Below are 66,555 nucleotides of genomic sequence, written 5' to 3' on the forward strand. Positions count from 1 at the left end.
AATTTTTTTCTGGTAAACTTGGAATAAGCCAAAACCCATACCAGTAAATATCAGTATTCGGCTTATTTCCGGGTTTACCAAAAAATTCGGATCTATTGTAATCTATGGAGATATTTTTTAAGTTCCTCTGGGGGTATTTTTGGAGGGAGAGTCCCCAAATTCGCAGTATGTCTGCAAAGGACTCTCCTTAGACGATCACCTAAGTTTGGTGAACGTTTGGACAGCGGGTCCAATTTTATGGGCCCGCAAAGGGGTTGCCCCCATCCTCCAGGCATTTGTGAGCCGAGCTGTCCATCGGAGTCCAGGAGTTCAGTGTTGCCAAGGCCTGGCGGAAAGAGCTGACTGACAGGCTGGCACCTCAAAGTCTGAGGGCTCCCTTTGTATCTGGGGCGCATAGTCCATGCAAGTTAGCTTCCAAACTGAGGGGAAAGGCTTAAATGCAAGAAAAACAGGGCACTGAAAACATTTCTTTTGGTGGAAAATGACATCCTGTGAACAGTGCTTTATTATGGTCATCAAAAATCGGATTTCAAGAGATGGTCACTGTGCAGGGAAACGAAGCCTCTACTCAGGGCAGCCTTCAGTTTGAGAGCAGGTTTTCAGGGGGTTGGTGGTGATATCGGAGCCAGCCGAAGTAATGACCAAGGCTGCTCTTGTGAAGGAGATTGCTCATCAGCGTGGGTGAGGAGTCTTCTTCAGAAGCCCCATAAGTAGCTATAGAAGTGGCCCTTTTTTAGTTGGAGGGTATACCCCTTCAGAAAGGACTGGGTGGGCTGAGCCCCATCTTTTAAAGTGCAGATCAGATCATTGTCAATTGGTCAGACCAAGTTGGCTCTGATTACACGATCCCTACCTCAAAAGCACCCCAACTATGGGGCCCTAACAAAACCAGTCCAAAAAAAAATAGAAAAATGGTAGAAAGAACAGAGCCGTGCATCTGAGCAAAGGCAAATAGCCGAACCTGAAAAAGCCAAATAACAACAACAACAACAAAGCCTGAATATTGCCCAAACGGCTAATTTCAGGTTTATTTTCGGTTCGGGTATATATAGATATGCACAAACCTAGATAGGATTATTAAGCAGTTAGAGGAACAATGTTGGGGGGGGGGGAAAGGAAAATAATCCAATCCCTTCTTATGGGGTAATATCCCAGCACTCACTAGATGCAGGATATTCCACCTTTTAACAGCAGAGCCCTTAAACAGCCAATTCTATTAATGTGGAGGAAATCTGAATTGCACACGGACCAAATGTTTAAGAAAAACTGTTTTAATAAATGTTCATAAAGTCTTTCAAAGCAAACAACATTTTCTTTAAGAGGCTTCGGTAACTTTTACCTCATCTTAACTAAAACAGTGTAACGTCTTGAGAGAGACTGTAAGGCAGACAGAGACGGGCAGTTGTCTGTGGCAGTTAGCAGCGTCAGTTAGTTACAATAACTGTCAACAGAAGGGAGGGGCTGATTCCGGAGGAGGAAAGAACCCTCTGTCACTCAAATTAGGCTCCAGAGATTTTCCAGCAAACAAAGCCAGCTGAGGGTGAATCAGCATGGTTTCTGCAAAGGGAAGCACTACCTTACCAACCTTTTAGAGTTCTTTGAGCACAAAAATGTGGATAAGCGTGATCTAGCAGGCCTTATATACTTGGACTTCTAAAAGGCTTCTGGCAAGGTTCCTCACCAAAGACTCCTGCATAAAGTTAACCCTTATGGGTTAACAGGTTTGGTCCACTTATGGTTTAAAAAATACATTTATTTATTTCCAGGGCACTCCTTGGGATCTTACTGGGCTGTCACACATAACAATTTCCCCAACATATTCTTGTACTGAAACCATCTTTCTCTTTCTTTCCATGGGAGAGAGTGGTGAAGAGGCAGACAATAATATAAGCATAATAAATATATTTTGAAAATACAGTCAATAATCCTGCACCGGAGAGCCGCTAGAAAGAGAGATTTGAGGGTAGGGAATCAAACCTACGTCTTCTTGGATCTTTTTTTTTTTTAATCACAAAATACCACCAGGTTCCACTCCCTCTCCAAGTCCTCAAAGCCCTAGAAAGAAGAAGAGTTTTTATATACCGGCTTTCTCTGCCTTTTAAGGAGAATCAAACCGGCTTACAATCTCCTTCCCTTCCTCTCCCCACAACAGACACCTTGTGAGGTAGGTGGAGCTGAGAGAGTTCAGAGAGAGATGTGACTAGCCCAAGGTCACCCAGCTGGCTTTGTGGGTAGGAGTGGGGAAACCAACCCGGTTCACCAGATTAGAGTCTGCTGCTCATGTGGAGGAGTGGGGAATCAAACCCTGTTATCTATATCAGAGTCCACCACTCTTAACCACTAGACCACACTATTTGGAATAAAGCTCCCAGTTATAGGCATGACCTGTCCCTAGGTTCCTAGTATGGTCTTCTGGTTGCCACTTACTGGTTGTTCCCACACTAGGGTTGCCAACTTCCAGGTACTAGCTGGAGATCTTCTGCTATTATGACAGATCTCCAGCCGATAGAGATCAGTTCTCCTAGAGAAAATGGCCGCTTTGGCAATTGGATATGGCATTGAAGTGCCTCCCCTAAAACCCAGCTCTCCGCAGGCTCCACCCCAAAAGAGGGGCCTGGCAACTCTATTCCCCACTTAAGGCAGTCCACCTGGCCTCTACTATATTTCCATGATTTTCTACAGAAGCTTTTACCCTATGGAACGGGTCCCTGAGGATATAGGGGGTACTATCTTCAGAAGTTTGTAGGAGGCACATTTTATTTTTGTGTGCTTTTAATGGGGTTTAAACTGCAGGCATTTTAGAAGGGGAGTGGGGTAACTGGGATTTTACTGTGTTTTGTATGTCTTTAATTTTTGGAATTGTAAGCTGCTTTGAACAACAAGGGAAAGGACGAGAATAAATATTTAATACAAAAAATACCAAATCCTCCTCTTCCCAGTTCATGTGTTGGGTATGGTTGCCAACTATCTGGGAAAAAATGTCCTGCCCCTTTAGCAGAGGCTTAATGGGATGTTATTTACTAGGTGATGTTACTTGTGTTGTTGCTATGAAATCTTCACTTTCCCTTTCTACACATTTTCACATCAGTTAAATAGGCAAGACTTTTTCCTTCTTCAAATTGTTGGCAATTCTAGGCTGGGGCAAACAGGCTTAAAAGATGAAAAGGCTCTGTTATCTTTAATAGTTATGGAAAAGAAGAAAGAATTCTGGCAGGTACAATTTATCCAGCAAAGATAAGAAAACCAACACTTATTGGATTTCCTTAATGGTATAGGAGGCCCATTCCCTTTTACATCCCCTTGTGGCCCTTGAGAGGTCATAAAGGCCGGAGATACATTTTAAATAAATAAATAAATAAAAATAAATTGTTTCCATCCCAGCACCACTGTTAATTATCACAGTTATCTCCATCACTGCCCCATTGGAGTCAGGCAGGACTTGGGCATCACACAAAACCTATAACGTTCCAAACACTTCAGATGTTTAATCCCCAAGATTAATGGTGACATTTTACTAGCTGAGGTGTCACGTATGAGGTTTCAGTTCCAGGCTTTGAGCTACTAATCCCAGAGACTTCAAGTGCTAACCCTTTCCCTACACCTTACTTAGAGGCATTTCTGCAGCTTTACCACCACCTAGTGGAAGCATTTATCACTTTGCCAAGCTAATGTTCAGATCTATACACTGGAGCTTGTATTTCTGTAGAACCAGGTTCAAAATTAACCATAGAGAATTCAAGGGAGATTAAACCAATATTTTCCTGATTGCCAGTTAGGCCGTATTCTCTGTCTATATGGGCTATTTTCACTAACTGCTTAGGCTACAAGTCTGAGAATGCACACTTGAAATATATTCCATAAAAATAGTAATCTTCTTTCTAAACTGAAATTTCCCAGACTCTCTAGCCTTTCCTCATAGTAAAGGTGCTCCAACCCCTTAATTACCTTGGTTGCTCCCTTCTAAATTTTCCCAGCTCTGCAACGTCTTTTTTGAAATATGGTGACCAAGACTTCACATAGTATTCCAAATGAGGCCATATCATAGATTTGTACAGGGGTATTATAGTACGGGCAGTCTTATTTTCAACTGCTTTGCTAATAATCTGCAGCATGGACTTTGTCTTTTTTTCTACTGCTGCCACACACTGAGTTGATATTTTTATTGATCTGTCCACTAAGACCCTAAGGTGTCTTTCCCTCTCAGATTCAGCAAAGGTCAGACTCCATTAGCATATACTTAAAGTTGGGATTTTTTTGTTCTAGTATGCATCACCTTACATTTACCTACACTGAACTTCATTTCCACCATTGTTGCCCTTCACCCAATTTGTGGAGATGCTCCTGGATCTCTTTACAGAGCCTTGTTTTTCACTATCCTGAATAATTTTGTGTCATCTGCAAACATGGCCACTGCATTGCTCACCTCCAATTACAGATCATTTATGAACAAATTAAATAGCACCTGTCCCAGTACCAATCCTTGTGAGACCCCACTGCTCACTTCCCTTCATTGCAAGAACTGTCCATTTCTTCCTACTCTCTGCTTCCTGTAATTTAACCAATTTTCAATCCATAGGAGGATCCATTCCCTTATCTTGTGACTGCTAATTTTATTCTGGAGTCTTATCAAAGTCATTTGGAACTCCATATACATCATGACTACTGGATCACCATTACCTACATGCTTATTTGTTTTTTCCAAAGCACTTCAAAAATTCAGTAAGGCAGGACTTTCCTTTGCAGAAGCCATGCTGGTTTTCACTCAGGAGGCTTTTTTCTCTATGTGCTTAATAGTGGTTAACAGCAGTGGTCTGGAGTGGTGGACTCTAATCTGGAGAACCGGGTTTGATCCCCCACTCCTTCACATGAGCGGTGGATGCTAATCTGGTGAACTGGGTTTTCTCTTTTCTCTACCTCTAAGGAGTCCCAAAGCGGCTTATAATTGCCTTCCATTCCTCTCCCTACAACAGGCAACTTGTGAGGTAGATGGGGCTGAGAGAGTTTGGAGAAAACTGTGACTAGCCCCAGGTCATCCAGCAGGCTTCATGTGGAGGAGTGGGGAATCAAATTTAAACCCATTATTGCATGCCCTATCCTCTCTGCTGAACACTCTGCTGCCAACAGGAACAGCTCCCTGCCCTCCTCTAAGTGACGGCCCTTCAAATACTTAAAGAGAGCAATCCTGTCCCCCCTCAACCTCCTCTTCTCCAGACTAAACATTCCCAACTCCCTCAGCCTTTCCTCATAAGGCTTGGTCTAGCCTTCCTCATAGGAAAGGTCCTCTAAATATGAAGAGACTTCCAAAAAAGGAATGGAAAGGAAGACTGGGAAGAACAGAGGTGTGGGAGGCAGTGTTAGCTGTACAACCAACAATTAACAGTGGGTAGCCGTGTTAGTCTGTTTGCAGTAGTCAAAAAGGGCAAGAGTCCAGTAGCATAGTTCATATTCCTGCTCATCTTCTAATGTGATTTATGCCATCACATGCCAGCAATGCCCTTCCACAATCTACATTGGACAAACAGGTCAGTCTCTTAGAAAAAGATTAAATGGACATGTCTGACATCAGAAACCACAATATTCAAAAACCAGTGGGTGAACATTTCAACCTTCCAGGACATTCTGTTGCAGATTTAAGAGTAGCAGTTCTCTTACAAAGGAATTTTAAAGGGAGATTGGAAAGAGAAACTGCTGAATTACAGTTGATATTCAAACTAAAGTCAATGCATTTACCTGGGCTGAATAAAGACCTTGCATTCATGGCCCATTACCAATGCTGATTTCTCCACACCCATCTCTCCCCTGGACATCACAGACTCTTCTGCATAACACACCTAATCCCATCACGTCTGCTATTCACATTTACATACTGTTCCTCTACTTAAAGACCGATGGATTCACATTCTAGCTGTATCTGAAGAAGTGAGCTGTGGCTCACGAAAGCTCATACCCTACCAGAAAATATTTTTGTTAGTCTTTAAGGTGCTACTGGACTCTTGCCCTTTTTGACAACCAACAATTAAAGAAATGTAAATGATACAAGTAAAACACATTACTTTATTAATTAATTAAAAGCTGAATTCACTAAGATGTCTTCACACATTCCTTTCCAATAAGACAACAGAATTATGTTCATAAAGGCACATTAATTGAACAGAAATGCCTTGAACAATGGTCTTGCAGGTTGGCTATTGCGCCACATTGTTTGCAATGCATTTGAACACCGTTTTCCTGCTTTTGCACCTTCTGCTGCGAACTTTCCTCTTATTATTCTGCAGATTGCCAAAAGCAGGTTCAGTGATTACCAGCAGGGCCTTTTTGGGTGGTCAAAGGGGACCCTCTCCTTTTTTCATCAGCAGAAAAGCTGGTTGGAGCCAACCCATAGACCAGGGTCCCCAACCTTTTTGAGCCTGTGAGCACCGCTGGAATTCTGACACAACGTGATAGGCGCAGCCACAAAAAATGGCTGCAGCAAAATGGCTCGCAAGAGGTGGAGCCAGCCACAAAATAGCTGCCACAGCTTACCTTTAGTCAGTGTGTGATATAAAGTTTATTGTCTGGAGCCGAAGGCCATCACAATCCACCATACAAAACATTAACATAACATAAAATAACACTGAAATAACTTTAAAGCAGTCTGACCCCCAAGAAGCTAGATGATGATGATTTAAATATGTTAAGTTCCTTGATTAAAAACAGCTTTCGCTTGGATTTTCTTGGCTGTTAAAGCAAAGAGTAACACTTTGTAGGAAACATCAGGATCGGCATCTGACAGGAGAAAGAGCAGCTTCTCTGGACCTGGAAAAATATTTAGGCCCTTTAGAAATGCTCCAAGAAATTTAAGTCTGGGCTCTGTGTAAAGAGGACAGAATAAGGTGTAATGAATTAGGTCCTCTGGAGCGGCTCCACAAATACATAGGCGAGAGGCCCATAGTGTTCGGGAGTAACATCCAGCTATCCAAGCTGTTGGCATGGTTTGAAACCGGAGGGAGGTAAAAGCTATTCTGAAGTTATGGAAGGGAATACTGACCAGGTATGAACCTTTGACCTGATCCCTTTTAAACTCTTTAAATCATGGTGCCCTGACCTGGATGGCCCAGGCTAGCCTGATCTCGTCAGATCTCAGAAGCTAAGCAGGGTCCGCCCTGGTTAGTATTTGGATGGGAGACCACCAAGGAATACCAGGGTTGCTGTGCAGAGGAAGGCACTGGCAAACCACCTCTGTTAGTCTCTTGCCATGAAAACCCCAAAAGGGGTCGTCGTAAGTCGGCTGCGACTTGAAGGCACTTTACACACACTCACAAACCATGGTGAGAATTTGAACTGGGAGACTGAGTGCCTGTCCGATGCAGCACCACATTTGAACACCCAATCCCAAATGTTGGTACCTGCTACGGGGACAGCCTGGGTGTCATCTGATATGGAGTAGCAATGCAGGATGTTGTTACAGCATGCTAGCTTGTCGGCATCACACAGTGAAGATCCTCGTGCCTTGGTGGCCACTGCTGCCAAAACAATTATTTTACAAAGCCAATTAACTCTCCAATGGTCAGTCAGAAGCCTGCTGGGAAAAGGACCACCTGACTGCCCACATTCTAAAAGCACTTGGTGGGCGCCATGGAACCCATGAGCACAACACCCCTGACATAGAAGCCAACAAAATGGAGACTTGAGGGTCATGGCAACAGTCTCCTGCCTTAGACAGAATCCATGCCTCATACCTTTAGAACACACTACACTTATTATTGAAAGTGCAGAGGGAACTTCATGGTATGGAACGGGGAATCTGATGCTTCACCCAGCAATTGTGACTCAGCTTTGGAAGCCAATAAATACAGCAGCAGTGTTGGCCGATGACAGTTTTTCAACCTACAGATTCGTCCCTCGGTGTCCCGGCCCAACAAGTACACCAAGGAGGAGAAGGTTGAAAGATTTATTATTCAGCTGAATAACAGGCTCCAGTCCAAAGCAGAAGCAACCACTTTTAGTCCAGCATAAGATTATATACTTGCCAAGATGTCAATCATTACAAACGTCATGTTCTCCTCCTGACGTCATTCTCTCCCCACCTTAGACATGCAAAGTCATGTTAAACCCACGTCACATCTTTCCATATGACCCATGATCAGAAAGTGGAGGCGAATCTGCCTTTAGGTTGGGCAATTTACTATGCTAATGAAGTAACACCTCTTACTCTGGCCTTGGCTGAAGCAACTACCTCATCAGCAAGCTAGCAGAACAATCGGTTCTTAGAGCAGAGCAGAGCAAGGAGGAGACTGGATACACTTCTTATCTCTTGTCTCCTACAACCCCATCAGAAGGTCATGAATCCGCAGCTCCTTTCATCTACTTCAGAAAGCTGCTCTCATTAGTTTTATTAACCCTTAGGTCAGGCCCACAGCCGGACGGGGTAGTTGATCAAGAGAAAAATTGCCCTTAAGAACAGAGAAAATGAGAGAGTCTGAGTAGACAATGCTGACTTTTATGGACCAAAAGTCTGATTCAGTATTAGGCAGCTTCATGTGTTCAAAAAGAGAAACAGGCACAGTGATTTCCGGTGGGCCAAATACTAGAAAACAGAGGCTGGTCTCTATCAACTCATGTGTGCACAGAGTTTTCCCATGTTTCATCCCATGACTGCAGCCACCTCTGACAGATGGAAAGATCACCTCCTCCTCTCTGTTCTCTCAGTGGAGCCAAACTTGTGAAAAAGACAAAAGGAACTATTTCACTTTAAAAAAAAATTGTTATTATTTTTCTATACTAATTAGACAAGGTATTTAACAATCAATATAGGTAAACATCAGAGTATAAATTCTAATAAACAATTGTTGAAAATACATACATATATAGATAAAAAATAAAGTATAAAGACTTCCCCTACACCTCCCTCAATCTTGTCATTTATTTGTAATCTCCTTTGTTTAAGATTCTAATCCTAATATTGTTACAAACGTTTATAAGATATTTTTTTATTTAACATTACTCATAATCTATTTGCTATTTCATTTATCTATATTCAAATAAAGAAAAAGAAAAGAAAAAATAACAGAAATAAAAAGCACAATTTTTATAATAAAAAATGGATTAGATAATAAGTATCATTTTTAACTTCCTTTGAGAATGAATATCATTATGATTCCTCCATTTCTCCCAAATATCTAATAAGTAACAGTTATGTTAATGCCATTAATCATTCTGTTTTTGTCAAAGCCAAGCCATTTAATCAGTCCTTTTTAATTAAATCCCGAGAAAAACTAAACCCTTTGACCCAGTCTCTTTATCTTAAATTTCCAGCATCTTCCTCTTTTCCCCAGTAGCTTTAAACGTCGAAGGGCATCCATGGAAGTTGTTAATGCAATTCCCTCTGTAAAAATTGATGGGGGATAGTAAATCTGCAACATGTTTTTTTCCATCCCTAAGGCGAGAAGAAAAATCCTGGTATTTCCAGCTTTTTGCCCTTTTAAATTCTCCCAGTTAACTTTGAAAAGTTCATCAGGTAGATCATACAAACAAAAGTCAAAGTCTCTTACGTTCATATCCATAGTTGTCAATTGGGTTGGTTCAATTTCTTCTTGCAGATGTATATCCTTTGGTAGTCCTTCATAGCTCTCCATCTCCTTTACAGAATTTAATTCTTCTTTTAATGGTTTGTCGTTTGGGGAGCTTCCTTCTCTGATCGCTGATCTCATTGTCATAATTTGGTCTTTTATATCCTTGAGATCTCCCGAAATTACATCCAGTTTCCGATTGACAAGTTTGTAGATATTGTTTGTCAGAGAGACTAGTCGATCCATGAATTTAGTCTCACTTTCCATGATTGCTACTTCTGGTAGTTTGTTGAGGTTTAATTTGTAAAATCCGGACAGGTATACATTGTGAGTTGTAAAGTGGTGTTATGGGGGACAGGATATAAGGTTGCACGCCTGCCGTTCCTTCCTTTTGCCTAGGAACTTGGGAAGTATTTGCCAGTTACACAGTGGTGCCACACATCTGGTCTCAAATCCCGTAGTATTCTCGCGAAGGCAGACGATAGCTGATGCTTCTGGATAAGACATGGCTTGAAAATTTGTTTACTCAGAAAAGCCTCCTCCTGGAAGTGGGGGGGAATCTGCTCGTCCCTCCCCTTTACACTTCTGAGTTTCTGATTGGTGGCTATAACGTCATTCAAAAGGTCCCAATTGTTATGTCTATCCACCGATCAATTTGATTAAGATCCTGCCGGCTTATCCAATGTTTTTAATTGTCAAAGAGTCATCCAAACCTCAGATGGGGAAATACGGATTCTATAGATATTTTTTCCACTCCTTCGGGACTTCCAATTCCAGGTAAAACAAAAGAGTTCTTGTTACTTACTCAGATTTTAGAAGAGTAGGTATTCTTGCTTATGTATCGTTGCTTAGATGGTAATAGGTAGGGGAGAGCTGAGTCTAATTCCAGAGAGATGTTCGCGGCAATGGTTTCCCCTCAGGCCCGGAGGGACCTCATCCAGGATTCCGAGAGTTGTCCGACGGCTCTCTCAGCAAAACTGGGGGTCAAACCGCACTTCAAGGGCAGCAGGGGAAATCCTGTTTCCCAATCCACATTTTTGGATCGGGTAGGGGTGCAGAATTACACCCCAGATTCGAACGAATCTTGGTTCCCTTGGAAGCCCCCAAGAGACGTGGTGCTCAGCTCAGCATCCCTAGCGGAAGTGGAAGAAGGAACTATTTCACAAGGCATTGTTTTTCCAGTGGATTGCTGGGAGAGGAATGTGAGAAAACTCCATCTGCGGGTACGGACCACCACTGTTGGCAATGAGTAAGGACAGCTGAAACAGGTGACAGGCGGTGGGGTGTAATGGCTAGTGTCAGACTAGGATGTGGGAGACCTGGGTTCAAATCCCTCCTCCACTGTGGGGGATTTGCCGGGTGGCCTTGAGCCAGTCACACACATTCAACCTAACCTACCTCACAGGGTTTTTGTGAGCATAAACAGGAGGAGAGAGGAGAATGATGTAAGCTGCTTTGGGTCTACATTGGGGAGAAAGGTAGGTAATAAATGAAGTAAATAATAAAATAAATAAAAATTAAGATGGGGATAAATCTCGAAGTGTGGTAGGGCTGTGACCCCCTGCTATGAGGTCTGCAGTAGCTCTGCCAGATCCTTCCGTGCCTTTTGGTCCTTCCAGCTGCGGCCTCGTGAGTTTTTCCTGTGCCCACTGATGATCTGGAACAGCCTTCTGGAGGAAAGTAGATTTCACTGTTCTTTTAGTTTGTTTTTAATTCTTACATGATTTAAATTTATTTTTTATTGTAAACTGCCTGAGGTCCTTTAGGAGTGTAGTAGGATACAAATGTTTTAAATAAGTAAATGGCCATTTAAGAAAGATTGTAAAAGCAGAACTTTTTAGAATAGCCATTAGCTCCTCAAGATGATTATTTTGTGGGTAAAGATAATGGTTGCTGTTGGACTTTATTTTTAAGTTTTTCTGCTTCTGTTTTAATTTTCACTTAAAATTTTATGATTTTATCCTTACTCATCTTGGGTCCCAGTTTCTGCAAGAAATGTTTTAACTAACTAAATAAATAAATAAAGCAGTCTCATGGCACCTTTAAAACTAATAGTATTTTATTCCAGCATAACCTTTCAAGGAATAGAGACCAGTTCTTTAGATGCAAAGAAGTGAGCATCTTACATTGGATGAAAAGGGCTCCAATACAGAGGAAAGCTTCTGCCTTCAGAAATTAAAGAACAAAAAACAGTGAACCAAGAAAAGCAGCTGCCTACTTAGTTAGGTAACTGACCTGCACTGAACCCAATCAAGATTTGAATAGCTGCCTGGTAGCACAGCTTAATTACCCACCAGGGTTGCCAACCTCCAGGTGGGGTCTGAACATCTCCCAGATTACCCACCAGGGTTGCCAATCTCCAAGTGGGGTCTGAACATCTCCCAGAATCACAACTGATCTCTAGACTACAGAGATCAGTTTCCCGTGGAAAAAATGGCAGCTTTGGAGGGTGGAATCTGTGGCATTATACCAGGTTGAGGTCTCTCCCCTTCCCAAACCCAACTCTCCTCAGGCTCTGCCCCCAAATCTCCAAGAATTTTCCAACCCAGAGCTGGCAACCCAGCTATTCACAAAGACTATGTTCTTTGTTTCACTTGCACCCTCCCACTATTTCAATGGAAGTAGAAATTGTCAGCAACCACGTGGGTCCCAAAACAACCCCCCCAGAACACAACCCACATTTTATTAAGACCTTTTATTAGGACCATCCAAATGAATCAATTAAACTCCACAGGCACTCACAAATGCCAACCATTGTCTCTAGCTACTCTCTAGACTAGGGGTGCCAGCTCTGGGTTGGGAATAGGGTTGCCAGGTCCCTCTTGGCAACTGGCAGGAGGTTTTAGGGGCAGAGCCTAAGGAGGGCAGGGTTTGGGGAGGGACTTCAATGCCATAGACTCCCATTGCCGAAGCAGCCATTTTCTTTAGGTGAACTGATCTCTATTGGCTGGAGATCAGTTGTACTAGCAGGAGATCTCCAGCTAGTACCTGGAAGTTGGTCAAAAAAGTAAGGAAAGCACTGATGGCTGCAACAAACCAAAAATCTATTAATTTGCTCCTATGCAATATGCTACAACACACAATTATAAGGACACAACGCAATACCAATGTTCAATACAATTACTGTAGAGTCCCAAAGTTATGAAAAATCAGCCTAGGCAACCTAGGACTGCCACGTGAATGTCTGTCAATTCCTCTTGCAGGAAAAGACTTGATCCGGGTGCGAAGTCCGTCGAGTTGCTCGTTGCGTGTAAAGAAGAGCAAATCCCTCACCGGGAGCGTCTTTGCGATATCCCGGAGTGATCAGAGATCTTATTAAATCCCGAAGTACCTGGAGGTTGGCAACCCTAGTTGGGAAATACCTTGAGTCTGGGGGAGACGGAGCCTGAGGAGGGCAGGGTTTGGGGAGAAAGTAAGAACATAAGAACATAGGGAAAGCCCTGCTGGATCAGACCCAGGCCCATCAAGTCCAGCAGTCTGTTCACGCAGTGGCCAATCAGGTGCCTCTAGGAAGAGGGACGTCAATGCCATAGAGTCCAATGGCCAAAGCGGCCATTTTCTCCAGGCGAACTGATCTCTATCAGCTGGAGATCAGTTGTAATAGCAGATCTCCAGCTAGACCCATGAGATTTTTTTTTTAAAAAAAACACCTTTCTGGAAGAGAGCACCAAAACCTTTGTCAGCCTTTGCATGAACTTAGCTGGTCTCCACACCCATCTCTCCCCTGGACATCACAGACTCTTCTGCAGACCACACCTAATCCCATCAAGCCTGCTATTCACATTGACATACTGTTAACATTTACATACTAATGCTTGTCTGGATTCACTCTCCTCTACTTAAAGACAGATGGATTCACATCCTAGCTGTATCTGAAGAAGTGAGCTGTGCCTCGCGAAAGCTCATACCCTGCCAGAAAAATATTCTTGTTAGTCTTTAAGGTGCTCCTGGACTCTTGCCCTTTTCTACTACTGCAGACAGACTAACACGGCGACCCACTGTGAATTAGCAGGTCAACTGAAGATGTTGCATTAGGCACAGAGTCGGCCAAGGCGACTTCCGCGGCCCCCCTTCGCGAGCCACTTCCAGCTGGTCCCTTCATCCCCCCCCCCAACAGGTCCCAGCCCACTCCCCTTGTACCCCAAGGCCCTGCAGGAGAGCTCCCGCCGCCGCGCCGTGCCCGGGCCAGCCCTCCCGCGAAGCCCTTGCGGGGGTGGGGGGTTGCAACGCCTCCCCCCGAGGGGGGGGGAAGTACTCTTCGCGTGCTCGGGGGGGGCGGCGGCGGGGAGGGTCTGCCCGTTCCCACCAATCCCAGCATGCTCCAGGAGCCCCCCCCCTTGCGCATCTCCTCTCCTCTCCGCGGGGCCGCACTGCGCCGCCGCAGCCAGCCACGCGAGGGCCGAGCGAGCGGGCCCAGGCGGGCGGTGAGTGCAGCGGCGCCTCCTTTCCTCCCCCGGTGGGTGTAAGGAACACCCCTCTCCGTTAGGGCTGCCAGGCGGGCGGGCGAGAGGGAGAGGCCCCGGTCCTCTGAGGGGAGGCTGGGCCCCGGTGGGGCGCGCGGGCCTGGCCCGAGGAGCCCTTCGTGGCCGCCGCTTTCCTGGCCGGCCTTGGTGGTGGCAGTAGTGGTGGTGGTGGCAGTAGTGGTGGCAGTAGTGGTGGTGGCAGTTATAATCCCTTCCAACCCCCCCCCTCCGGTGGTTATGGCTGCCCCTCTCAGGAACGAGGCACGCGTCGTGGGCCGTCGAGTGGCGGTCGGCGGAAAGTGGGAAGCGAGGGGTGGTTTTTTTTGGGGGGGGGCCTCTTTGGCTAGGCGGCTTCCCCCTCCCCCTCCCCCTCCCCCTCCCCCTCCCGAAGCGGGCAGCCCCGGCTTGAAATGCTGCTGACTGTTGGAGAGATGAGAACCGCCTGGCGGTTTTCGACATGCTGGGTTTAACTGGGGGAGGGTGGTGAGGCGGGGATGTGTGTTGTAGAAACGTCTGGTTCGGGCTACGGATCTTACTCACTGGAAATTGCATATCCTTTTTTTGAGTCAAGGGCGTATGTGTAGATATGGGTGTATGTGTGTATCTCTCTGTGTGGTGTACGTATATAAGGGTATGTGTGTATTCGTGTATTCACGCCATCAGCCCCATAGCTCACAGCACTTGGCAGTATTATTTTATACGATCTGTGGCCCTATGTGCACTGTGGGCTAATGCTAAGAGAGGCATTTGGCCTGTTTTTCTTCCATAATGAGTGTTTTCATTGCTTTTTGTTTGACCCTGAAGCTGGTGGCCAATTTTGAAATGCCTAGTTTTATTTTCTGTTGACTTATGAGTGCCACACATAGACACACACAACTTTTTATTAATATTGAGCTTTATTAATATTGTTCTGGTGCAGTGGTTTATGTAGAATTTCTCATTCTTCCATAATGAGTGTTTTCATTGCTTTTTGTTTGACAAAAACCAACTGTTCTCTAAAAGAAATCAGTTAGAAGACATGAACACAAAAACAAAAAGAGTTTCCATCTAGACATTAGGAAGAATTTTCTGACAGAGCGGTTCCTCAGTGGAACAGGCTTCTAACCTCTTCTTAAAAACCTCCAAGGAAGGAGAGCTTACCACCTCCCGAGGAAGCCTGTTCAGAGTGCTTTACATCAAAGTCCTTACAGCAGCCTTATAAGGTAGGCAGGTACTGCTAACCCTGTAGTGCAGATTCCACTCCAACCCTCTCTGCCTGAACCTCTCCAAGGGACTGCTAGTGCTGATTGGAGGTGCATGACAAATGTTTGACTGGGCACTGTCCCTTTTTGTCCTACCATGGCTAAGGGCCTGGATTTTACTTTCTCCTCCTGGAAAGTGGATGCAAAGAAATAAAAACTTTTGGACAAAGACTTCCCTCTTTGGCCACAAGACCAAAACAACTCCAGCAGCCTTTAATCTATTCCTTTCAGCTTGGAAGTGTCTGGCCAGGACCAATCATACGGTTTGGAGTCAGGAGTCAAGATTCCCACCAAATCCAGTGCTGGCCAGTCACCCAGAGTTCAAGGCTACTGTTTCTAATGACCCCAGGACTAGGATATTAAAAATGATCCATCCTGGGTTTTGACTGCAGGACCAAAAGTTGAGAACTGAGCCTAACCCAATTTTCACCTTGAAGTTGCCTCTCTTTATACTGGGGTATAGATAGTTGCGTCTATTGTTGTAACCGCATGGTCATAACAGGCATAAAACGAAGAACAGAAACAAACATAAAATACAAATAAACCATTCAACTACAAAATACAAAAGGCCAATGGTGGTTACATTCAGAGCAAGCCTAAAACTGCAGTTTGTCCATAATTAATTTTTTTCTAGCTTTAGAAGATAAGGCAAAAATAGCCACCCGACAACTGACATAGGGAAGAATATCCACCAGCGAAAACTCAGTAAGTTCCACATCTGTGCCTGTCAAGTTGATGATCATGTGACCCAGCCATCTTTCTCTTGTTCCTTCGTAAAAGGGGCAATAGAAGATATAATGTTTGAGGTCTTCCACCTTTCTTCGTGGAGGACTAGTGAAATTGACTAGGTACTGTGGAAAAAAATATGGAATGCTTCACGAATTTGCATGTTATCCTTGCGCAGGGGCCATGCTAATCTCTGCATCGTTCCAATTTTAGTAGGTGTGCTGTCAAAGCAAATGCATACTGGAGTCTATCTAAAGATCTAAATTGCCCTTTGCTCATGAGCCAACCCGAGTTGTTTCAAGGCTTATTCTCTTCTGAAAGACCTCCTAATCGCCCCCATTGGTTATTATCACATGCTTGTAAGGATGGGCAACCTAACAACCAAGGCCCACATTCAACAGAAAGGCCGGGAACCAAGTCTCCGTCTCTCCACAAGGAAGCTTCACTAATGCTGGCTTGGTCAGAGAGATACCTGTGGCACGTTTGTGTAAAGCACATTCAAGGACGCATCTAGGCCAACTAGCTCAGTCATCATTGAATTGATGGGTACTGAAGACAAATACTCCAGCTGGTGATGGAGAGGTATGGGGCTCCAGTGGTGGACTTCTTTGGTCCAGTCTCAGCCATCAGATGGAGAGCTTCTCCAGGTACAAACTTCCTGGAGCAGAGCGAACCAGTGCCTTACAGGAGTTCATGTATGCCTTTTTCTGCATTACTTCTAAACCCAAGATTGATAAGGAAGCTCAGAGAGGAGCAGGCCAAACGTATCTGCATAGCCCATGCCGACCACTCAAGATGTGGCTCTTTAGGATTACAACTACAGTGGAGGATTACAACATCTCTGTGCATGGTTTGTCAGGGCCCAACTCTGCACCGTGTCCCAGCTGGTTTCATTTGACTACATGGAAATTGAGTGGCATTATTTTCTAGACGTGGGATATATATCACAGGTGACTCAGACAATGGCATTGTTTAGGATATCTAACACTACCTAGAGAGCATGCAAGCTATGGTTGGTGCAGGAGTAAAAAACAGCAACCCAGACCTAACATTTTATATTAAAATAAATCTGATTTAAATAAAATCATTGATTTTTATCTACCCTGATGCCCACTCTCACAGCAGGATTAAGAAACATTCGTGCACCAAGTCATTGCTATGAGTATGTTTTTGTACAACTGCTTTTGAAGTCCCCCACCCCATCCCGGAACATGAGCAGACCATGGATATCTGAGAGTGTGGGTGTGAGGGTCTCTGTCTTTGTGTCTCTGCTTTCCATCACCTGCGGTGTTATCAGTGAACTCGTAAAAGCAGTTCACACCTTCTGGTCTCAGGCGCCAGGCCTGATGGCCCATGTATCTTCCCCCCCGCTGTTCTTCCTGCCAGTACTCCCTCAGGCCGGTGCGGCCTTGGAAGTGTGATAGCCGCACCAGACTTCCTGGGATCCGTCTGATGTTTTGTATTATGCCAAGCTTGTAACTTCCCATAACAATAAGTGTGAACCCCAGTGCCCCAGTGCCCTGGAGTCAATATATTCTGTAAACCCGTATAGCCCCTCACTTGCAACTTTCTACCTGTGCCTGTCTCATCTCCTGAAGGCTTCAATAAATCTATTGTTTCTGTATCAACGTCTGAGCAACTGATTTGGAGAAGCAAACTCAGAGAGGGGGATCTCTCACATTCTGCCCCCCTTAAGGCCCCCCTCCGAGAGGACGAGGCTTATCGGGATAAGCGAGGTGGAATTCTCGGACCAAGCGAGGAGCTGCCATGTGGGGTGCGGCCACCCATTCGTCATGAGCGGAGCCAAGGTTTTTCCAGCGAACAAAGTAAAACAGTTTCCCTTTCTTCCATTTGGAATCTAAAACCTTGGATATTTCCAAATGGGTATCCCCTCCTACTACGGTAGGAATCTCATGAGCGGGAGGGGGGTGGAACTGGGGAGCTGCTACATAAGGTTTGAGGAGGCTTATATGGAAGACTGGATGAACTCCCTTGAGAGTCTTAGGGAGACTCAGTTCCACGGTAACCTCGTTGATTACTCTGGTAATGGGGAAAGGTCCTACATAACGGTCGCTCAGTTTTTTGCAGGGGCGAAGAGAGCGGAGGTTTTTGGTGGACAGATAGACTTGCTCCCCCACCTTGAGTTCCCATCCCGGAGACCGGTGTTTGTCTGCTTGTTCCTTGTACTTGCTTTTTGCCCTTTCCAGATTTTTGAGCAACCATGGCCAGGTGGATTTAACCACCTGAATCCACTCCTGAAGATCAGGGGTAGACTGGAGCTCTGGCGAGACGGGGGCAGAACCGAAAGGGCCAAAATCCGTCCCGTATATAACTTGGAAGGGACTGAAGCCGGTAGAGGAATGAGGCGCATTGTTGTACGCATATTCGGCAAATGGCAGCAGGTCGACCCAGTCGTCCTGGTGGAAATTTACATAGCAACGCAACTAACATTCTACTACCGCATTTACTCGTTCCGTTTGACCATCCGTTTGGGGGTGATAGGCGGAAGAAAGGCCCTGTTCCTCCACTCCCATTAACTTTAGGAAAGCCCGCCAGAATTTGGCAACAAACTGGACCCCCCGGTCGGAGAGGACCTTCCTCGGGATCGAGTGTAGCCTGAGGACGTGCGTGATGAACAGTTTAGCTAAGCCCTGGGCTGAAGGAAGACCTGCACATGGAACGAAATGAACCTGTTTGGAAAAGAGGTCTGTGATAACCCAGAGAACCGTTTTCCCCCGACTTGGAGGTAGGTCGGTGATAAAATCCATGGCGATGACTTCCCAGGGACGGGAGGGGTTCTCAAGCGGTTTGAGAAGCCCCGGGGGTTTTCCCATCCGTTTCTTGGCTGTGGCGCAGGTGGGGCAGCTGCGCACATACAACTCTACATCAGATCTCATACCGGGCCACCAGAACTGCCTTCGAACCAGGTGAAGCGTTTTTATGAAACCAAAATGACCCGCTAGCCTGGCCCCATGTACAAGTCCCAATACTTCTTTGCGAAGGGAAGATGGGACATATAGTTTCCCCCCTTGCACCCACCAAGTGTTGGTTCGTTCCAAGCCAGTGGGGAGGAGATGGTGCTCCTCCTCCTGTAAGGAGGCGTCCCGGAGTCGCTGTTGGAATGCTTCCGGGATACCTTTGAGCGTAGGGGGGGTCTCCGGTTGGCGGGCTTGGGATCGGGTGGTGACGGCCAAGCCAGGGACTTCCCCTCGCTGTTCGGGAGTGAACAGGGAGTCGACGGGGCGATCGAAATCGTTGCGATACTGGGGAAGTCGTGACAAAGCATCAGCTAGGGCATTTTCTTTGCCAGGGACATGTTTGAGGGTGAACCGGAATTTTGCAAAAAATTGGGCCCACCGAATTTGTTTGGCATTGAGTTTTCTAGCTCCCTTGAGAGCCTCAAGATTCTTGTGATCTGTGCACACTTCGAACGGCAGCTCGGCCCCCTCTAAGAAGTGTCTCCATATGGTAAGGGCATGTTTGACCGCTGCTGCCTCCTTTTCCCAAATGGCCCAGTTGATTTCGGACTGGGAAAACTTCTTGGAGAAGTAGGCGCATGGCCTCAACCGTCCCCCCTCATCCCTCTGCAATAGGGCCCCGCCCATGGCTACATCCGAGGCATCCACCTGCACCACGAAGGGCTTGGTGCAATCCGGGTGAGCCAAAACGGGTTCGGATGAAAAAAGTAGCTTTAAACGTTCAAAAGCTTGCTGGCACTGGGGAGACCATTGCAGACGGGCTGAGGGGAGTGCGGCGCTAGCCCCCCTGTCCTTGGTACGCAACAGGGCAGTGAGGGGAAGCGCAACTTGGGCAAAGTTGGGAATGAAATTCCGGTAAAAGTTGGCAAACCCCAAAAACTGTTGAAGTTGGCGGCGGGTAGTGGGGGTTTCCCAGTCCCGCACCGCCTGGACCTTGGCGGGGTCCATTTCCAACCCTTGGTGGGAAATCACATACCCCAGAAATGTAATAGAAGGTTGGTGGAATTCACACTTGGACACCTTAGCATACAGTTTGTGCTCCCGCAGCCGCTGGAGCACTTCTCGCACTAGGCGCACATGTTCTTCCATGGTCTCAGAGTAAATAAGAATGTCATCGAGAAATACCACCACCCCCCGAAACAGTAAATCATGCAAAACTTCATTAATTAATTGCATAAAGACACTCGGAGCCCCCGAAAGTCCGAACGGCATGACCAGGTACTCAAACATCCCAAAACAACTGGAAAAGGCCGTTTTGGGTTCGTCTCCTTCTTTGATGCGAATGCGGTGGTAGGCTTCTACCAAGTCCAGTTTGGTGAAGATCCGGCCCTCCTTTAATTGTGCTAGAAGGTCAGGAATAAGAGGGAGGGGGTAAGCATTAGACTGGGTGACTGCGTTCAGTCTGCGAAAGTCAATACACAGTCTTAAATCTCCCGTCTTTTTCTTTACAAAGAAAGCTGGGGCTGAATAAGGAGCCTTGGAGGGGCGTATGAAACCCCTCGCCAGATTGACATCCAGATAGTCTCGCAATACAGTCTTTTCACTAGGGCTCATGGGGTAAACCTTTCCCTTAGACAGTTTGCCTTCCCCTACAATCTCGATGGCACAGTCCGTTTCTCTGTGGGGAGGCAGTTCGTCGCACTCTCTAACATCGAAAACATCAGTAAACTGCGAGTACTCAGAGGGTAATTGAGGAGAGACTGGGGCGGGGGACCCTACCAGTGCGGCGGCTGGAGTTCTGAGTACCCGTTCCTTGTCATGCAACCCACAGGGGTTTTCGGGGAAGGAAAGCACCCGTTTAACCCAATCAATGGAGGGATTGTGTCCCCTTAACCAGTTCATCCCTAACACCACAGGGGTTACAATAGGGGCGATGGTGAAATACAACCGTTCCCAATGTTCCCCCACGGACATAATCACGGCTGCAGTTCTGTGGGTCACAGGGCCCCGTTTAAAGTCACTCCCGTCCATTTGGGAAAAACGGAGGGGTCCCGGAAGCCGCTTGCGCCGGACACCCAACTTCTTGGCAGTTTCCTCATTTATCATGGTGCGGGCACACCCCGAGTCGACCAACGCGGGGACCTCTAACGGGGGACCCCCTTTGGGTAGGGACAGATGAACACGCACAAATACATTGTCCTCTTGGGCGCTTACCATCGGTGGAGCTCCTTGCACAACGATAGGGACGGTCTGCTGCGGAGCCCCCTCTACAGCAGACCGACGGCGTTTTTTGCCGGCTGTTCCCACTCTTCCTCCTCGCTGGAAGAGGGGGACGGGGTGGTGGCTTCCGGGGAGCCGTCCGAATCAAAGACGGTATTTGTAATCCGGGACCCCGATGGGACCGTAGAGTCGGATGCCCCATCCTGGGGGCGCGCGTGGAGAGCGGAGGGTGCGCCGGAGCGCCGGCTCAGTGGTCCACTTCTGCGGCGAGGCTGGCTGTCGGCGGCCGGTTTCGTCGGCTCGGCCTGGGTTTGGCGGGGAGGGGTCGGACGGCCTGAGCGAGAGGGGCATTGCGATGCAAAGTGACCCTTTCCCCCGCAGATCAGGCAGACGCCGGCCTCGAACCGCTTGCGGCGTTCCGCGGCCGAGAGACCCCCGCCACCCCCTTGCCGGAGTTCCCGGCCACGGTCACCTCGGGGCCTGGGGTCTCGCCCAAGCCGTTGCTTGGACAAGTTCAGGAGTTGTTTGCGATTCTCGATGTCAGCAGCATGGCGAACCCAACCTTCCACATCCGGGGGGTTCCCTTGCATGAAGGCCCAATGTTGGAGGTCTGGGTTGAGACCCTCCCTGAAACATTGTACCAAGGTAGCTTCACTCCAGTCCAGAATTCGGCTAGCCAGTGACTGGAACTCACTTGCATACTGCGCCACCGACTTAGTCCCTTGGCGCAGTTGCATCAGGGAGGCTTTAGCCCGCTCACCCAGAGTCGGGTCCTCAAAACGGTTTCGGAGTGCTACCATGAACTCGTCCAGGGTTCGCAGCACCGGCGAGCGGAGTTCATACTGCAACACCATCCAGGCAGCCGCCTCCCCTTGCAGTAAGGAAGCCACGTACTGCACCCGGGACTCCTCAGAAACGAAGGTTCGGCCTTGTTCCCGCATAAAAATGTCTACTTGGACCATAAAAAAGGTCAACTGGTCTCCCGACCCGTCATACGTGACTTTCAGGTCCCGACGGGCCGGGGGGGCAGGGGTTGCGGGCGGAACTACCGGCGCCCCGTCTGGGGGAGCACCGGCTGGAGGTTGCAACTTCAGCGCATCTAGGGTCGTGGCCATCTCACCCATTACGCGTTGCATGATCTCCATCTGCTCCTGCATAGCCCGGCGGTCTTCCTGCCACTGCTTTCGTTCTTCCTCCATGAGGGCCTCTTTGCGGGCCGGGTCCCCTTCGAGTCCCGTGCTGGGGAAGGCCAACCGGCGATCCTTCGCCGCAGTCCGCGAGAGCGACCAGCCCTTGGGAGAGTCCAGCCAATAAGTAAGCCCCCGGGGACGTTCGTCCCGATCTTGGTCGGGGGCGCGACCCTTCGGTTTCTTTGGCTTGGCTCCCTCCTCCTTCGGGTCCGGCTTCTCCGGCTCGTCCGGTTCCTTGGGGGCATCGGGGTTAGGGGTGGTGTCCTCGTCGGCTGACATTCTGTCCAACGCGGTACAGCTGCAGTCCGAGAGGCAAGGACTTGCAACTTAATGTGAGAGATCCCCCTCTCTGAGTTTGCTTCTCCAAATCAGTTGCTCAGACGTTGATACAGAAACAATAGATTTATTGAAGCCTTCAGGAGATGAGACAGGCACAGGTAGAAAGTTGCAAGTGAGGGGCTATACGGGTTTACAGAATATATTGACTCCAGGGCACTGGGGCACTGGGGTTCACACTTATTGTTATGGGAAGTTACAAGCTTGGCATAATACAAAACATCAGACGGATCCCAGGAAGTCTGGTGCGGCTATCACACTTCCAAGGCCGCACCGGCCTGAGGGAGTACTGGCAGGAAGAACAGCGGGGGGGAAGATACATGGGCCATCAGGCCTGGCGCCTGAGACCAGAAGGTGTGAACTGCTTTTACGAGTTCACTGATAACACCGCAGGTGATGGAAAGCAGAGACACAAAGACAGAGACCCTCACAGTGGGCAAGCAAAGCAGAAAACTGCAGAAATAAAGAGTACAGCTTTTCCTATCCACAAAATGGGTAGCAATGTCACATTTTGATGAGTTGAGTGTCCCTATCCCTGTAACAAAAGATATAGTAATAAACTAAATAACAATTTGCTACTGTTTAATGGTGCTACAGAATTTACCACCCTACCTTACCCTGTTATACGGCTGGCACTAGAGAGGGGACCTATGGTAGGAGTTGGGGACCACAGGATGTCAGGAAATAAGCATGTATGGGGGGTACCTTTCGGTGCTTACCAACCCTCCCAATACTTATCTCACCTGTGTGATCCCTCTCAACGTAGAGTCTGGCTAGATTTAATGTTTTGCTATCTGCTCTACTTGAAGCCAGATTTCGAAAAAACCCTCTGTCTGCCAGGCTTTGCCCCTGTGGCAACAATTGTATTGTTTTATTGTAGTCTCTATGCAGAATCTCGCAATGAACTATTAAGCCCCCTGTTGATTGACAGAATGTCCCAGATTCTTTTTTTAAAAAAGGTAAAGGTCCCCTGTGCAAGCACCGGGTCATTCCTGACCCATGGGGAGACGTCACATCCCGACGTTTTCTAGGCAGACTTTGTTTGCGGGGTGGTTTGCCAGTGCCTTCCCCAGTCATCTTCCCTTTACCCCCAGCAAGCTGGGTACTCATTTTACCGACCTCGGAAGGATGGAAGGCTGAGTCGACCTTGAGCCGGCTACCTGAAACCGACTTCCGTCGGGATCGAACTCAGGTCGTGAGCAGAGCTTTTGACTGCAGTACTGCAGCTTAACACTCTGCGCCACGGGGCTCCTAGAGATTCTTTTAATGTCGCTTATTTATTGAATAACCATTTGCCTCAAATATTGGAGATGGTGGCGCAGTTTTTAAAGTTTGTTTTGAAAGCCCGCCAGACAGTTAATTAGATGGTATTATCAACAAACAGTGTTATTTGATGTAACTGTCTACTAACTATTTTTTAAAGGGCACCTTTTAAAATTTCCATTCCTTTTGTATTGTGCCTTTTTATGCCAATAAAGGAATGATTGATGGATTGAAGCATGTATGGTATGTTCTTGGTACTCTCCGATCTCATACTGCTAGAACATGGGAAATGGGGGAGGTTCCTCTTCTAGTCAAAGATTAAATTACTGCAATGTGCGCTACATGGGTCTGCCCTGGAAGACTGTCTGGAAGCTGTAGTTGCTACAGAATGCTGAGCCATGATAGTTCTAGAGATTATTATGTGTGTGTGTGTAAAGTGCCTTCAAGTCGCAGCCGACTTATGGCGACCCCTTTTGGGGTTTTCATGGCAAGAGACTAACAGAGGTGGTTTGCCAGTGCCTTCCTCTACACAGCAACCCTGGACTTCCTTGGTGGTCTCCCATCCAAATACTAACCAGGGCGGACCCTGCTTAGCTTCTGAGATCTGACGAGATCAGGCTAGCCTGGGCCATCCAGGTCAGGGCAGAGATTATTATACCATAACATAAAGACTTGAGACCATTTTCCAAAATCTTGGTGCCTGTGTCCAAAACCACTACTTGAGCAAAAATTTGTACTGACAGGCTTAAAAAAAACAGCCTTTCCCATCTGGCCAGTCTCCAAGAGATGATTCATCATTTTCATAATGTTTTCTTTAAATTGCAAGCTAACAGAACATGAGCAGGGACTTGAACCTTGGTTTCCCAAGCCTTACTCCAGTACTTTAACCACAATACCAAACTGGTAGAGCTGTAGTGTTAGAGTACTTTGATGAACCTTCTGAATCACTGGAGTGCTTAGAAGGCAAGAGATGGAACCTACATATTTATACCGCATGCGTTCACCCCATGGAGCTCAGCTCTGCCTTTAACATTGTCATGCCCTGCTGCAGAATAGTCTCAAAAAATAAACAATCGCTCTCTTAACTGCAGTCCCACCAGTTAAAATTGCCTTTAATTGATAGGTCAGACCCTCAAACCAATGAGAGCTTGCAACCCTTCTTGCCAGACATGCTTTGAACCACATTTGTTCTCTCCTGCTGTCTTCGGCAAGACACTATTCTGTCAGCCCTGCCCCCATTTCGGCAATGTATGGATAACAACACCAGCCTACTTTACAAGCCTTGTAAGGATTTGTGCAATAAAGTTATGAAAGTGGGTTGAACACTCAAAACTTTACCGCCTGTGTGAAGCATTCTTGTTAATAACATCAGAGTTACTTTAAGGGTGGGTGTAAGTTTTCGGACCTTTGCTGAAAGCATTCATAAGTTAACTTTACCCAAATCATCTTGTTATACCTTCTCTTGCAGAATTGCCTCTTCATACATTCGTTAAGCTTCTCCAGATCCTCAGGATTCTCTGGTTATATTGGGATGTAAGAAAATACCTGCTTGTTCCAGACGTTTCTACTCAGACCTGTTCTTTGAGCCATTGAGCAGGTAAGCAACTTCCCAATGTTTTGACAGCTGTTGTTTGGTTCTAACATGCCGGCCAGAGCATCCTACAAGAATGTGAAAAAAGATCTGCGATCTTGCAAAATGGTGGCTACAGGAAAAATGGCTGTCTCCACGACAAATATAATAATGTGTTCGGCTTTATCGACCTTAAAAACAAATACTTTGGCACCAAAATGGGCATCCTGCATGAATTTTAAATATCAAAATAACAGTTTCCGCCAACTTGAAAAATGGCAGTTGCTGGAAAGAATCCCAAAATTTGCATGTTCCAAAATTTGAATGTCTACCCAAGAACATTTTAAAGCTATAGTGTCTTGAAACGCGCAAACAATAAAATTCTCTGTACAAATATTTTTTTGCTGGAGTCTGGTGTGGATCCAGGACTATCTGGTGATGTCCACCTCTACAATCATGTGTTTGGTTGCCTGAAGCATGTGTTTCCAATGAACAAACTGTTGGATTCACAAAATGCCATGAATCTCCTCCTCCTCATCATTACCTTTATTAGGCATTTACATCAGTATACAATAAACAGAATTACGAAATCGGTTAAAACAGATTACATTAAAAGGACCCATTAATCTCTCTGCTGCTTCATTTCATAATCCTAGTCCAAATTTTCCAACAAATTTGATTCTGCTTGTTTCCTGTTCATGTTCCAGCCACCTATGATTATAAGCACAACTTTTTTAGGTGTATGATGAATTTCTTCTTGGATATTTGCATAAAAGCTTTCAATTTCTTCCTCTTCAGCATCTGTAGTTGGGGCATAAACTTGAATGGTGGTTATGTTAATAGGCTTTCCATGAAGTCTGATAGATATTATTTGATCAGAGCTCCTGATTGCTTGTGCTGTGTCTCGCCTTACTATTAGAAACACTTTCTTCTGAGTTAGCCATTTCCAGAGTAAAAGCCTTTGTAATTTTCTGATTAAAAGTGTCCCAATCCAGTCCACTTTTCATTCATACCCAGGATTCCAGTTTTTAAGGTGTCCATTTCTTGTTTTATGATTTCAAGCTTGCTTTGATTCGTACTTCTCACATTCCATGTTCCTATTTTATGTGTCAGAAAGCTTTGCACATTCCTTTTACATCTGTTTGTATCAGCAACTGAATGTCCTTTCATCTTTAATCTGGTTGCGCCAGTAAGAACAGCACAATTTATACTTATCCTCTGCTGTTCTCCAGTAGCCTGTAGACTGAGTGCCTTCCGACCTAGGGGTCCCGTCTTCCAGCTCTTTATCTTCTTTCATGTAGAGTTGTCTCCTCATAGGGTTTTCGAAGTATGAGATGATCAGAAGTGGTTTACCCCTGCCTTCTTCTGCATAGTACTAACCAGGGTTAGCTGAAGTGTTACTGCTTTTGCCCATGAAAAATCCTCCATCAGTATCACCTTCAACTACTGCTGCTGCCCGTTAGCTACCTTTCAAGGATTCTTCCAACCCCATCACCATTGGAACTGTCAGTTCTTGTTTATTTATATTTTTATTTTATTAAACTTGTACCCCGCCCTCCCCAGCAAAAGCCAGGCTCCTGCTGATGTGACTATTGACTCCTAAACAAGGTGGATACATCTTAGTCTAAACTGAGGCTATCGTATTTTGGTCACATCATGAGACGACAAGAGTCACTGGAAAAGACAGTCATGCTAGGAAAAGTTGAGGGCAGCAGGAAAAGAGGAAGACCCAACAAGAGATGGACTGACTCAATAAAGGAAGCCACAGCCCTCAGTTTGCAAGATCTGAGCAAGGCTGTCAAAGATAGGATATTTTGGAGGACTTTCATTCCTTGTTACTCAGTATTGCTTCGCTTCTTGACAGTCTTATCATCCTCTTGGCAGGCCAGGCATCACAGGCTGTCTTGCCTTAGTCTTCTTTTTTTGGGAGCAAGCGCTTTCAAAAGCTGTGTTGGAACCTAGTGCCTTCTTGATGTCCACTCCACCTTCAATATCAGAATTCTCCACAGGCCTGACACTGATACCAACTACCATCTCAATGTCAATTCTTCCCACTTCTGTGTTGGGCCCAAGTCTACAACAGCTTTCTTGCCATCTGTATCCCAGAAGGGGAAGGGAATCTCTCCACAACTGGAGAAAAAGTAGTAGAAGCAATCATCGTCTGCTCCAATGACGTCTTCTGCTATCTCAGCATTGGTACCTATGTTAGACCTCATGCAGGACACTCCACACAACTTGCTTGAACCTGAACTAACTATTGTTGAACCCAGACCAATACTAGAGGATACCAAGCACAAGCTTTCTCTCCCTTACTAACCCTTATCTGGTTGTCACTCTCTATTGGGGTCAGTTAGAAGACTCAGAAGCTACAGGGCTGAACGTGCCCAACCACAGTTGATCCATCAGCCAGCTGTTGTGGCTTGTCAAAACACCCTCACTTTCAATCCCACTTTGATGGTATCACTGGGAAGGATTTCCTACCCAGCCTTATGGTCACCAGCACCTTCAGTTGCCTGGTACTGACTGTGGACAGCATTCCTAAGAATGCTGTTCAAGGAGATGTCACTCCCCATCTTAAGAACATATTAAGAGCTCTGCTGGATCAGACTGGTGGTCCATCTCATCCAGTATCCTGTCTCACATAGTGGTCAAGCAGTTCCTCGATGGCCAACATGTTTGTCACCTAGTAGAATTCCACCCCCCCTTTATTCTAACAACTTGCTGATGGGCACTAACTAATTTTATAGGGCTGTTGTAAAGATTACTGAGAATGTGTGTGAAATGCTTGACATGCCCCTTGTAAAGGATGGTTATATGAGTAAATCTGGTATTTAAGCTGCCAGAATTCTGCCCTTCTGTTGTTCAAGTAGGAGTCTGCTGTTTTCTCTTTGGGGTCTGGATTTAGCATTTAACATGTCATGTTTAAATGCTTACGCTTTGCTTCAGCTCCGTTTCAAGTTTCTCCAGTCCAAACCCTATTGCATTGTTTATTGGATGTCCTTCCCTGTTGATCATACTGTCTTACACAGTGTAATCTGCCTTGAGTCTCAGTGAGAAAGACAGACTATAAATAACATACCAAAAAAATTGTATGATCTGTCACCTCGCTATAGTGACCTGTTCTGCTTGATTGTCCTTCTCTGTGCCTTATGTAACTTGTTCATGAGACTTTCCTGTCTGGGAAACAGGCAGCATATTGCAAGGGAGTACAACAGGAATTCCAGCTATTAGCAGTAAAATCTGATGTTTCTTATCAGCATGCTCAGGGATAGTCAGGAAACTGCCTCTCCTTACAACCTTTCTTTGAGGTTGGCCACTATTTATGTGTGTGTCTGTACTTTCGAGCCAGTCTTTCAGTCGTATTAAATTTTTCGGCTGGTCATGTCCCTCATGCTGCTGTCGATGGCTGCCTCAACGGCAGGGCCAGCGGGTACCAAGATTTTTTTGCAAGTGCCCCCCCTTTTTTTAAAGGGCCATTTTTTATGGCTGCCGTGATTTTAAATCTCCACTTGCTTGGTCAACTGTGACAAGTAAGAATTGCCTCTAGGCAGCCAGGTGGGGAAGCTCGACCGAAGGATTTTTTTTAAAGAGTCTCCGCATACCAGAAACACCATGAAAATATGTGCATGTTTTGTTCCCCATAGGATTGTTAGAGAGAGATCCCCATCTCCCCGTGCCAGGATCACTCTCTGAGTTGTGGCCCATGTGCCTGTTCGGAAAGAAAAAGTTGGGAGATGGAATCTGAGCGTAGAGACACCCCTCCCCCCCCAAAAAAAAACACCTTATGCTCGCAGATGGGGCACTGTGAAGTTGTAGTGTTTCTATTGCTGATTCTGTTCATTATTATATTGTTTTACGATCACCTTTTCAAATTCTGTCGAGAGCATCCTCAAATTTTGGAGAGGACTGGTGTTTTAAATAAAAAAATATTGGTGTAGGTAGTCCCGCTTCGGTAATACTTGCACTGGGTTTGAGCTGTTGCCAGATATCTGCCCATTTGGTGTTGGGAGGGCTAGAGAACGTACAGTTGCTAGGGAATTTGCAGGGTTTTTTAAAAACAAAACATGAGAATGGAAATTCTCAGGATGCCACAATTCCACACCCAGTACTTAAATCCAGTTTTACATGGTTAGTAGGTGGAAGCATGGAAAATACATGGTATATCTTAAGAATAACAAGTCAGACTCTTGTTTGAATATTTTAATAGCAAATTGCTTTGCTGCGGTCATAGGGAGTGGTACGTTCTTCCTTTGAACGTGAGCCATCTCTGGCTTGCTTTTGGATGTATCGAGCCCCTTCTTGTAAACCTTTTCCTGGAGGCAATGGGGTTGGAGGACCCCCCTTCCCACCGGACACAATGCTACAGTACATCATCTCCCGAGGCTTCCTCGGGAGATGGTGGGCTCTCCTTCTCTGTAGGTTTTTAAGAAGAGGCTAGATGGCCATCTGTCAGCAATGCTGATTCTATAACTTTAAGCAGATGATGAGAAGGAGGGCATCTTGGCCATCTTGTGGGCATGGAGTAGGGGTCACTGTGGGTGTGGGGAAGAGGTAGTTGTGAACTTCCTGCATTGTGCAGGGGGTTGGACTAGATGACCCTGGTGGTCCCTTCCAACTCTATGATTCTATGAAATGCCTTTTTTTTAGTTGTTGTTTTTCAACTCAACATTATAAGAAAACACACAGCATGCATACGTAGCTATGACAAGACATATCCGCCATTATTTGAAGCAGGTCCATAACCATCTAAATTCTGTTATTGTAAAAAATCATTTCTTCATATGGAAAATAAAATATAAGCAGACATTGCAAGAGAAGGAGGGAAAAAATGAAATATATACCCAAACATTACACAAAAAATAAGTTGTAGTTCTTATTATGCTATAATTCCGCATACATGTGACGAGCCTTATACTAGAATACATTACAAGATAAACCTATACTAAATATTTTATAAATTTCATATTGTACTAAATCTATTCAAATATTACTGTTATATTAAGATATCTTACAATACCTATATAATGTAATACTAAACATTTACAGTTGAGCTCCCATTCTGTGACCATAACTACTGTGGTATTTCATGGAATTCCTTTTTGAAAAGCAACCAGTGGTTGCCATTACTTTGAACACTTCGATTTCATTCTTCCGGCCTACCTTATGCTTTGAGGTTAAATGGTTTCTTGGGCAAGCGGCAGATTTATGTGGCTGAGAGAGGGAAAGGGAAAGGGCTGTCATGGGGCAGGGCCTCAGTCATTACGAAACCTTCCTTTGAAAACTCCATACATCACATTTAGTGGGCAGATTTTCCCCAGCGTTGGCTTCATCTCCAGTTACAAGAAGGGTGGGGAGAAAAAGCCTCTGAGCGTTCATTATGGGAAGAAGCCTTTGAAAGGACAGGTGGAGCAGGAATATCAAACAAGGATCTTCATTTGGGGAGGGGGGGGGACACAGAGAGAAACTTTTAGGCAACTTTCTGGCTGAACAGCACTGCCCCTGCCCCCGGCGTGTAACAAGCAGCAGTGAGAAATTCAGCTTTCAGGGGGGAAAAAAACCTGGAGAAATTATTAACCACAATTTATAACGTCAGAGTTGATCTGATTGAAGGTTTGTTTTCTTGCTGGCGGAGGTGTGCTCTGTAGAGACTGGTTCTCTTTTCTTTTTCCCCCCCCTTAAGTTTCATTTTTGAACAGCAAACGGAGAACTGCTCGCATTGGTGCTGCTGGCTCCAGCTGCGTGTGTGTGTGTTGTAAAAAGGATGGTGTTTCTCTAGCTGCCACACACAAACAACACATTTGACCATGAGGACTCTTCGCAGGTTGAAGTTCATGAGTTCGCCCAGCCTCAGTGATCTGGGCAAGAGAGAGCAGGCAGCCTCGGATGAGCGGGGAACCCAGCAGCGACGGGCCTGCTCCAACGCCACCTGGAACAGGTAGGATCTTGCATGGCCCTCCCCAGTCTCTTCCTCCTTGCCTGGAATTCTCTCGTAACAGGTGCTAATTTCAGAATGTTCCTGTCCTCCTAAGGTTTGTCGTTGTCATTTAACAAAGCGATAAAATGCTTTGGATTTGTGTTTTGTTTTTTGTTTTTTGTCTGATTCTTGTATGGAAAATGCATGCTGTGCCAGTTTTCTTCTTGCAAGGAATTTTAACAAGTGTGATCCTGCGTTTCTGTCGGCCATATCCTACCGCCTCAGCACGTTTCATTCTGCTACATGTACAGAGGGCTTGTATGCCTTTAAACTTTGCACAGAAGGCAGATTTTCAGCAGGTGTGGCTTTTCCCAGCACAGTGTTGTTGTAGTGGGGGAAACCACATCTGATCTGTTATTTTCTCCTGTGCAACTTCGAAAGGTATGGCATCCTTTGGGACAGCAGCAGGAATTTAAAAGGTGAGGCTACCCATTTTAATTCCATCGCCAAAAAGCTTAACCTGCTATAATTCTGCATGTCAGAATGCTGTTAAGTACAGAAGCAACATCAGAAGAAATAGCGTGAACCTACATCAGACTTGTGCACAAGCAAAGTTTTCTCTACCTAGGCAATCACAAAAGACAAATGCTGCAGTTTCTCTTATGTTCCAGACCAGGGTCTAGCATAGAATTCACAGCATAGGATTTCCTCCTTATGAAAGACAGGCAGAGACTTCAAATAGGATAGAGAAAGTTTGGTCCACTTTATATGTAGGTTTCATTGCAGAGAAAGATATTCAGCTTTCCATTATTCCGTCGCCTGTTAAAATCCTGGTATAGATTACATAAAACAGCATTGAGGTTACATATGAAATTTGTGAGCTTGCAGGAAACAGACACAAACAATGGTTAGCAAATACTCTTGAGCAAGAACTTGCACGTCCCATGTTGACCAACTCTTTAAACCATACTTGAGAAGCATCTGGGTTTATTAGTTGATGTGTTACGTCGACTGGAAATGCCCAAGTTCTTCATCTGTTGCGTGGTAATTTCATCATCTGTTGCGTGGCCAGTGGAGTTTCTGGAAGCAAGAGAATAATGTTTTTTAACAAGCTGTATCTGCAGTACACAGTGAACTTCATTTGTAATTGGCAGATTCAAAACAGATAAAAGGAAGTATTTCTTCACACAACGCATAGTTAAATTGTGGAACTCCCTGCCCCAGGATGTGGTGTTGGCTGCCAACCTGGAAGGCTTTAAGCGGGGAGTGGACATGTTCATGGAGGAGAGAGGTATTCAGGGCTATTAGTCAAAATGGATACTAGTCATGATGCATACCTATTCTCTCCAGGATCAGAGGATCATGCCTATTAAATTAGGTGCTGTGGAATACAGGCAGGATGGTGCTGCTGCAGTTGTCTTGTTTGTGGGCTTCCTAGGGGCACCTGGTTGGCCACTGTATGAATAGACTGCTGGACTTGATGGACCTTGGTCTGATCCAGCATTGCCTTTCTTATGTTCTTATGACAGCAGTCCTTGTATGCTTGACAGAGGTTTCCAGTATTCTGCAAGACTTTCAGTAAACAAAACGAGAAGTGCCTGGCTTTAGATCACAGGCCTTATATTTTAAATGAATATGTAGCAAAGAGATGTCAATCCAGATGGACATGCCACCGACTTCCCTTTGCCTGCACTGGTGCAGCAAGCTTGTTTGGCGGAAGATTGCTACCTCTTTTTAATTACAAACTAGTTTTTCCTCTGTGTAGCCTGACATATAAATTTGTTTGGATGAGGTTGAATCAGTGGCACAGAAACAGGTTCAGTTCTAGTTTGGGGCAGCTACCACTGTTGAAGTATTAAAGGAGAGCATTCCTGCTTTACCCAAAGGGTGTTTCTCATAGCTTGATTTGACCTATGAGGCAAGGGAAATCAGGCTCACCCACAAATGAACCCTGAACATAGGTTTTGGTGCCAAACATTCCAGCAAGATGGGAATCCTTGCTGGCTTTCTTCCCATGGAGGAAGCATGTAGGGGTTTCCCATTTTGCTGGAATGTTTGGAGGTCTGCAGGAAATGACCCATATCCTTTGCCTGCCCGAGACAAGGGGACAGGAGTGAGGGTGCTTTCCCAGGGTGCATTTTTCACCGATAAGAGGTTGCAGTCCAGAGATGTGCTGTGCTGTCAGAAGCAGGAGATGAAGCCGCCGTGGCTTCTCCCACCGTTTTCCACTCCGTCATACATCCTGGATTCTTCCTTATGTTGTTCAATGCAAATTGACCCCTGTTCAATGTACTAGGCAGGGGAAAGAACAGCAGATGAAAAGACCAGAGGGAACCATGCAAGAGAAGCTGTGACTGTGTCATCCCCCATTTTGGGGGTTGTCTTAAAGGAAATTTCTGTGTTTGGGGGTGTGGGCTGATAGCTTAAAACTCCTGTCAGAGGATGTTTGCTCCTTCCATCCAGATGGGGATGTGACTCAGTGGTAGAGCACATGCTTTACATGGCAAAGATCCCAGGTTCATTCCCTGACATCTCTGGTAAAAAGCTACGGATAGTAGGTGACGCAATATGCCTCTGCCTGAGACATACCGTCTCATATTGGGGAGGGGCCGTGGCTCAGTGGTAGAGCATCTGCTTGGCATGCAGAAGGTCCCAGGTTCAATCCCCGACATCTCCAGTTAAAGGGACTAGGCAAATAGGTGGTGTGAAAAACCTCTGCTTAAGACCCTGGAGAGCCACTGCCAGTCTGAGTAGACAATACTGACTTTGGTTCTTGTAGGTTATCCGGGCTGTGTAACCGTGGTCTTGGAAGACCACGGTTACACAGCCCGGATAACCTACAAGAACCAATGAACTCTGACCGTGAAAGCCTTCGACAATACTGACTTTGATGGACCAAGGGTCTGATTCAGTATAAGGCAGCTTCATGTGAGATCCTGGAGAGCTGCTACTAATCAGAGTAGACCATACTGGCCTTGATAGGTCAAAGGCCTTACTCTGCATAAGGCAACATCGTGTGTTCCACTAGTTAGGGGATGGTGGCTGGTGGGCCTTTGGAGGGCCACGAGAGAAAACCTTGAAGATTTATTAGGTTAGTAGATAGGACTTGGAAGATCATGGTCAGGGATTGATATTTTTTAAAAAATGATATGTCCCAGGCTCAAAATACCTGGTTTATTCAAGAAAATGCCTGATACTGAACCGAAGGCAAATACTGAATGAATAGGTGTAATGTGTGTGTGTGTGTGTGTGTGTTAAGTGCCGTCAAGTCGCTTCCAACTCATGGCGACCCTATGAATCAACGTCCTTCAAAATGTCCTATCTTTGACAGCCTTGCTCAGGTCTTGCAAATTGAGGGCTGTGGTTTCCTTTGTAGAGTTAATCCATCTCTTGTTGGGTCTTCCTCTTTTCCTGCTGCCCTCAACTTTTCCTAGCATGACTGTCTTTTCCAGTGACTCTTGTCGTCTCGTGATGTGACCAAACTACGATAGCCTCAGTTTAGTCATTTTAGCTTCTAGGGTCAGTTCAGGCTTGATTTGATCTGTAACCCACTGATTTGTTTTTTTTTGGCAGTCCACGGTAGGTGAATACTTGATGAAATAGGTGAAATACTTGATGGTTAATGATCCTGGATTGTACTCTGGCAATTCTGTTAACTGATGCTGTGCTGTTCTCAGCCCCTCCTGAGATGGGTGGGGAGAGGTAGGCTCCTGGCAGTTGCACATTCCTAGCATGCTTTTTCTCTGCAGGGATTTCCCCTTGCATCCAAAACTAAAAAGAACCTGTCAGATCAAAGAAAAGCTACTGCCCAGTTTCTGCTATGTAAATTTTGACTTTATAACTCCATAACATCCTCAGCTTTCTCATGAAGCCCCCAAACTTAAAATGCCTGTTTTATCGGCCTGCGCAAGAAAAGTAACTGGACTACATTTTTTTTTTTTGCCATCAATTCACCGCTGACTTGCGGCGACCCCGTAGGGTTTTCAAGGCAAGAGATGTGCAGAGGTAGTTTGCCATCGCCTGCCTCCGTGTCAGGACCCCGGTATTCCTTGGAGGTCTCAATCCAAATACTTGCCAAGGTCCAGGCTGAGAATGTGTGACTGGCCCAGGGTCATCCAGCAAGTTTCCATGGCAGAGTGGGGATTTGAACCCGGGTTTCCCAGGTCCTAGTCTGACACTTTATAATCACTACACCGCCGCTGGCTCTCAACCTACCTATATCCACCAGTTTAATTACACATCTCCCAGCTTCATTAAAGCTCACTATATTTGCATAGTGCTAAAGTGATTCATATTTGCATGGTGCTAAAGTGATTATTGTTTTGCTGTGACAGGAATGGGACTGAATTCAGCCCATAAAATAGTTTCAATTCCAGGGTTTCTGATCTCTAGCCTGATCACTGTGGCCAAAGGGCATGGGTGTCTCTCACTGGATAACAACACAACACAGATAATATTTTTTTTTCCTTTTCTTAGTCTGTGCCATTTAGAAGATAGCAGATATGGACAGAGTTAATCTATAGAATTGGAGGGGTGGTGAGAGGTGGCAAAATGGAAATACGAGCAACGTTGATGTTAATACTGATGTGTGCTGAAATGGGAAAATGGAGTAGCAATGTAGGTAACCAAGCATTTTCCTGATAGTTTGTGTAGACCAGGGGTGTCAAACTCAATTGTTACGAGGGCTGGATATGACATAAATGTCACGGTTGGGCAGGGCCATGTCTCGCTAGCCCAGATCGAGTGGTGGTGGTGGTGGCTGCCTGGGCTGGCTCCCTGGCCGGATAAGAGCTCCCAAGGGGCCTGATCCGGGCCCCGGGCCTTATGTTTGACACCCCTGGTGTAGACCAAAATCATACTCTCCTCTCCAGATTGCATGTGGAAGGCAGCTTGGGGTGAAGCAGCTTCCACAGAGCTCTGACCGAGTCTTCCTCAGAGCATGCTGACTCCATGCTCTGCATGCTGTCGAAGTGTTTCTGGAATCCCACAGCTCATTCTCCAAAAGCTGTACCTTGCTTTTGGCTTGTTGGGGAAGCAGGACTGGCAGCCATGAGTGTACAAGCCAAAAGAGCCCAACTTTCCTGTGAACTGCCTGCAACGTTGGACTTAAGTAGGGTTGCCTTAAGAGAAGTTCTATGTACCTTGTAATGAAGTGCAAAACAGCGGTCCTTAGCCTTAAATTAGCTTATAATACAAGGGGAAAGAATTATCTGTCCTGGCAAGTTATATTGAGGAACAAAGGAGAATACACAATATTTTTAAAAATATTCTTTTTTGTAACTGCAAAGCCGTTAATATAAAGCCTTTACTATAAAGAGAATAGAAGTTAAACCATCAGTTCTTGTAGAGCAATCAATATTCTGGTTGTTAAAAGAACACAGGAGATTTCTTCAACAACAAGCGTCCTGATCAAGGGAGAAAGAGAGTCATCTGTTTGTTGTGTGCTCAGAAACATTTCCTGTAGATGTAAAAAGGACCCCGTTCTTCATATTCTTTTTGGTGAACCCAGAGCTGCTGGAAGGCCTTGAGGGATGCTAGGATGGAGCCTCCCGTCCATACGGATGATTTTCTTTCAGGGGAGACTATCAACATGGGTTTATCATTTGGGCAAATCTTAGTCAGTTCTTTCTGAAAGCGTTCAGCAAAGCCTTTCATTGTGGTACAGCCCCCGCACAGCAAGATGTTGCCCATCAGGTTCTTCTTGAGGGTGGCATCGCACTTGTTGAGGCTCGTTATGGTCAGGAGAGCAAGCCCCAACTGCTGCGAATTTATCAAGGATGGCTTGAAGAGCATTTCAGAACATATGAATCTCTCTCTGCCGATACGGATCACTTGTCCATCTGGAAGCTCGTATTCGATCTCATGTTTCCCAAGAGGTGCAGTCGAGTCCTGTTGAAAGTCCAGTGAAGTGAAGCAATAGTTCTCTTTGATGTCTTCCAGGGTCTTCCAGTCTTTCTCCGTGAATAGGTTCACAGACTCATTCAGTAATTTCATGAGGTATTGGGTGACGTCTGACCCCGCATAGTCTACCCGTTCAGTAATGCTTGGCAAAGTGTAGCCTTCATAGATGGGAACGACGTAAGAAACACCATGGCCGCTTTCCACAACAAGACCTGATGTCTTCCCGTAGGAATACATTGACAGTCTAGATTGATAGGCAATGTGCATGGCAGGGGTGCAGAACGTCTCAAAGAGCATCTCTGCATATTTCTCTCTGTTGGTGGTGGGGCTCAGGGGAGGATCTGACACCAGGACAGCATGTTCCTCAGGGCGAATCTTCATCTCCTTGTGGAAAATATACTCCCATATGTCCTGGACAGTATCCCAGTCTACTATTATTCCATGTCTTAAAGGGTTGACGAGCTTCAGGGGTATTCCAGCGTTCTCAAGATCTTTGCCAACAAAAGTTTCTTTCCTATTGTCTCCTGTTTTCGCCGTTTCCTGGAAATGCTTACCGACGGTCGATGAGATCACATGGGCTGGTTTCTGCTCTCCAGCAAACCCACACTTGCAGGACCCAGTCCCGATATCTATGACAACAGCTCGGGTCTCTTTCACTATCATCCTTTGCGGTGTCTCTCCCTCTTCTTTGGGCTTGGTGCTGGGCTTACCTATTGGCCCTTTCTTTATTGGCCCAGAACTAGAAGTGTCACTCCCTCTGCTCGACATTTTCTTTTCCAGTTCTCATTGATTCCCATTCTTTGTCTGGTTGCCATGTCACATGGAGAGAATGCACACAGCGATTCTAAAACCTTGATGATGCAGGCATTGTGCATTATGACATCACCAACAGGCTTGTTTGTAAAGTGGAGAAGGAGAAAGGTGTAAATCTCATCTCTGTAGAAAGGGTAGTTGGGAGATAATTGTTATCTGTATTCAAGTCACTTGGTCTTTAAAAAAATGTCGAACATTAAAAAATATTATTATTAGGAATATATATGTATAAAAACAGTTACAGAATTAATATTGAAAAATCACTATACAGGGAAAGAAAAATAGATTTTAAAAAGTCGTATCTCAAACTGCAGTTACCATTACAATTATTATATCTGGACTAAAGGCAAAAGTTTAGCAAAAAATAATGTTCTTTGCAATACACAATAAACACAATTCAGTGTATTAGTAATAATAATAGTTTGACAATGATCATTAATCTTTAAAAAAAATCGTAAGTCTACATGATGCTTATTAAACACAGTTTTAAGATTAAACATTCTTATAAATTCAAATACAACATATAATAAAACCACTTGCAATATTACTAAATGGTTATTTTTTCTGTACTTTCCCCCCTTTCCCAATTTTGAAGCTGTTTCTTTTTTTAAACCCATTTCACCATACATACATAATCAAGGTGATTTTTTTTTATGATGAGCACACATATAATATACTTTCCATTTTTCTTGAAATTCTTTAGATGGTTTTTTGTTATCATAATTTGTCAGTTTCCCCATTTTTGCATATTCAGCCAGTTTACTCTCCCAGTCTTCTCTGACAGGGCACTCTGCTTCCCATTCTGCTGCTAATGTAACTCTTTAGTAGAGTAAGACATTTTTTTTTTGCCCTCAAGTCACAGCTGACTTATGGTGCCCCTGTAGGGTTTTCAAGGCAAGAGACATTCAGAGGTGGTTTGTCATTGCCTGCCTCCACGTCACAACCCTGGTATTCCTTGGAAGGTCTCCCATCCAAATACTTGCCAGGACCATCCTGGCAATATTTGGAAGAGTGTTTGTTTTCCTTTCTAGATCAAGCCAGTAGTGCCATGATTGAGTTTACGTGGAGTGGAAATGGCTAGTATGTGGATGATCCTGCCGTGGATTTAGGGCTGCCAGTTCCAGGCTGGGAAACTCCCGGAGATTTGGGGGGTGGAGCCTATGGAGGGTGGTGCTTGGGGAGGGTTGGATTTCAGTGGGGTATAATGCCAGAGAGCCCACCCTCCAAGGCAGCCATTTCCTCTAGAGCAGAGGTTCCCAAACTGTGCTCCAAGGAGCACTTGGTGCTCCGTGAAGCATTTCCTAGTGCTCCGTAAAGAGATCGGAAAGAAAAATGCTACTGTCGTTCGGTTTAGGATATAGGTACTAGGTGAAAATTAGGTGCTAGGTGAAAATTAGTGCTCCATGACAAATTTCTCGCCTGAACAGTGCTCCGTGACTCAAAAGGTTTGGGAACCTCTGCTCTAGAGGAACTGATCTCTGTTGTCTAGAGTTCAGTTGTAATTCCTTTCCTTTACCTTTCCTTTCCTTTCTCCCTTAGAAGCTCCTTGATCCATTGATCTTGAGCAGCATGTATCTAATGTTTGAGGGATATAAGGACTCAGTTGTAATTCCAGGAGATCTCCATGGCCACCTGGAGGCTGGGAGCTCTGCCTGGAATAGTGGTAGAGCTAAACATAAATCTATGCCTCCTATTTGCCAGGCAACTATTATACTATTACTGTTATAATAGTTTCGGCCCTGGCACCGGCCTGGTGGAGTGCCCTGCCTGGTGACATCAGGGACCTTAAAGAGTTCCTCGGGGCCTGCAAGACGGAGCTATCCCTCCAGGCCAATGCCCGAGGATAGCCGCGAATATAATCTGCTGGCCTCCCTATTCTCCCCCCTCCTGTTATATTATTAATGTCAACTGAGGGGGTAACCTGCTGCGTACGTCCGGCAACACAAGTAGTGTTTAGGCGCCATCTGTAGTTTGTAATTTTTTAGTTTTAAATTGGGATTTTATTGTTTTAAATTTTGATTTTGGGGTTAGTTTTATTATCGATGTATTAATGTTTTTGTACGAGGTCACCTGCCCTGAGCCAGCTTCAGCCGGGGAGGGTGGGCTATAAATCACAATAAATAAATAAATAAATAAATAAAAATGCATTAGATGCACGCTTCCCTCTTTTTCGGGTACCTTAGGGCAATACGCATAACACTATAACGATTCTTTGGAGGAGATTAGGCTGAGAGAGAGGGGGGCCCAGTACAAATATAATCTTAGCCATCATTAGCTGCGTTAATCCTTTTTAATATCCCAGATGTCTCATGGTTGAATTTGGTGACCTAAATTCTGCCCCCAGAAAGTGTTTAAGGAGACACTGGCGAGTCCTGCTTTTTATCTTGCAGCGAAAGGCATGAAAACAGCCTTAACCATCGCTTGCTTGATACAGATGACCTCTTAGCCATGGTTAATGCAAGTTCGCTTCAAGCGATGCTTTTCATCCTGGTTTACAGCCCATTTTGAAGCACGATACAGCTATTCAGATGCAACACTTAACCATGGCTAAGGGAAAACAAGTCATTATGTCTTCTTATGTCTTCACAGAATTCAAAGTGTTCAAAGAGACAGCTTGGTGTAGCGATTAAAGTATTGGTCTGGGATCGGGAAGACATGGGTTGAAATCCCCACTCGGCCAAAAAGTTCGCTGGATGAGCTTGGCCCAGTCAAATTCTGTCTTGGCTAACCCACCTCACAGGGCTGTGAGGGTAAAAGGGAGAAGGGGAGATTAATGTATGCTTCCCTGTGTTCCTTGGAGGGAGGATGGGATTTAAAAAAAAATGTGTGTGTGTGTAAAGTGCTGTTAAGTCGCAACCTACTTATGGCAGCCAAGTAGGGTTTTCAAGGCAAGAGACTAACGGAGGGGGTTTGCCATTGCCTGCCTCCGCGTCACGACCCTGAAAATTCCTTGGTGGTCTCCCATCCAAGTACTAGCCAGGCCAACTCTGCTTAACTTCTGAGATCTGACGAGATCAGGCTAGCCTTTATGATATAGATAATAAATTGTATCTTCAACGGAGTCTAGGTTACTTTCCCAGAACTGGTTTTGTGATCAAGCAAGGATCTGAACCCCAGTTTTCCCCTGTCCTAGTCTGTCTGTTGTTCAACACTGCCACCATGCCAAGGTGCTTTGGGAGCTTACAAACAGGAGGTGTTTGATTTTCCTCAGCGTCTGCCCATCCCAGCCCCCAGTGTCCCATCCTGTCTCTACCAGGTGAACTCCAGCCTCGTTCCACCGTCATCTGAGAATGCCAGTTGTAAAAACCCTGCCAGATTGCATATTAAGAGTTCATTTCCCAACTTCTTTCTCACAGTATCCACAATGGAGTAATAGCCGTTTTCCAGAGAAAAGGCCTGGCGGAGCATGAGCTTTACACCCTCAATGACGGAGTCCGGTGAGTAAAATCATCAGAGATTATAACCTCTTTTGCAAGACACCTCTTTGCTGCACATTCTTGTTTCTTTTTTTAAAATTATTATTATTTAATAATAGAAACAGAGCAAAAATATTGAAAATACAGAATATAAAATATAATACAAACAGAAAGATACAGAATGTTTGTCTTGTTTGTGGCTTCCCAGAGGCACCTGGTTGGCCTCTGTGTGAACAGACTGCAGGACTTGATGGGCCTTGGTCTGATCCAGCAGGGCCTTTCTTATGTTCTTATGATCTTATGTACTTATGTAGAATAATAATATACAAATTTCAAATAATAATAACCTAATTGAATTTGCTGCAATATATACTTTTAACCTAAAATATTATAGTTACTTTCATACATTCATTTACTCTAGTCGACCTTTGCATAGGTAGTTTTATATTCCTAAAAAAGATTCCTTAAATATGTTCTGTCTTTGTTTAACTCTAATCCTATATATTAATAAATTCTAAATATTTAAGTTTTAACTAATTTATGGAATCTTATTCAAAATATTCTAAACATTATATAAAACATGTAGGTTTAATTATAAAGGTAAATAAAAGTTTAATTATATAATATAATTATAACTGACATTATAACATAACATAACCGATTCAGTCAATTTGATTATCTCTTAATTATACTGGTTTACATCTATGCACATTCTTGTTTTTTGTAGCCTTTGGTTGGAAACACCACTGTCTTGTATTATGCATAATGTTTATTTAGTGCCATTGGTAACAAAGCAAGAAAAAAGTCATGTCCCTAACCCAAGAAGATCATATAGACCACAGGGTTCATATTTATTTGATTTTCCCCACCCTTCCTGCCAAGAAACTCAGGATGGCGTATGTTGTGTCTCCCACCCACCCCCTATTTATGTGCACAGCAATTCTGAGATGTAGGTTAGGCTAAAATTGGCCTCAGGGTATCCCAGTCATGGCTATGTGGCGGTTTGCTTTTGGCACTAAATCACAGATGCAGGAACCAGTCATGGATATGGAATAGCACCACATCTCCCATTATGTTGAGAGTCTTCTCTCCTCATGTAACCACTGGGAAAACTGACGAGGGGGAGGTGGACGGCTGCCCGTTTTACAGCCGTTAGACCACTTCCTATCCCCTTTCAGGCCTGGAATGCCCCCTTACGCTGCAGCTTTACCGCGCCACCTTTTGGGGTGCCACAGCCTCGCTGTTCCTTCTTTTTTCTTTTTCTTTTAATAATTTTTTTTATTTTTGAAAAAAAAATTCAAAAAGAAAAGAGGAGGGGGGAAATTAGAAAAAGATAAAAAGGAATGATATACAAAAGATTCAAAATTTCTTCTTTGTTTTTCCTTCCTTGGCACCCAGAATATGTTGTGGCAAACTCACTAATACATTAAAAACTGCCTATTAAAATAAAATATTGGATGTTTTCAACATTTCTTGTCTTGTCTTCTTTTCTTCTCTTCATTTCTTCTCAATGCACAAACTCAGTTAAAACCCAAATTGAGTTGTGACAAACATAATTGCACAGTGAGACATACCTATATATGTAAAATTGCAAGTGGATATTTACAATATAATTTAAGACTATAAGCTGTAATATCATTGTAAGATAAACATGGTGAAATCAATAATATTGATAGAACAGCTTTCATATCTCTTGGAATAAATCAGAAGGTTTCATGTTTACTTGATTTGTAAGCTTGGCCATTAAAGCGAATTCATAAAGTTTAGCCTCGCTGTTTCTTATGGGGCATTTCCCCCATTTTCTGTTTTTCCACTGGAAAGCCCTCTTTTTTATGCTAGTTGCGGCCACAAATGGGCTGTTAGTCTGTCACCTAATTTCTAGGGATAATCACCTGGAAAACATTAATTTTGAAACTGCCAAGTTTGCCTAATATTGTACTGGCAATGGCATCCATTAAGTTAATGGTTGTTAGTTTTATGAAACAGTGAATCTTCTGACCTACAGCTCTAGTTAAGGATAAACTAGATATTTCTGAAAGGATTGTAAGCATATTGTTGAGTATCTGGAATGGATGTTCAAGGTGCATTGAACGTTGGAAGCTGCTTTATACTGAGTCACTCAGCTCATTGGGTGCTACTAGCAGAGGTGTTTCCCAGCCCTGCTATCAGAGTCATTTTAATTGGAAGAAGAGTTGGTTTTTATATGCAGATTTTCTCTACCACTTAAGGAAAAATCAAACCGGCTTACAATCACCTTCCCCTCCCCACAACAGACACCCTGTGAGGTAGGTGGGGCTGAGAGAGAGCTAAGAGAGCTGTGACTAGCCTAAGGTCACCCAGCTGGCTTCATGTGTAGGAGTGGGAAAACCATCCCGGTTCACCAGATTAGTGACCGCTGTTCATGTGGAGGAGCAGGGAATCAAACCCGGTTCCAGATTAGAGTCCACCGCCCCAAACCACCGCTTTTAACCACTACACCACGCTGGAGATGCCAGGGATTGCGCCTGGGCTACTCTGCATGCAAATGGTGTGTTCTACCACTGAGCCCTATAATTATGAGAGTACCCAGAATGGGTGGTATTTGTTTGCAGATTAATGGAAGTGTATGGTTGGAGAGGTGACATCCAAACTTTATTAATTAATAAATAAATGGTTGGCATAAATGTTCCAGAAAATGTTCTGATGCCCTCATATTGGTAATGGAGATGAATTTGGGAAATGTGTGGGGGTTCAGAAACAAACTCGCCCATCTGGAAATTCCCAAGCTCCAGCCAGCAACCCCTGCTGAGTTTCAGCTCGGCTCACAATGGCTTTGTACCATCCCTCTCATAAGAACATAAGAAAAGAACATAAGAAAAGCCCTGCTGGATCACACCGAGGCCCATCAAGTCCAGCAGTCTGTTCATACAGTGGCCAACCAGGTGCCTCCAGGAAGGCCACAAACAAGACGACTGCAGCAACATGAAAATGAAGGCAATATATAGTCTTAAATGTTTATTACAAAATCTGGTGGCACCATTTTCTGTACACAAGAACCTTCTTCATTGCAAAATGTACAAGAGCTCCATATGATGGTGACAGTATTTTTTGTTTATTTCCTTGAAACAGGCAGCTACTGAAAACTGAGCTGGGATCCTTCTTTACGGAATATTTACAGGTTTGTGCAATTTGGGCTTTTGCTACAGTCTTTTACTTGTTCTTTCATTGTTAAGCAATCTGTTCACCTTCACCTGCTGTACACAGGAGATGTCTCTGCCCCCAGTAAACTACAGCTTGAAAACTTCTTGAATTTTTGCGCAGCTTTTGGAGATGTATGGGAATATGTATTTCAGGTGTGTTCAGAAAGGATATTAGAGGTCAGTTTGGATTGTGTAAACGGCAAGATCGAAGTCCTTGTTCTCAATGAGGCAATAAACCCGAGATTGGCTACACTATTTCCATCTACTGATGGAATGTTCCACCTTAAAAAAAAAATCTCCCTGCTCATGGAAAATGAATATGTCAGGGTGAAGGCAAGGTTAGACTTCTTCCTAACATACTGGCTTTTTGCATGCAGGGATTTTATTCGTATGGAGGAATATTCCATCATATGCAACTCTACCTGCAATTAGAAATGATAACAGTCAGTGCAGGATTACCACCTCATAAGAGAGGGCAGCCTTAGTCATTGCTTTAATAATAAGGACAAGGTTTGCCCCCAGATAGAATTGTATGAATCGTTTCTGATGTGCTTTTTCTCAGTTAACAGATGGGCATCTACAGCCTCTGGGTACTGACCACATGGTTATTATAGGTGGCATGCTGATTCTTATTAGGATGTAAATCTGTCACATTGTTAGAAAGTGGTATCATACAAGACATCAATGTTGTAACAGTATGTGAAAAAAACTTTTAAAAGATAAAATGATATTAAATTAAAATGGCATGCTCTAAGCCAGCCTCTTGATTGTAATACTTGTGGGTTACCATAAGAGTTTTCAAACTGGTTTTGCGGCCAATAGGATGCTAACAGTGAGGGTGAGTGATTTTAAAGCCCAAGAAATTTGCTTCACTGTACCTTTAAGAAAAGGCTAGGAAGGATTATAATAATGTAATGCGTAAAGGATTATACAAGTATGTGATGTGGAGATAATGAAGAGAGTTATTTGGTGTTGAAGAAAAGATACTCTGTGAATGCTCTGGGACATTTCTTTTCTTCCAGAGCTTCCTAGTGTGGAAAACAAGTTATTTTAATGAACTATTTTTAAAAAGGACCTTGTGATCAAAATAGAAGATAAAATAACAACAGGATTGGAGAATTGAAAAATTACTTCGTTTTATTTACAGAACCAGCTTCTTACAAAAGGCATGGTGATCCTGAGGGACAAGATCCGGTTTTATGAAGGTATTTTAGACCTCAGTTATACCATCTGAGCCTTGCCCAGAATCCAAGCTCTCGGTGTTTCTGCATGGGTTATTTGCCCAAATTCAGTGTTGTTGTTCCCCCCACCCCGCTTCCCTACAGGATCACGCTGCATTCATGCACCTCCTAGAGTTTCCCCAGCTTTTCTCTGATCTGTCTCAAACCTGCTTTGCTCCAAAATTTTGGAAAAGATGGCAGCAGAGCTGGGGAGGCTGCCATTTAGGTGGGAAAGTTCAGCCGGGAACCTGTGCAAGCTGCCGTCTCCACGGAAGCCATTTCCTCTCCCTACTATAGAGGGAGGGGGGCAGGAAATGGAAAAAAACTATCACTGCAACAAAATAGGCTAGTGCAGGGATGTCAGACTCAATTGTTACGAGCGCCAGATAGGACATAAATGTCACTTGGTTAGGCTGGGCCATGCCTTGCCGGCCCAGATCAAGAGTGGGGGTGTGGCTTTCTTGGCTGGCTCACAGGCTGATAAGAGCTCTCAAGAGGCCGTATCCAGCCTGCGGGCCTTATGTTCAACACCCCTTTGTAAAATGAAAGCTGGGAATTCAGGGGACTTGATGCATTTTTTGGTATAACAGTGTATCAATATAACACTATTGAATATCTGACTTAAAAAAAAAAACTACTTAGGAAACTTGCTGTGCTGTATTAGCAGCTGCGGCAGCAACAGGGAAACTTGTGCAAGCCTGTCCCTGTGTGGAAAACACCTCTTTCTTCCGATGGCTTCATACCAAAAGCCGTAATGACAGAACCTGCTACCGCCTCAGTGGAGGTTTCACGTTCCTGCCTACTGAACGAGGAAAGCAAATAACTGTGGTCCATCAGCTCCAGGGTGGCTGTTTCCTGTTTCTTCAACTCATTATTAAGTAGCCACATGAAAAACCTGGATCCACTGCCAATGCTCTTTCACTCACACACACACCCCACACACACACAGCTTGCATGGGGTTCCAGGCATTTCCCATTCAGGCCTGGCTCAGAAGCAGAATGCCTTTAGGCCCTTCTCTGGAATCTTCCGATTGGGGGTCCCAGCCTTTTGGGTAATGAGCCGGTGTGGTGTGGTTATGAGCGATGGTTTGGAGCGGTGGACTCTAATCTGGAGAACCAGGTTTGATTCCCCACCCCTCCACATGAAGCTGCTGGGTGACCTTGGGCTAGTCACAGGTCCCTTAGAGCTCTCTCAGCCCCACCTACCTCACAGGGTGTCTGTTGTGGGGAGGGGAAGGGAAGGTGGTTGTAAGCCGGCTTGATTCTCCCTTAAGCGGTAGAGAAAGTCGGCATATAAAAACCAACTCTTCACTCTTACCAGAGCAACACAACCCTATTGTTTTGCAGCGTTTGTGTTTCTCCTTCTCCCTCCCCATCTTAATTGGGTAGGCTTAGAGGCTTCAGCTGGGGCCTGAAAGCCCGACACACTGATTGTTTTGGAGGCAGCAGTCCCTCTACAATGGCGAAGTTCTCTGCCCTGTCCTGATTGGGAAGCAAGGGAGTGAAGCCATGGCAGAAAATCCTCCTTGCTTTATCTGGGAGCTCAAATTCCTGTCCTGTTGAGGGCAATTAACCCCAGGAGGGTGCCTTTGCTCCAGAATGTATTCCTAAGCCTCCCTGCTCTGACCAAGGGGTTGTGGGCCCAAATTCTCCCAAAGAGAAAAGGACCATTCTCTTCCCCACCCCCAAGTGTCCACCCTCAGCCTCCCATAAAGGAGGCCTGTTGCTGTTGGAGCACAGCAAAACAGCGCTAGGCCCTCTGTACTTGAGCCTTGGAGTGTTCTTCAAGAGCAGCACAGCGGGAGATGCTTCCATCTCTGCAGATTATCAGCTATATCCCTAAGGCTGAAGACATTACTCTCCTGATTGGAAGAAATGGCAGCATTCACATTCCACTTAAGCCTAAAATTTAAGAGGGAGATGGAGAGAGCCTGTTACAATATTTATCCCGTGTTTTGAACAGCTGCGGGGACAGCTGCTTCTGTGTCTCACTCTGTCAATCCAGTGAGGTCTTTTCCTAACCCACAGAACTTTCTGGTGGAAATGAAAATATATAGCTGTAGTCAAGCATCATTCTTGACCTGTGTGAACCACTAACCTAGCTAGCAAAATCCAGCAGCTTCATAGTAATTGCATAAATTAGTGAGAGCAACAGGTTTGAGCTGCAGCTTTAGCCCTTTTACCTCGCCATGTGAAATCAGTTGGAAACTTTTGCCAACTTTTCAGTTCCTTAAAAGCAGTCAACAAAGGGAAACAGATGCTGCTCGCTCCATGTAGCAAGGGTTTTTTAACCTTCTGGAGACCTTTTATGTACTTGAAATAGCTCATATTAGTCAGATGTTGAGTTAATTTAATTCCAGGGCAACAAATTAGTTTACTAGCAAATTTGATGTCTAGCAATTTGTATGTCACCTGCAGTTGGAATTAAAAAGGTTACCACATGTTGTGTTATCATAACCACATGCAAAATGCACACATTGGATGTAGTTTGAGCCACATACATATGTTCCTTTATGCTTGCCTCTTTAAAAGATACACAAGTGGTGATTAGGAAGGAATCTGCTTTCTTGTAGGTAGTTCAGAACAAGTTCAGATGTGACTTGTGCATACTTTGTACTCAGTTTTTCCATGTGTGTACAGATCTCATTTAAACTGGTCTTCCCTCTCCCCTTTGACTAAATATTTTTGGTTTTTGGTCTTTTTCTATTTCTAGGACAGAAACTTTTGGATACCTTAGCTGAAACCTGGGATTTCTTTTTTAGTGATGTCCTACCCATGCTTCAGGCCATATTCTATCCTGTGCAGGTAACACATTACTGGTTACTGTAGAATGCAGAAAACCCCAAGGAAACGGTTCTGCTGGCTTATTAATAGATGGCCACAAATTGTCAGACATCCCTAGTGGGGCATACCTGAGCTCAATGCTACAGTAGACACGGATGTAGAAGTGGAAGGGGGAGCTTTCAGAAAGGAATTGTGTACATAGGTGGTTTCTCTCTGCATTGCTTGGTGTTCGCAGTGTCCGTAGAAAATAACACTGACTTTCAAAAGTCACTCCATATCTTCCTGCTTAGCGGGTGTCCAGTATTACCACAGACAAAGATCCAAAGACCCCTGCAACTAGCAGGCCCAGTGAGGATGTGTTCAGATTCGTGCCTTCCCCTCCGAGGGCTTTTCCGCATTCTCATTTTCCTTGCTTGTGTGTTCCTGTCGCATTGGGTTTTTTTTTTCTTTTCCGCACATGTTTTGCTCCGTCTGGTGACTAAGGGGATGCCTTTGTTTAGGCTGTGAGACTTTCTCCTCCTGAATCTTTCCACTCATTCCATAATGTTCAGTTTGTTTATTTACTTTATTTGCAGTCCACCTTTCTGCTGAGGCTCAAGGTGGATTGCAGAATAAAGCCCAAAACATTCATACAGTATAAGTCTTATACTATAGTATATGTCTTATACTATTAAGACATCCTGCAAGAAGATTGCAGAATTAGAAGACAGTGCGCACAGTTCAGAGGGCCGTATCTGTAACCTTTGATAAAAATGCTTCAGTAGCAGAAATATGTAGGGTGCATTTATATCTGTTTTTGTGAGTCAGTTCAAGTGGGATGCTTATCACCTTGGCTGACACAGCATTTGGGACTAGAGTCCTTCAGCAAGTGCTTTGAGTGCACTGAATTAATGGCTTTTGTTCCTACCCTAATCTGGACATCTTTGTAATATCCCAGCTATCAAAATCATGTCATTTTGTTCTGGGGAGAATGGAATGTTGGGACTTACTGTGAATATTCTTTCTACCTGGCACTCGGAGGACATAATTTTATCCCTTCCTGATCTAATGTGGGGAGGGGAGTAATGGAGGGACCAGGAGCTTTCAACTAATCACTGGGGAAGGGGAGTTTTTCCTATTCTCTTTTCTGTTTTTAGTGTTTTTGCCATTGATTCTGGTTCCCTCTGGGTTTTTCCCCCTTCATTAGTTAGTAGGCATTTTGCAGTTAACACCATTATTTTCTGTAGCTATTGGAATCTCTAAACTGAAGAGGTTTTGTGGATACTTCCCCAAGGGCAGAGATAGAATTCAGCATCTACTTTCTGCCTCTCTAGAAAAATGGAAATGCCTAGCTATTTAAATGAAGTCCTCCAAGTCCCTGGTAGAAGGAGCTTTCACAGTAAGGTTCAGCATTTCATTTTAGTACACCAACAGTGCAATCCTAAGAACACTCTTGGGAGTAAGTCCTATTGAATAAATCTGATAAGGATTCTAGAGTAGACCTGCCTAGAATTGCTGTCTTAATACATTATGGAAGATAGGCAGATTTGCCATAGCGTACACAATGCCACTTACAGTGTTTGTTCCATGATTATTTGGGGTGTAGTGAAATGTTTTTTTAAAAAACAAAATGATTTGGAACTTTCCTCTTATTCTGGTTTCACTGCAACAATCTGCTTTGTTTTTCCAGTAGTGTTGGAATAATGTAGGGAAAATAATTATTACTTTGGAGTTCTGCTTAAGTGAAAATCTGGCTTGAGAAATACCTTTAGCACTTCAGCCTAGTGTCAAGGGGTTGGTGGGTCAACTCGAGGGCCTGGCTTTGCTTGGGTTGCTTTACTGTGTCTCACCTTACAAGTGCTTTGATGTGTTGTCCAAAAAGGTGCTCAATATAAGACAAACAAATACCTGGCTATATAAAAGTAAGGCATGAGTAGAAGGTCATAAAACATATAAACAGTGTCTTGGAAATGCAAGAATCTAAGCAGAGGAAAGAGGTCATGATGCATTCATATTCTCTTCTGAGCCCCATTAATTTCATAGGGGCACATGCTTAAATCTCTGGGAATAGAATGTGATTTCAGTAGACTTCTGCAGATATGTGTGAACACATGAAGCTGTCTTATACTGAAGCAGACCCTTGGTAGACAATACTGATTTTGATGGACCAATGGTTTGATTCAGTATAAAACAGCTTCATGTGTGTTCAGCATGGGGTCATCTGCCGGTCTGAGTAGACAATGCTGACTTTGATGGACCAAGGGTCTGATTCAGTGTAAGGCAGCTTCATGTGTAATAAAAGCCACTGAGCCACAGCCCCTGATTTCATCAGTAGCTCTCATTCCGTGTTGAGACCTTAACAGATCCCATCCAGGGGATCCTGAGCATCTCAGAAGCCAGGCCAGGATCTTGTCGCCCTGTTGCAGATGGGGAAACTGAGGCTTGAGTAAAACCTCTGCTTGGGATTGCACTGTATGTGGCTTCCACGTAACAGTTTGAAAGCAAATAATCTGTAAATTGTTGACAACTTTTGTATTTTTCCTTTGTCTAGGGGAAAGAGCCCTCTGTCCGCCAACTAGCTCTTTTGCACTTCAGGAATATTATAACCCTCAACATCAAACTGGAAGATGCTCTGTCCCGTTCCCGAGCAAGGGTTCCTCCTTCAATTATTCAGATGTTGCTTATCCTTCAGGTATAGATTTCTCTGGGGAGGGGCTGTGGCTCAGTGGTAGAGCATCTGCTCGGCATGCAGAAGGTCCCAGGTTCAATCCCCAGCATCTCCAGTTAAAGGGACTAGGCAAGTAGGTGATGTGAAAGACCTCTGCCTGACACCCTGGAGAGCTGCTGCCAGTCTGAGTAGACAATACTGACTTTGATGGACCAAGGGTCTGATTCAGTATAAGGCAGCTTCATGTGTAATAAAAGCCTGTAGCTAGTTATTACTTTTCTGTTAATACACTGTCAGGACCAAGACACTTCTGGATGGGACCATATGCAAATGAACAGGTTGGGCTGTGCAGATTTGATTTTCAGAGACTGGGGTCATTGGGGCAGGTAGCAGGTTTAGTGCTCCCCCCCCCCCATGTTCTTCAGTGCTGCACAGCTCCCATGTAAGTGAATGGCTGCTGTTCATTCCTGCGTGGAAAATGAAAGCATGCTACATTTGGAAACATAAGAACATAAGAAAGGCCCTGCTGGATCAGACCCAGGCCCATCAAGTCCAGCAGTCTGTTCACACAGTGGCCAACCAGGTGCCTCCAGGAAGCCCCCAAACAAGACGACTGCAGCAGCACCATCCTGCCTGTGTTCCACTGCACCCAACATAATAGGCATGCTCCTCTGATACTAGAGAGAATAGAGTATGCATCATGACTAGTATCCATTCTAACTAATAGCCATGAACACCCCTCTCCTCCATGAATATGTCCACTCCCCTCTTAAAGAAACACTTTTACAATGAGAACAGCCACCTGCCTTGGGGAGGCCAGCCCTCATGGACACACATTCTTACTGTAGTTCACGACTAGGGTGAGATCTTCAGAGCCACAGTTACCTAGGCACGTAGTAGATACTATCCTGGCCTCCCGTAGGGAGTCGATAAACAAGATATATAGATGACCTGGAAGGCCTCCTCTCAGTGCAGATGTCTGTCCCTTCCTTCCTTCAGCAGGCAACAAGGTTCTGCAGTTTCTTCAAGTGGCCCTAGGTCAGGATCTTCACCCAAACATGCCAAGTTGAGCCACCTCAGCACTATCAGCTTAGGGGTCTTGACCCCCAGAATTTCATGCCCACATCTAATGATTCCTTTGCAGGACCTGTTTGCTGCGCCCTACCAGTGCACACATCCTGAGTCCTCCACAAAGTCCTCCACACCCCAGCTAAACCACCATTTGAACTGCATTCCATGTCTTTTTGTAACCTTCCCCCCCCCCCCCACAGATTGGTGTTCCTTATTGCCATCGCATCGGCTCAACGTATCTCCAATGCGTTTTTTCACAGTGGTAGAGTCATGTATTCAGACCTTGCCTTTTTTTCTAAAGGTGAATCCCACCTTTCAGAAGTCACAACAGCTGATACGGCTTCTCTTCTGCACCCATCCGCAGCATCCAAGGGAGAAAAAATAAAATAAATTAGATGAACATATGCTGCTCTGCACCTGCCTCAAGGGCGTGGCAAAATTCAGGATGATTGATTTCTTCTTTGGGCGAAAACGCACAGTTGCTTTAGCCTCCTTTATTCCCTGTTTCAGCTAGGATTCAGCCAGGATCAAACGCATGCATTTTCGCCGAAAGTGCATTCGATCCTGGCTGAATCCTGGCTGAAACAGGAAATAAAGGAGGCTAAAGCGACCATGCGTTTTCACCCTTTGTCTCCCTCCACCCAGCTGCCATAAAAATATGAGAAGAGCCATGCTGGCTTGGGCCAGTGGTTCATCTCTAGTCCAACATCCTGGGCCACACAGTGGCTCACCAGTTGCACTGAAAGGCCAACAAATAGATCAAAGCAATCCCAATGTTGCCTCCATTGATGGACCTGTCCACCATAAATCTGTCCCTTTGAAAGCCATCTAGGCTAATAATGGCCATCACTTCATCCACTGTCTCTCAATGAAGTGGTAAGTTTGAGCCTGAGAATTCTTGGGGCGTTGTCAGGAAATTATTTGAGCAACGTATCATGGCTGGCGAGGCAGGTTTTGCCAGAATATGGGCAAACAGAGAAGAAGGCAATAACAAAAATGCTGGTTTTATATGCTGCTTAAAGAAAGAGCAAAGGAGAGGAGGGCCAAAAATAGGTGGGTTCAGGAATGCAAAGCTTCATGCAGGGTAGACAGTTTTGTCCAGAAGCTGTTAAGGTTAAGATTCAAACTTAATTTTAATCTAGATATGTACTACCTGGTTATCTCTGACCTTGTGACCATCAATATTATGTCAATAAAGGTTATCTGATTCTTATTCTAATTCAGTTTTGTCAAAGAACTCAAATCCCTGTGTCATGAGCGGGTGCTGTGCCAGCGAAGATCCTATTGCTACAAGTTCTGGTGACAGTTGCGGAGGGCGGGGGGAGGCGGCGTTGGATTTAGTTTCCTATCCTCTTCAAGGAGAAGGAGGAAGTTGACTGACTGGGACAGCTGATACCTAGACGCATGATTATACGTTGATTTGAGCATCCTTTTTATAACTTTACCACCTTGTGTTGTATTAAGTTCAGTGCCTAAGGTTCCACAATCCTCTTGGGGATTTATTGTATGTTAATTTATCCTGATTCCTATTTCTGTTCCTCCCTTAATAAATTCCTCATTTTTCTCCCCACTGCTGTGTACAGTCTGAGAGGGAGGGACTTGAGGAACGTGGGGTTTCTCTCATCTATGGCTGTTCAGGTCAGCTATGTGGTGCAGAAAGCCTGAGAAAGCTGGGATCCTTCTTCTACAAACCAGGGGATAGAAAAAAAGCCAGGGTGTTCCCCCTCCAAATATATTCAAACCTTAGTGGTAACAGCCAGATTGATCATCCCTGGAGCTTGTGGGGGTGGTGAGGGGAGGTTAAAGGGCGACAGGGGACAACCTTCCCCTCACCTGTTGCAGCCTTTCTGACAAGTGATGCTGATCCCCAGGCCGTACCCTCAGAGCGAGGTGTTATACTCGGTTCATCGTCTTGGTCTCTGTGCAGTCCCACATGGGAGCGTCCCGTATCTTCTAGAAGCTTTCCATGTAAAGTTCTCCGTGTCTGAGAACTGCATGCGCAGTTCCCATGTGTGCCTGCACAGAAGACTGCTTGATGAACAACAGTTACAGGTAAGCAGTGCTGTTTTTGTCTATCGATGTGTTTTCAGTTTACAAAGAAAGAGTACATAATGTATCTCTATCAGAGTTCAGGAATAACTGACCTATGTTAAGTGTTCCTGACTCTGCGGTTTGGTTTAGAACTACCTCTTCAGATAACAGGCACTATGAGGTGATCTGCTGCCATAGCAGTATGATTCTTATGTTGACTCTCGAAAGTTGATCCCCTGAAAATCTTGTTGGTCTCTAAGGTGCTACTGGACTGCTATCTTGGTTTTCTGTTGCCAACCAACACGGCCACCTCTGAAGCTGTCTTATGTTGCAGAGGCGCTTAGTGGACCATGGAAGTAGTGCAGTATCCCCGTGCCTATTCTACAGCTTAATCTAGACTAGGGCCTTTTATGCAGGGATGTTTCCCCACGATCACCCCCACCGACTGCTTCAGGGCTTCCTTTTGATTATGTATACCTTTTCCACCTGTTAGAGGTCGCCTCACTCTCCCCGCACGTTTTGCCTGCATTTTCCAGATTCTGGTTAAAACAGCATCTGGAAAACAAGGGCAAAACGCACAGGGGAGAGCCAGGCGACCTCTGACGGGCGGGAAAGGCATGTATAATCAAAAAGAAGCCCCAAAGCAGTCGGCGGGGGTGACCGCCGGGAAACATCCCTGTATAAAAGGCCTAGGAACTATCTTTGGGGCATTGCATGCCTGCTTGTTTTTACATGGATGAATGACGTGAGTCTAAAATAATGATATGCCACCTGCGGCTGTTCTGGGCACTGTTCCCCAATGTGCCACCTAAACCATGTTCCACGAAAACGAACAAGCCCTGTGGAGCTTATGGATGACAAATGGTTCCCTCCTTGAAATAGCCGCCCTAGGTACTGGATAACAGATAAACTGCGAGGATTCCTAAGCTGCAGGTCTCATGCCAGAGACAGAAAAATTGGGCCACTCAACCAACTCCCAACCCATCTATGGCCTCTACATTGTCATCTAAGCACCCACACAGCTGTCAGAAGGAAAGCAAGCTGGCTGCAGAGAAGAGAGAGTAAAACCACCACTGTGGCAGCCACCCAGGGAAAGAGCAGAGCCAACTGGCCACAGTGAGGTGGTGATGGTTTCTCTCCCCTTTCTCTATGGCCAGCTTGGTTTTCCGGGGACCTTGGCAATCTCGCTCACCTGAGCTGCTCTGCCTCATGCTGAGAAGACAGCGAGAAGGCAGATAAGCATGTTCAGTGGTGATGTGAAGAAACCCTACAGGTGCAGCAGTAATTTAGAAGGTTATAGCTGTATATTTAATATTAAAAGTTCTATCTTATATTATTGTATACCATGTGGTGGCACAGAGGGCATATAGTGGTTGATGGTAATTGCAAATGTGACTCTCTGTGAACAATGGGCTACGTGTCACTGGCCTAATACATTAACATCACTTTCTTCCCTCTGTATTCCAGGGTGTTCATGAATCAAAAGGAGTAACTGAAGACTACTTGAAACTGGAGTCCCTGATACAGAAGGTTGTTTCCCCTTACTTGGGTACCTATGGCTTGTACTCAGATGAGGGGCCCATCACTCACTCTTCTTGTATTTTAGGTAAGACATGAGGGGGACCGATGAGGAATGATGGGATAAGAGAAAGCCCACCGGTCCCTCCCCTTTTGTTCTCCATTCCCCCCCCCATGCCTAGTTCCCCGTTTTAATCCATTCTTCAATTTGCAAAATCACCCTGTTTCCTTACCACTCCTTATCCCACTGACTTGGCCATCTGGCCGATTTTACTTGCTTCCTAGCAGGTTTATTTAAACTTCTTTTCTGTGGCATCTTGAGGCAACTGCACATGTGCAGATGTCACTTCCTAATTGGTGGGGGTGGGATTACCTTCTCTTTGTAAAACAGTTCTCAGATTTGAAAAAAAATTATAGAAAAGTGTCCCTTATCTGTACATGGCCCAATTTTGTAGATTTTTTAAATCTGCATGCTGAGGCAAATTTTGATATTGAATATATAATTAATATAGCTTCCTATAACACATGACAGGAATCACTAACGTGGCACAAGTTTTTTTGGGGGGAGGTTAGTTGAAACTGTAGTGATGTCCATGAAACGTGCGTATCTTTTATTGGGATCACAAAAAAATTAGATACTATCCATTTATAACACTTTTAACCACCTCTCAGCCAACAAAACAGGTCCCGGAGGCTGTTTACGATGTAAGATAAAATCTACACAAATAGCATAAGGGTTAGGAATAAAAATAGTTCTAAAGTATCAAGGAACAAAGCCATTTCCCCAATATTCTGTCATAAAAATAAATAACGGTAAAGAACCCTTTATCAAAATCAAAGGCCTCTACGGCAGGCAGATCATTAAACACATCCAGTAGGCACTTAAGAATTTGGCCCACTCTCAGTCCGGAGGTGGGTGGAAGGTAGTCCACAGATAGGGGGGCAATAGCAGAAAGGTTTTGAGTCCCAGTCAGCCAAGCCTCAGATAAGGCTGGTTCCTTAAAGAAGTGCCCTTATGCAGATATCAGGTCCTCGATTGGGCAGTGCAGGTGGAGCTAGTTCCTTCGGTCCTCAGGCCCAAGCTGTATAGGGTTTTAAAGGTCAAAACCAACACCTTGTAGGGAGGGGCTATGGCTCAGTGGTAGAGCATCTGCTTGGCATGCAGAAGGTCCCGGGTTCCGTCCCCAGCATCTCCAGTGAAAGGGATCATGTAGTAGATGATGTGAGAGACCTCTGCCTGAGACCCTGGAGAGCCACTGCTGGTCTAAGTAGACCACACTCACCTTGATAGGAAAATAGTCTGATTTACTATAAGGCAGCTTTGTATCTATTGGGTCTAACAGCAAGCTGGAAGCCAGGGCAAATGGCATAAAAGATGACAAAATTCTTGCTCTGTAATATCACAACCCTTACTGCCACATTTTGAACCAACTGCAGCTTCATTTTCCCAGGTGGGAAGGATAGACCTGCTCCATTTTATCCTTCCATATCCGAATCAGCGTTTCTCCCTTCCTCTGAAGATCTTGGTGGTTAAAAGAGTAATCGTTGATATTTTCTTGGCAGCTCTTATTTTGTTCTGCTGAAGACCATTGAGGGGGGTGGGGTGGGGGGTTCTCTCTTCAAGGCACACCCTTATTCAGGGCAGCACCTGGGTGCTGGTGTGAGAGCAGAGAGGCTGCAGAGACGTGTGGAGGATTGTTGGGGGTCAAGCCCGTTCATCTCTGACATGTGGCCCATATCTCAGGGAGGACTGCAGTTTACCTATTCTCCAGTTCTTCCAGTGGTAGCTGGTTAGTCAAGGTGGGAACCATCCGCCAGCAAAAAGCTCTGCCAGATAATGGCACTGCCCATACTCTGGATCTATGTGGAAGAAGAAGAGTTGGTTTTTATACCCTGCTTTTCTCTCCTGTAAGAAGTCCCATAGCAGCTTACAATCACCTTCCCTTCCTTTCCCCACAACAGACACCTGGTGAGGTAGATGGGGCTGAGAGAGTTCGGAGAGAACTGTGGTCCAAGGTCCCCCAGCTGGCTTCATGTGGAGGAGTGGGGAATCGAACCCAGTTCTCCAGATTAGAATAATAGAATCATAGAGTTGGAAGGGACCACCAGGGTCATCTAGTCCAACCTCCTGCACAATGCAGGAAACTCACAACTTTCTCACCCCCGCACCCCCAGTGACCCCTGCTCCATGCCCAGAAAATGGCCAAGTTGTCCTCCCTTGCCCATGGTCATAGAATCAGCATTGCTGACAGATGGCCATCTAGCCAGAGTCCACTGCTCTTAACCACTACACCACACTGGCTCTCTTCACCTGGGGGTGGGGTGGGGGCAGAGGCTACATCACCAGGAAATTCCCCACTGAGTTCAATGACTGGTTCATACTGGACATTGCTTTTCAGTTGGTGGGTCATGACCTAAAGTGACTCTCACTAATTATGCTGCTGCTGTGTTTTTTTTCTTAGTAATCTCTGCCATGGCTTTCACAGAAGATACAGGAGTATAATGTGTTGGGAGCAAAAAATCTAAAATGGCTGCTGCCTCTAAGCATTTGCCTCAGCAGCCAGTATGAAATTGTCATCTAGGCTGCATGAGATGGGAATCTGAAGCTGGGAGAAGGAGGAAAAAGGAAGGTTAAAGAACTAAGAACGGGTGCCGTGTTAAAGTTTCAGGATAAAGCTTGGCATCAGGTGCAGGAAAGTTGTAAACAACTCTGCTGTTGCCCTTCTCTGGTGACATCTGTCAGCTCCGCAAAACAAATTGCAGGGCTTTGGTTCCTCGCAAGTAACAGCATTGGCTTGTTGCCACCTAGTGGTCAATGTGAGCAGTCTGGGAACATCTGTTGCACTGTTCTTTAAGCTAAGCAGATGTGGATAAAATCACTGGGGCCATTTATGCATGGCTGTTTCCTCGCGGTCACCCCGCCGATTACTTTGAGGCTTTGCTTTGATTATGCTTGCATTTTCCTGCCGTCAGAGGTCTCCTCGTTCTCCCCGCACGTTTCCACGCGTTTTGCCTGTGTTTTCTGGGTTCATGTTTAGCCAGCATTCAGAAAATGCACAGAAACGCACAGGGAGAGCGAGGCGACCTCTGACTGTTGGAAAATGCAAGCATAATCAAAGCAAAGCCCTGAGGTAGTCAGCGGGGTGACCCCAAGGAAACAGCCGTGCAAAAATGGCCTGGGAGTTCCAAGCAAGCAGCGCTTAGGTTCTCCAAAAACAGTGTGATTGAAGTCCATAAATAAACAAATGAAGCTGCAGTTGGAAAGTCCTCTAACACAGATGCGGGTGCCTTCAGGCGGACACGATCTGCTTTTTATTTTTTAAACTAGAATCTGAGGTCTCCTAAGAAATTAAGACACAACTAATGTGCATTAAGTAATCATGAGGCTCTTGTGTAAGAACGCAAGAAGTGATTCATCGTACCCAATTCTTGCTTGCAAATTGCTTTAAGAGTCAGTATAAGATCCAGGCAGTCCTGCATTTGACAGAGGGATTTCAGCAATCCATTAGTCCTATAGGATGGGCCTCTGAGAACTGCCCGGTGTTCACTCGGACCACCTGCTCACCCCCCTTGCCCTGACATAAAGCTAGTTCCCTAATCAGGTGGAATGGAAGCTCAGGCTTTTTGGGAAGGAAAGTTAACGACATTCAGCAAACCATTCAAAATAGTCGAGGAGTTCAGCTTTATAATCACCTGATTATCTTGATGAAGAGGTGGAGGAAAGGAAAGAAGCTCATGAAGGACCTGAGAAGGCAGAAGGGAAGATTAGAAGAGGGGGTGCTGCCGACAAACAAGTGAGTGGAAGGAGTCTGAGCGGGTGGGGTGGGGGGACTCGGGGAGGCAGACAGGAGAAGTGGCAGGCCAAAGTTCACTTCATTAAAACAAAAATAGCCAGCCAAATCTTTGGCCTCCAGTTGTAGCAGCACTGGTAACCATAGAAATGCAACTCACCGCTTTTAATTTGTTGAATGTGTTTGTTAACAGAAAAGCGATTCTTCCGGCGATCTAAATCAGGAGACATCCTTGCCAAGAACCCTGTCGTGAGATCCAAAAGTTACAACAACCCCCTGCTGACACCAGTAGCTGAGTATGAAACGGAGGGCGCAGCCCCAAACAGCTCCGGCATCCGAAGGCACTCGGTCTCTGAGATGACTCTGTGCCTGGAGATGCAGGACTACTCCAATCTAACAACGATAATGGACAGTGGCTCCAAGAATTCTATGGCTACCACGAAAAACTCACACTCGGGAGAGCCAGAAAGGCTTTCCACTTGCTCCGCGCAGTGCACTAGCCGCCTCAAGGCGCATGAGCCGCCAAAAGGACTCTCATACCCACGGGATGACAAGAACCTGGCGTTTGAGCTGGCGAGAGACCAAGACTTAATAGCCATAGCCCCTACAGCCAGCCCTGAGAATATAGTAGACCAGATTTTGGAGTCAATAGAGTCTGATTCCGATGGAATTTTCCTTGAGTTTGGCCAAAGCTGCTCCAGTTTGTCAGGGTACAATGTGGACGTGAACAGACAGAGCGTTCTCTGAAGGACTCTGGGTGAGAATCTTGGTTCCGGCTAAAGAACACAGATTTGGAATTCAGTACAACCTGTCTTATCTGATCTCGCAAGGGAGTCTTCTGGAATACCCGAATAATCAGAAATCGAGGGAGGGGAATGCCCTTCTGAACAGAGTGATACGAGGGGGACTGATAGAAAATGTAGATAATGGTGGTACTGTTTCACCGTGGGTGTCAGACAGTGTTTCTGTCCAGGTGCCTTCAGAGGCAAAGCAGGCCCACTGGAAATCCGGGCACTTCGGCACAGGAAGTGGGCGTTCGTGACAGACGTGGCTGGAGGATGAGGGTCCACAGTGATGATGTCAGACCTCTCCAGCCTGCCTCTGCTGTGCTTCCTGGCCACTGGCTCAGCAGGCCAAAGGCAAAGGGGGCTGCCCAATAAGCTGATGCAGCTCCAGCTCAACGTGACTGGCCATCGTTGTTCTTTCTTTTGCTTCACCACTTAGGCCTGATGCATTTAATAGCCATGCGGTATGGGAAGTACTTCCACACAGTTGGGGGTCCTGGGCTGCCCCATTGATTTCCATAAACAGGAGCTAGTGGGACTGGCAGATGTTGTGGTTCCTTCCTGTGGGAGCACTGCTGGTTTCCTGGCATGAGCGACTTTGTTGTGGATTATGGCTGCATCATTTGCCCAGCCCCTGTCATCAGATGTAGTTTGCATGAAGGGATTCCCACCCCTCACAGGGAGCACTTGAATTGAGGTTTTTGGATGTGTCTGTGTGTCAGTTTCCAGTGTGTGGCTTGAGCGAGAGCTGAAAATACAGCTGATTATGTGAATTCGCCTCTCTGAGAACCAGACTTGGTCTTGCAAATGTTAGTCACAATAAAGCCCCATGACTATCGCTGGGTGACGTGAGGTACCATAGCTGGAAGCCTTGGTGCTTTTAAGGGGGGCTAACTTCACTCAAATTGGAGCTGCTGTGTTCAAGGCGAGGTGAGATAGAAGTTCTCCCTATCACAATTCATTGACACGTGCAATTCATTGCTTGGTATGGCAGTAATTCTCTGAGGAACATGCATGTGTGAACCAGCGCCAGACAAACACTCCCTTTGACTCATTACTGGTTTCATCAGTTCCTGAGTGGGAAGCAGTTGCCTGCGTTGAGGAGCATGCATTGCGCACCACATAATGATGTCTCTTGAATGGCCGGAGTCTCCTTCATTTTGCATCAGTTTCACAAAAGCAGATATTTTTCTTTGAAAGATCACATTTCTTTAGGATTCAAATGCAAGAAAAGCTCCCCCCCACCACCAAGAAAACAAACCTGTGACTACCAACAGAGCAGAATCTGATGTGTTTTATTTGTCCCCGTACTTTCTGTAAGCACTCCTTTTACTATTCGACAAGTGGAAAAGAATCAAAATAAATCACAGTGTGCTACATAACGTGATCCAGAGATCTGGTTGCTGTTTTGTACAAATTTAATTTTAAGTTTTTTTTTTTAAGAAATATGATTATTGTTAAAATAATGTCTTCACTTCTGCAGAGAACTTTTCAGCTAGTGCTCAGGATTCTAATCCCTTACTGGCCATCTGCACACAAAACATCGCATTGTTCCTGCTTTGGACAAACCCAGTGCATTTCCTCTGAAGGAGACAATTGGACCTACTTTCCTTTCCCTAGATTAACAGCCATTGGCTATTCATTTACCATTTCACACTTTTAAAAGGGAAATGAAATTTAATTTTTCCTTGACACTATAAAGTAAAAAGTTGCCACATCGCTCACGCAATTGACTGATCTACTTGACAGCAGATAATGCAGACACTCAAAGTGTCTTTAGCTGTTTTATCCAGGGAGTGAAATATTTATTTTGTGCAGTATTATTCTGTGGACATGCTAAAACAATGTGGGCTAGGGAGTCTATTTTATCCAGACAAAATGGGTATGTATTCACAGTTCAGTTCTACACGAGGCAAGGTGAAGCAGGAGGCCTGAAGTGGTAAGGCTGACCCCTTCCAAGGGGAAGCAGATTGCCTTAAAATGATGATATATTTTACACTGTATTTCCAGCTGTTTCCAGAGACAGTACCCCCAGCCAGAGCAAGAGGAAGGTAGGGTAGCTGCAAGCATCATCTCCCACAAGCTGGAGTCCTCCTTCCCCCAGGTTTAAGGGGAAGGCCCAGGGAAACAAGTGCTTCTGTAGGGCTTCTGGATCGCTGCAGCAGATTAGCAAGGCAGCAGGGTTCTTCCTTAAATGATCTGGTTGTCGGGGCCGGGGGATGTTGGCTTTTTTTCTTGAAGCGAAGGTAGGTGGTAATAACATAAGAAAGGCCATGCTTGAGCAGACCAAGGCCCATCAAGTCCAGCAGTTACTTCACATACTGGCCAAACAGGTGCTTCTAGGAAGGCCACAAACAAGACAACTGCAGCAGCATTATCCTGCCTTGTGTTCAAATGCACCTAATATAATAGGCATGCTCCTCTGATCCTGGAGAGAATAGGTATTCATCATGACTAGCATCCATTTTTACTAACAGCCATGAATAGCCCTCTCCGCCAAGAACATGTCCACTCCCTTCTTAAAGCCTTCCAAGTTGGCAGCCATCACCACATCCTGGGGCAGGGAGTTCCACAATTTAATCTAAAGGCACACCTAAGAAGAGGTGTGATGTGAGGAATGGTGTTATGGGGGCAGGGGTAAGAGACAGTAATGTATTTTCCCCATCTCCTTACCCGGGTGGTGAAACTGCATCTCTCCCACCAAACACCCATTTGTAGGCACAACTTTTGAACAGGGCAAGTGCCTGATTAGTATCCCAGACACATGGCTCAGGACACTTTACATATTCCAAAACTCGGAAAATGCTTCTAGAGAGGAGGCCTGGGCCCTGGCCCAGTTTAAACTATCTTTGCAGTTATGCAGTGCAGTATATTTGAAAATACTGCAGATATTTTTGTACTGCATGTACATACAATGCTGTTATTTCTTCATGCTCTCTGTGCATCACATTGGTGGGGCTTTGCACCTACGCAGAACTTCTCTGTAGAAACTTCCAGTATTTTTGGGAGCACTGAAATATTTTCTCTTTTGGAAATAATTGCATGCTTTTTAAGACAAGGCTTTACTTACTCAAAATGTCCAGCATGTCAGAGAATGAACAGCATTAGATGACAATTCCTGTGTATATCTACTGTACACAATATTTTCAAGGACTTATTGTTTAAATGTGACTAATTTTTGTTCACAATTAATGATATAATGTGTATGATAATACACTATTGAAGTTCAGTGTTTTCAATGTTATGATAATATGTTTCTAGCCCTATGATGACTGCATGAAACCATTTCTATACAGATAACACATAGTCTTTATTGCCAAATTTGTGTTTTAAATTTCCATATCTCATTTTTCCCCCTTTTACTCAAATTGCAGAAAGCAAGACACATGTGCTAGGGTAGCACAGAGTGTAGCAGTTTGCAGCTGTCTCTAATATTGAGCATACTCACAATTGTGAAAACTATGGCAGTTACACTTTAATATTTAATTTACTTCACCAAATAAATATGCAAATTAGTACAATTAAAACAGTAAAATAAGTTTAGGCTTGATAAAGTAAGTCTTGGATATATTTTAGCTTTTGGGGGGGTTCCCCCCCCACACAAGCTCTCCCCCACATGGCTTCAACATTTCTGGAAATTTTCCATCTTTATATGTCCCTTGTCAGGAGCCCCGTGGCGCAGAGTGGTAAGCTGCAGTATTGCAGTCCAAAGCTCTGCTCAGGACCTGAGTTCGATCTCGACGGAAGTCAGTTTCAGGTAGCCAGCTCAAGGTCGCCTCAGCCTTCCATCCTTCCAAGGTCGGTAAAATGAGTACCCAACTTGCTGGGGGTAAAGGGAAGATGACTGGAGAAGGCACTGGCGAACCACCCCGTAAACAAAGTCTGCCTAGTAAACGTCAGGATGTGATGTCACCCCATGGGTCAGGAATGACCCAGTGCTTGCACAGGGGACCTTTACCTTTACCTTTTATAGGTGCCTTAGTATCAGCATATTCATATCTGTCTCCAACACCAATGCCCGTCTTGGCTCTGAACACTTCCAGGGACAAAGCCATCTCCCTAGAATGGAGCCAATTAAAGGGTCTCAAAAGTGCTGAGCATGATCCACAGTTATTGGGCAAAAGAAACGCAAGTAGTACCAGTAAAAAAGAGCAAGAGTCCAGTATCCCCTCAAAGACTAACAAAATTTCTGGCAGAGTATGTGAGCTTTTGTGAGTCACACCTCACTTCAGATTGCTTCTTCTTTGGCACTAATAATATTATAGAAACCACATGTAAACTTATAAGGGTCAAAACAAACCCCTCCTCACACAGATTTTGGCTGCCGTCCAGTGAGTGAATACTAGACACGTGGTCCAGGGTTTTCCAGGGTTTTTGGGGAGGGGTAAATAGCTAGCTACACCCTCTGGGCCCAGTGAAGTTGGTCAAGCATCCTTCTCCCCACCTTTTTAGTTTTTCCACATCCAACCTGATGAGGAGTTCTGGAGAACTCAAAAGCTTGCACAATGTGTTCTTTTGGTTGGCCTTAATCAAAACTATTCCTAGACTTTTGTTATTGGCACAGCATTCATAGTCCACCTTTCTTAAAAAGACACATGGCAGAGAGGGGCTCATACCTTTTTTGGGGGTATAGCCCAATGAAAAGGTGTGGGGAGAGACATCTTCATGGACCATACTGCTAAATTTTCCGCTGAGTAGAACTGCCAGGCTTCAATAATCTCTTCGGAATGTTGTATCTACACACACACACACACACACACACACTGAACCCTTCCTGCTAGAAGGGTTCTCTTATGTTAGGGCTTGGTTACAAAACTACAGGTTGAGTATCCCATATCCGGACATCCAACATCCAGACTGATCTGAAAACCGAATGTTTTGAACCAGCATCCAGGCATTACTCACAGCAGTGCCGTTGTCTGTTCAATGTGCACAAAATTATTGAAAATATTGATTAAAATTAAATACAGGCTATGTGTATAAAGTATGTACAAAACATACTTGAATGTCGTGTTTAGACTTGGGTCCCATCCCCAAGATATCTTGTATGTGCAAAAATTCCAAAATATGGAAAGATCCAAAATACAGATCACTTCTGGTCCCAAGCAGTCTGGATAAGGGCTATTCAACCTGTAGTTTCATCTTAGTTACAAATGGTAAGGGGGATGGGTTTAAGCAGTTAGAGCGGTTCCTCAGTGGAACAGGCTTCCTCGGGAGGTGGTAAGCTCTCCTTCCCTGGAGGTTTTTAAGAAGCGGTTAGATGGCCATCTGTCAGCAATGCTGATTCTATGATCTTAGGCAGATGATGAGAGGGAGAGCATAGTTGTGAATTTCCTGCTTTGTGCAGGGGGTTGGACTAGATCAGGGCTCGGCAAACGGCGGCTCACGAGCCGCATGCGGCTCTTTGGCTTGTTGAGTGCGGCTCTCCAAACTTGGTTTGGAGCCCCTGCTCTCGCGCCCGCTCGCACCGGCAGCCGGGCTGCGGAGCCGGCGCGCCTGAAAAAGAGAGAGAGAGAGAGAGAGAGCAGGCGAGTGGGCGCGCTGTCTCTACCCCCCCCCCCCGTGGAAAATGGCCGGGTCCCCCTTTCCCTTGCCCTCAATGGTTGAGAGGCTAAAGCCTCCCCTCTAGGCGCGATTGCTGGGCGGGTGGCTCGGCGGTTCCTGGCCCGCCCCGCCCGCCTATCAGCTGTTGGGTAGGCGGGCTTCCTTTGGCGGCACATCCCCGGCAGCGGTGCTGGGCCGCGGCGCCCCGTCTTCTGCGGTGCCGACTCTGTTCCCCCATTGTCTTCTGGGCGTGCTGGTCCCTGTAGGGAAGAGGCATCCTTTGGAGCCAGCAGGGGCTTGTCTGGTAAGTGGAGGGTGGCTTTCTTGGCGGTAGACCTGGACTCCCGAGGAGGGGAAAAAGTCCCCCTTCAGAGGCCAGGTCTACCAATTGGCTTGTATGGGCCTCCGGAGGCCAGGTCTACTGCCAAGAAAGCCAATGGGTAGACCTGGCCTCCCAATGGGACTC

The 66,555-nt window shown here is 45.2% G+C and overlaps 2 protein-coding genes and 1 pseudogene across 3 annotated transcripts; 1 reads left to right on the forward strand and 2 right to left on the reverse strand.

Annotated features, from left to right (window-relative positions):
* Positions 1-16,111: 16,111 nt before the first annotated feature.
* Positions 16,112-16,211, reverse strand: LOC130489237 (U6 spliceosomal RNA; annotated as a pseudogene).
* Positions 16,212-25,431: 9,220 nt separating this feature from the next.
* On the forward strand, positions 25,432-60,511 carry PRR5 (proline rich 5). 2 transcript variants are annotated; one of them, XM_056862494.1, is made up of 9 exons: positions 25,432-25,502; positions 31,297-31,410; positions 41,460-41,540; positions 44,628-44,676; positions 45,846-45,903; positions 48,632-48,723; positions 51,233-51,373; positions 55,919-56,057; positions 59,954-60,511. In XM_056862494.1, exons 2-9 carry the CDS (start codon positions 31,307-31,309, stop codon positions 60,505-60,507), a joined length of 1,218 nt encoding a protein of 405 aa, XP_056718472.1. In that variant the 5' UTR covers positions 25,432-25,502; positions 31,297-31,306; the 3' UTR covers positions 60,508-60,511. The 2 variants fall into 2 exon arrangements, with proteins under 2 accessions (XP_056718472.1, XP_056718470.1); XM_056862492.1 differs by having other exon boundaries at positions 25,441-25,502; positions 31,156-31,410.
* Positions 36,817-38,058, reverse strand: LOC130488827 (actin-like protein 7A). The gene has a single exon (XM_056862495.1). It carries the CDS (start codon positions 38,056-38,058, stop codon positions 36,835-36,837), a length of 1,224 nt encoding a protein of 407 aa, XP_056718473.1. The 3' UTR covers positions 36,817-36,834.
* Positions 60,512-66,555: the final 6,044 nt, after the last annotated feature.

Source organism: Euleptes europaea, chromosome 17 (genome assembly GCF_029931775.1).
Source record: "Euleptes europaea isolate rEulEur1 chromosome 17, rEulEur1.hap1, whole genome shotgun sequence".
Classification (NCBI taxonomy): domain Eukaryota; kingdom Metazoa; phylum Chordata; class Lepidosauria; order Squamata; family Sphaerodactylidae; genus Euleptes; species Euleptes europaea.

Excerpts from the sequence above, each read along its gene's own strand:
- PRR5 (XM_056862492.1), top strand. The coding sequence starts at position 31,280 with ATGAGGACTCTTCGCAGGTTGAAGTTCATGAGTTCGCCCAGCCTCAGT. Across the intron at positions 45,904-48,631 it reads CAAGATCCGGTTTTATGAAG|GACAGAAACTTTTGGATACC; the intron begins GTATTTTAGACC and ends TTCTATTTCTAG. Across the intron at positions 56,058-59,953 it reads TCACTCTTCTTGTATTTTAG|AAAAGCGATTCTTCCGGCGA; the intron begins GTAAGACATGAG and ends GTTTGTTAACAG.
- LOC130488827 (XM_056862495.1), bottom strand. The coding sequence starts at position 38,058 with ATGTCGAGCAGAGGGAGTGACACTTCTAGTTCTGGGCCAATAAAGAAA.